This window comes from Photinus pyralis, unplaced genomic scaffold, assembly GCF_008802855.1.
Source record: "Photinus pyralis isolate 1611_PpyrPB1 unplaced genomic scaffold, Ppyr1.3 Ppyr1.4_LG8, whole genome shotgun sequence".
Classification (NCBI taxonomy): Eukaryota; Metazoa; Arthropoda; class Insecta; order Coleoptera; family Lampyridae; genus Photinus; species Photinus pyralis.
In genome coordinates, this window is record NW_022170819.1 from 23,820,666 (window position 1) to 23,884,236 (window position 63,571).

The 63,571-nt window shown below is 39.8% G+C and overlaps 5 protein-coding genes across 19 annotated transcripts in view; 4 read left to right on the forward strand and 1 right to left on the reverse strand.

Moving 5' to 3' along the window:
- The window catches only part of LOC116177739 (dual 3',5'-cyclic-AMP and -GMP phosphodiesterase 11), an 84,135-nt gene extending 56,984 nt beyond the window's left edge, over nucleotides 1-27,151 (forward strand). For 8 of the 9 annotated variants that reach the window (XM_031496811.1, XM_031496809.1, XM_031496810.1 and 5 more), the window contains 15 exons: nucleotides 12,046-12,211; nucleotides 15,799-16,129; nucleotides 16,180-16,494; nucleotides 16,544-16,651; nucleotides 16,699-16,947; nucleotides 21,110-21,207; nucleotides 21,263-21,326; nucleotides 21,381-21,716; nucleotides 21,916-22,002; nucleotides 22,050-22,217; nucleotides 22,269-22,378; nucleotides 25,417-25,605; nucleotides 25,663-25,876; nucleotides 26,140-26,223; nucleotides 26,278-27,151. In XM_031496811.1, the coding sequence (XP_031352671.1) occupies nucleotides 12,046-12,211; nucleotides 15,799-16,129; nucleotides 16,180-16,494; nucleotides 16,544-16,651; nucleotides 16,699-16,947; nucleotides 21,110-21,207; nucleotides 21,263-21,326; nucleotides 21,381-21,716; nucleotides 21,916-22,002; nucleotides 22,050-22,217; nucleotides 22,269-22,378; nucleotides 25,417-25,605; nucleotides 25,663-25,876; nucleotides 26,140-26,223; nucleotides 26,278-26,490 (2,732 nt within the window). In that variant the 3' untranslated portion in view covers nucleotides 26,491-27,151. Of the gene's footprint in view, nucleotides 1-4,924; nucleotides 5,391-12,045; nucleotides 12,212-15,798; nucleotides 16,130-16,179; nucleotides 16,495-16,543; nucleotides 16,652-16,698; nucleotides 16,948-21,109; nucleotides 21,208-21,262; nucleotides 21,327-21,380; nucleotides 21,717-21,915; nucleotides 22,003-22,049; nucleotides 22,218-22,268; nucleotides 22,379-25,416; nucleotides 25,606-25,662; nucleotides 25,877-26,139; nucleotides 26,224-26,277 lie in introns of all 9 variants that reach the window. The other variant, XM_031496814.1, reaches the window with a different exon arrangement.
- A 4,358-nt stretch (nucleotides 27,152-31,509) lies between these two features.
- LOC116177743 (beta-1,4-N-acetylgalactosaminyltransferase bre-4-like) lies at nucleotides 31,510-37,016 on the forward strand. 5 transcript variants are annotated; one of them, XM_031496819.1, is made up of 6 exons: nucleotides 31,510-31,905; nucleotides 34,759-34,920; nucleotides 34,966-35,153; nucleotides 35,199-35,622; nucleotides 36,516-36,734; nucleotides 36,781-37,016. In XM_031496819.1, exons 2-6 carry the CDS (start codon nucleotides 34,781-34,783, stop codon nucleotides 36,911-36,913), a joined length of 1,104 nt encoding a protein of 367 aa, XP_031352679.1. In that variant the 5' UTR covers nucleotides 31,510-31,905; nucleotides 34,759-34,780; the 3' UTR covers nucleotides 36,914-37,016. The 5 variants fall into 5 exon arrangements, with proteins under 5 accessions (XP_031352679.1, XP_031352681.1, XP_031352682.1 ...); XM_031496821.1 differs by lacking the exon at nucleotides 31,510-31,905 and adding an exon at nucleotides 32,044-32,189; XM_031496822.1 differs by lacking the exon at nucleotides 31,510-31,905 and adding an exon at nucleotides 33,444-33,596.
- A 1,398-nt stretch (nucleotides 37,017-38,414) lies between these two features.
- Nucleotides 38,415-50,982, forward strand: LOC116177738. Of its 2 annotated transcripts, none has more exons than XM_031496805.1 (11): nucleotides 38,415-41,730; nucleotides 41,788-42,028; nucleotides 42,076-42,184; nucleotides 42,238-42,466; nucleotides 42,516-42,828; nucleotides 45,724-46,472; nucleotides 46,530-46,633; nucleotides 46,679-46,898; nucleotides 46,948-47,163; nucleotides 47,208-47,416; nucleotides 47,527-50,982. In XM_031496805.1, exons 2-11 carry the CDS (start codon nucleotides 41,965-41,967, stop codon nucleotides 50,939-50,941), a joined length of 5,628 nt encoding a protein of 1,875 aa, XP_031352665.1. In that variant the 5' UTR covers nucleotides 38,415-41,730; nucleotides 41,788-41,964; the 3' UTR covers nucleotides 50,942-50,982. The 2 variants fall into 2 exon arrangements, with proteins under 2 accessions (XP_031352665.1, XP_031352667.1); XM_031496807.1 differs by having other exon boundaries at nucleotides 41,852-42,028.
- A 3,159-nt stretch (nucleotides 50,983-54,141) lies between these two features.
- On the reverse strand, nucleotides 54,142-59,396 carry LOC116179777 (sperm flagellar protein 2-like). Its single transcript, XM_031499612.1, has one exon. The coding sequence runs from the start codon at nucleotides 59,115-59,117 to the stop codon at nucleotides 54,144-54,146; it is 4,974 nt and encodes a 1,657-aa protein (XP_031355472.1). The 5' UTR covers nucleotides 59,118-59,396; the 3' UTR covers nucleotides 54,142-54,143.
- A 2,318-nt stretch (nucleotides 59,397-61,714) lies between these two features.
- LOC116178602 (zinc finger protein 708-like) lies at nucleotides 61,715-63,360 on the forward strand. 2 transcript variants are annotated; one of them, XM_031498152.1, is made up of 3 exons: nucleotides 61,715-61,889; nucleotides 61,937-62,330; nucleotides 62,487-63,360. In XM_031498152.1, exons 1-3 carry the CDS (start codon nucleotides 61,767-61,769, stop codon nucleotides 63,182-63,184), a joined length of 1,215 nt encoding a protein of 404 aa, XP_031354012.1. In that variant the 5' UTR covers nucleotides 61,715-61,766; the 3' UTR covers nucleotides 63,185-63,360. The 2 variants fall into 2 exon arrangements, with proteins under 2 accessions (XP_031354012.1, XP_031354013.1); XM_031498153.1 differs by having other exon boundaries at nucleotides 61,756-61,889; nucleotides 62,016-62,330.
- Nucleotides 63,361-63,571: the final 211 nt, after the last annotated feature.

Genomic DNA, 63,571 nt, shown 5'->3' on the forward strand with positions numbered 1-63,571 from the left:
GGAAGTTATTGTGACAGTTTAGAATGTTTGGAAAATTGTGCAAATATGTAGGAAGTTTGGATGTTGGGAAAATCATGGAAATATTTCCGATAATTTTGAAAATTTATCTCGAAATTTATAGGATATGGTAAGTGGTTTACCACGTGGTGGTGTTGCTGTTTGCACACCATGGGAAAATGCGGCCTCATCGTTCCTTTCAAAGCAGAAAAACAGCACCTTCGAAAAAAATAGACAGCTCTGAACCGAAATGTAGGAAATACTTCAAAAAGGAACACGCAAACAATAGAGAGAATACGGCCTTGGTGATAATGTAAATTCCATTGTATCGTTTTTTTTTGGGAACCTTCTCACGTTAATTGAGGTATGTTAAAAACGATTAGAAATGCTGGAGAGATCGACGTGAAGGTCGCCAATTGTATGGGTTTTGGTAATGGCCTCTTTTTTAATTTCCTTATAGGGAAATATACCACAATGTCACTGGCAAAAACGAGAAATAGTTTGAATTTTTTTGAAATACGCTCCATGGCACTGCGATTTTATCAGAAATGGAAGGAACAGCTAGCTTGTGTAACCGGGGGAAAAAAAGCTAATTTATGTACTTCCAAAAAACCGGCAAGTAGTGAATTTTACCTTTTACGTAACACCTACTCTCACAGTCGCTCGGGGTGCTTGACATTCACCCAGCCTTGAAAATGAATCACTTGGGAGATAATCAAATTGAAAAACAACAGATGGCGCTGTTCCTCCCGGCCTTGATCTGCAGTGCAAAACTGAAAATTTTACGTTCGTGGTGTTGTTAGTCTCGAGTACGATTTTTACTCAATGGAAAGGTCAAAGGTCGCATTTTTAAAACGTTTTATCTCGTTCAATTTCGTTACACTATACGAATCCGGTAATAACTCGACATATCTGGAAAGAAAGAAGGGCTTTTCCTTCGCCCCTTCTGCTGCTACTGCCCGAGGTGAAGCAATTTTCTCGTAAATTGGGCGACTAAAATATTTCCAAAGTGCTCTTAATGATTTCACTAGTAATTATACGGTACCAGGTACTTAAGGCCAAGTTAACTACGCAGGGACGACCAACGTCCAATTATTAGTCGAACTTTTCTATAAATTTGTTACGTAGAGAAACTAATCTTGCTGTATTGATAAATAAGTTGGCGCCATATAATGGCTTTACGCAATGCGAGAAAAGTATGGCAGGGCAAAGCCTGGAGGGGGCCTTTTTGCATAATGCGACTTCAATTTCCCACGTTCGGTGCAATGTGCATATTAGATCAGGTGTCTAAAAACGTGCCCCCCCATCTTGCGGATTAGCTCGACCGCCGCGACTGAATTAATCTCACTTCTATTAACAAACAAGCCACAATTATAATGGGTCACATATTACGAGATAAACTCATTAATAATTAATTTCCTTTTTATAAACATGAAGACATTTTAACCATTACATTAAAGCTTATGACTGATCGCTAATAATCTCTGGCCGTTATAAACAAAAAAAAATTAGAAGGCGACTATCGTGCTCTAAAAACCGTTAACGCTCGTGAAGATGATTAATACGGATACATATCTCGATCATCGATTTTCTTGTTAGAGAAAAAAATTAATCCGGCTCAAAGAACCACTCTGCAACATTGAAATATGTATAATAAAACAACGTTCCTCGGTTTCACTGAAAAAAAAACCGCTTCTCTGTGACCTTTCCGGATACACAGACGGACTGGTATTGTAAACAAACACGTATATTCATAGAAATTTTCTAGATTCCCGAGATTCCTTAAATTCCCTAGATTTACCTAGAATCCCTAAAACCCTAAATTCGATAGATTCCTTAGATCTCCTGTTCCCTAAATTCCTTAGAATCTCTAGGTTCCGTAGCACCTAATTTCAGAAAAAGACGAGCTAATTGCTAGTCACCAATTAACCATTAACTAATCATGATATATATTTATCATAAGGACAACACAATTTTGCAATCGGCCAACAACAATAATTCTGTTGAAGTGACAGTAACTCCTAAAATCGAGTCTAAAGTTATTCAAAAACCAAAGATAAATACAACCCGAGATACAACCAAACTCTACCTATGATCAAAGAAGACCCCGACTCTTGCTTCAATAGAAATATGGAAACCAAAACATATGATGGTGTACAGATGACCTTCCTAAAATCGAAATAGTCATGCAGACGGGGAATGGAAGCTTGTTCCTGCACAAAAGAAATCAAAACACTACAATTGTTGATTCCTTAGATTCCCTAGGATCCCTGGATTCCCTATAATTCCTAGATTCCCCATTTAGCAAGATTGTCTGGATTCTTTAAATTTTCTAGAATCGCTAGATTCCCCAGATTCCTTAAATTCCCTAGATTCAATAAATTGCCTAGATTCGAAAGATTATTTACATTAAATAGATTCCTTACATGCCCTAAATTCCTTAAATGCCACATACACCCTAAATTCCCTAGATTCTATAGGTTAACCTATATTGTCTAGAACTCCTATTTTACCTGGATTCCCTAAAATCTCTAGATTCGCTAGAATCATTTTTTCCTTCGATTCCCTAGCTTCCTTCGATTGCCTAAATTCATAGATTCTATACGTTACCTAGAATCCCTAAAATCCCGAGATTCGCTCGATTCCCTAAGTTACCTAGAATCCCTACTTTCTTTCTATTCCCTAGATTTGTTAGAATCCCTTGATTCATTTGATTCCCTGGCTTCTCTAAATGTCATGGAATTCTTAGATTCCCTTTTCTTTAGATTCCCAAGATTGTTTTGATTCCCTAAAATCCCTTGACTCGCTAGATTCGTTGGATTTCCTAGATTCCCAAGATTCCTGAAATTTTCTCAATTCCTTAAAATCCCTAGATCCTAGTTTCCCTACATTCTTTAGAATCCCTAGATTTCCTAGAATATCTAGATTCCTTAGATTCCCTAAACTCCAGAAAATCGCTAGACTCCGTAAAATAATTTATAGATTCCTTAGATTCCCTAGTGTAGTCGCACTCCCTAAATTCCTTATATTTTCTAGATTCCCTACAATGCCTTGCTTCCATAGATTCTCTAGATTGCCTCTTTACATTTCTTGAATTCCCTAGATTTCCGAAAAATTATCATTTGGAGTGTAAATTCAGTAGTAAAGGCAATCTATACAGGGTGTCGATTCGTGCCATGCAGATATTTCAAGAGATCATAGTACTCAGTGTAAAAAAAGAAAACAGTGCAAATATATGCATGATCTAAAGAACGTCATTTGCGTCATACAGGGTGGCAAAGTTTGAATTTTTGTTCTCGCATTTTGCGCTTTCTCTCTTACGTTTTGTTATAATTGTTTCAAATTTGATACGTAAATTATTTTTTAGAATCTCTACAATAAAGTATCAACATAGTTGGTCGCAGTATACAGAGTGTTACTTTTTCTTTGCCACCCTGTATAACGAAAACGACGCCCTTTAGATCGTGCATATATTTGCATATTTTTCATATTTTGACGAGTACTATCACCCCCTGAAATATCTGCAAAACATGAATTAACACCCCGTATACGTAAAAATGAATGTATGTATTTATGTCCCTTATGCCTACCTAAACCGTTCATCCGATTGCGATGAAACTTTGGGGAATGGTTGGACGTGTGCTCTGCTGATTTGGCAAAATTGCGCGTGGTGAAAGCGAGCGTATGTCCCATCCGGGACCGGACATTGTCTGATAAACGGTACGAAATTCGCCGTATCCGCCAGTATTTGGTAAAATTGGTGTCCAAACACCCCTAAATAGAATTTATTCTTCATATGCATACTTTGGCATATTTAATGTGTGCGCCGATTGCTAACTTCACAAGAAATGCACAAAATGTATTGCTGGCTGGTTATTGCTAACTTCACGCGAGTTTGAGATTCTCTCCTTTCTTTTTTTAAGAGTCGCCTTCAAGAGGTCTTTAACAACTTTGAGTCTGCAACTAAACGAAGCGCCTTAGGAGTACTAAGTCATTAGTCTGTAAGAGTCTTTAATAGTCGCCAAGCTTCCTGAAGCAACTATAAAAGGCTTTTAGAGGATTTCAAGGGTACCCAAGAGCTTTCAGAGATCTTCTTGAGCCTTTGAGAACCTTTGAACGTTAACACGTCTTAAGAAGAGCTTGAAGCTTTTTAAAGGGCTTTAAGAACCTCTAGGTCCTAGGAGTTTTAAGTCTGTACGAGCCTTGCAAAGTTGCCAACGTTCGTCCTTCCGTGTGAAGAATGAGTTAGTGAAAATGCCTTGATGTACAGGAACTAAATTTTGTGCTTGTTTTTCCTATATTTTTGGATAAATTGCTAGAGCATAAACTCGTCTGGAAAAAGGCAAGACATTTTCATGAATAATTAATGAAAATGTAGTGAATTTACTGAATTTTATATCTGTGATAAAAATATTACGAACTGCCTGAAGAGACAAAGGCGCATATACAGCGAGATAAAAAGATGCCTACCCGCTTCCTTATGTAACTGCTATATTGGATCGTTTCATTCTGAACATATTTCCAGTTTTCTCCACTCAACTCTTTGGATTACTTGCATTATTTTCTGTAATTATTGGGCATCTTGCAAGGCAAACATTCACTAGCAACAGTGGACTTAATGTATAATTAATCTAACGGTCGAGTTCGCTAGTGCGGCAATGTAGTTGACTAAAACAAATCGTAGTAAAGCTGCAATGATTTATGAGAGTCACTTACTCCTTTAATTCATTATTCTTATCACGACCTACACGTGATAAAGCATTGTTATTTCTCAACTAGAATGAACTGGCATCTAATCAAACATGTCGCAATCGATAATAAACAGTGTAATGATGTGTCTTTTATATGCACATTGCAAATAACGCATTCGAGTTTGTTAGGAAATTACATGCCATAAAGTGTGTAAGTTAATGGAGGTTATTTTCAGGCCTACCGCCCGTAGCGACGCCGGAAACGCGAAAATTAGGTGAAACCCGAAAAGGGCGAATCGGTTCTTTTTCTATACATATAAGACGATAAAACGGCTCCTTCAAGCGACACGTCGAGAAGGAATGGTATTAGTCATCATCGGCCGGCACTGTTGAGAGGTTTCCGCCGAAGAGTACCGAAACGTGGTAAACTGGCCAATTCAAGACCGAAAACGGTACCGACGATTAAGATTACCGTTCAAAGTAATCAGGTGTTTGACACGGCCCTAAGGAAGACTAGAGTGAAAGTATCGAGTGTAGCAGTGACACTTAAACAGTGGTGGCGGGATGTGGGGCTATGTCCCCGGGCCTCCCGTGCCCCCATAGCCCCCGTCGTGCCCGCCAAAATTCGCTGCTGTCGTCGGCCCCGACTAATGGGCCATTCGCTCAGCATGTGTAAGCTACATCAGTGCCGTCATAAAAAAAGTAAGTCTCAGCATCTCTGGTGCATGGTGCGTGATCTAGTGATGTAAACGTGTCATTTTAACTTCAGGTTATATTTGATGTGAAAGGTCAACAAGTGTCATGAATCGATCACGAAAAGTCGTGAGGTCGTGAGACACAGTAATATCAATTTCCGTAATAGTGAGGAAAAAGGCGCGTAACCCGCTCTCCTTAATCTTTTCAGTTTGCTCCCATCCTTTTGAAATTTCTTACACATACACATTCCTGTTCTGTTTGTATTATTTTCTGAAATTTTCAAAAACATCCGTTAGGGTTAGAGAAAATGACGCCTACCCGCTCCCTTACGTATCTGCTATATTGGAAGCTTTGGGATTAGTCATAACCTCCCAATGCCAAGCATGTCCAAAATATCCTACTCATTTCCATAATTTTTAACCCATTCATAATTTCCTTACACATTACTTAGTTGCACGGTTTTCTATATATTTCAGAAATTATCCAAATGTTTTATTTCTGTAATATCTCGTGTAATATTTAGTATCATAGACTACGATGTATAATTACCACCTCAAGAAACAAAGATGTACATATAGAATTATCAATTGCCGTAACGGTGAGAGAAAAAGGATGTCTACCCGCTCACTTGTGTTGCTGCTATAGTGGATAATTTGGGTCCCAATTCCAAAAATTTCTAACGTTACGATAATTTCCTACCATTATTTTCTAAATATGAACGATTTTGATACAATTTTTTATGATTTATGTATACAACTTCAGCCACTGGATTTCAATAATCAAATTTAAACCTTTTTTGACGTTTTCTTGGCAGAACGAGTTCAAACCAAAAAATTCAAATAAACAATTTTGTTAATTTTTGTGAAACTCAAATGTTCTCCAATGATACCAAGAAAGCGTGGCCTACAGTTGAAGGGTGCCAAGGATCTGAGAATTTAATTTTAAAGAAACGGAAAGATCCGAATAATCTGATAAGTGTGAGGGATTTGACAAATCGAAATAATGTGAAGAAACGTTCAAAGTATTTTATGGCATTGAAGAATGGCAAAAATTAAGAGGTATCTGAAAAATTTCACGAAACTGTATAAGTCCAGGGGTCTTAAGGGACTGCAAGATCTAGTGGATCTGAGGAATCGGAAGAATCTGGAAAGTAGAAAAAGAAATTACAAAATATTAATTCGAAGAATCTGAAAGGATTTTGAAGTACAACTGAAGAATCCAAAAATCCGAAAAAATCTAAAAATAGCGACTTGAAAATCAAAAGAAAGTGAGTAAAAGTCCGGACAATCAAAGAAGCCGAATAATTAGGGAATTGCATGGATTCTTTAAATGTGAGAACCGGTACAATCCATATAATCATATGGATCGGAAGAATTGTATGGATTTGAAGTATTTGCGAAATGAAACTCGAGCATTTTCGAAGATAAGTAGGTAGCCATAAAGTGCAATGCGCATTTACAAGTTCGTCAGACTCATCTATTGCTCCGACTGTGGCGTACTTCATACGTATATTTGCGGGCTCCCTGCGATTGGTTCATTTCGTAGGTACGCGTAGTGATGCGTATCCACTCCCATATGTATTCGCCGTATTAGACCATTCTTTTTTTTGGTTCTTTGTTGCAGATTTTACTTTGATCCTACATTCGAGGTGCTGCGACTCAGTACTGTCGGAAATTGCGCGACTGACCAGAAATTAAATTTTATCGGTTTCCGTCGCGATAACAGATAATAGAGGCCACTGACGTTACTAAAATCTGGATTTTATCTTCTCCATGAGAGGATCTTAAGGAAATGGAGTATTTACAACCGAGATAGGAATCTACTTACAGGGTTGCCAAACTGATCCCACTTTCATGTTAAGCTGTCGTTTTGGAGGGGATATTTTTTGCCAATTCACTAACCGATACGTATCGTCATCGAATCAGAGTACCTTGTGTATTTTTCTAGGTCGTCCATTTCTGCCCCGTCATTGCGATCGGTTGCATTTTACGACAGCCGAAAGTAGGAGTTTCTTACGTACTAAAAACGATCATGGTATATTTTGGGAACCGCTCCTAAAAATAAAGAAGAATGTTGTCGCTTTTGACACGACTCTGAAACGGTCAGGTGTCTATAATACGAATTTACACCAGAGAAATATTTACAAAACCGCAAATAGAAACTAATCGCTCCCTCTGTTTTATGGGGACGGTAATGGCGATCTTGTAGGAAGTACGCGTAAAGCGTCGGACGTTGACGTCACGTCGTCAATAAACGATAAAAATACAATATTTCCGAAATGTGCAGAAACGAATTACTCCGCTGCCGATTTTTCAAAGAATGGCACACAACGATCTGAATAAATAAAGCACTCACGATTACACCGTACAATAAACTAATATTTATTTCAATTATCGACATTGATTAGATAAATAATGCTAAATTACAAGGAGAGCTGCTCACAAATTATCTACACCAAAAACGTGCACACATGTAAACACGGGACGTCCCAATCCGTGGCCGATTCGATGAAAAAACGCACGAGGCGATTTGGTGAGTGCATTCAATAGAATTTGTGACGGAAGCGCCATACGCACGGTCGATTTAAAAACATTAAAATATTCCGCAATTAAGTGGACGCATTTGCATTTCCGACGTTCCTCGACGATCACGTAAGTAATAAAAAAATTGATTGTCATCAATAAATTCCATTTCAATATTATTTAACGCTCGGTATGACATTATGGGAATGAGTGACGTATTCGAGCTTTTCGAGTTTGGAAGGGTTGCGCTCTTTATTATATTTCTTTCATTGGGTTAATGAAGTTCTATACAGGGTTTTTCAATTAACATTCTAGGTATTTTCATATCCCTTTTTGTACGTTGTAATCCTAGCCACGAACGAGGTCACTGTTTCCAATGGAAGGGTCTCAACAGTTTGTGTTCTTAAAATATTGTTCAAATTACGGTAGCGCCTGCCCAATCACGATCAATCTCAAGCACAAGTGGGACCTTTAGTGTTGACAGTTAAGCATTGGACCTTGAACCTTGAGGTTTTAGTCCCGAACCTGAATTTTTGTGTATTTAGTGTCGAGTCTTTCAATGTAGAAGCTCGGTTCATTTCGAACCTTGAATTATTCCTCTAACCTTTAACACTGACCTTAAGTGTCGAAGTTTTGGTTGAGATTCATTGTAAGTACTGGATTCTTACGTGTAGAGCCTTTAATCTTGCAGGTAAAAGTTATGCTTGTTAATTGTGTTTCTTGAAAATGTTTACCTTGCACCTTTAGTTTTATATCTTAAATCTTCTTCAGTTCAAATATGGAACCTTAAAACCATATAGGTTATCTTTTGTACCGGAAGTCAAACTGTCAACCTCGAATTTTAAAAAAAGGCCCATATTCATATATCGCACGAATCTTGCCGAATGGGTTCGTGCGCATTCGTCCAAATTCGTTCGACGTTAGTATTTCGGCCCACATACATCCGAACAACCACTCGTATATTTTCGCGGGTGTATAGCCATTGCGATTACTGTGGAAAACCGCAGCCGCACACACTCGGAAATATACCGAACGAATTCTTCGCGAATTTTCTGTGGTGTGTCGCCTGGTGAGCGAAAACTAGAGGATGCAAACATATTCGTTTGCTTGTGATTGGTTGAACGTATACATTAGCCGAACGAATCGATTCGGCCGAAGTCGTTCGCTATCGGCTATAGGAACCTTATCGCGATTTGCGTCGGAAGAAAGGGAATGCCTTCGACAAATGTTATTGATAGCGGTGACAAAATTGGCCAATAGAATACTGATCTGCCCAACAAAAATCGGCCGATGGTCTTTATTTCATAGGTACAAAAAAGTAGGCAAAACTGGACTGTTCTTCATTTCATAGAAAAAATGTTCATCATTGGTCGAATTTGAATAGGACACTAAAATGTAGATCTGCAATGTCATTAATTAAATTTAAATTAATTTTTAGTAAACAAAGGGATCAACAGGCCCTCAGAGAAAATATTAATACCAAAACAGGCTTCCGCAGAAAATAACGGACCTATAATCGTTAAATGAATCTCAAACAAAGATAGTAATTACAATTCGATTATATGGAAAACCATTAGGTGATCAACCGCTATATCAAGGAATTATCTTTTACCTTTGAACTTCGGGCCGCAACCTTGTGTGCTCAAAAGGTACAAAACGCAACTAAAAAATTGTAGATATCGGATTCGGATGTGCGTCTGTAACTAATTATAAAGCAACGGTAGCCAATATCTCAAATGACACAACTAATCTGAAGGATACAATGTATATTCTTTTAGCGGCACCGGTAGTGTAAGTAAAATCAGATGTATGGGAGCAATTCACAAGGCGACAATCTCCAAAGGGGTTTCGTTATTACTTGCGGATAGGAACTATATCGAAGTGTAGGTAAACAAATTCCATGTCGGGAGATCACACAGCTTAAGGTTGGTAGAATTTCTCAAGCCGGTAATGCAGAAATACCCATCGCGCGCCAATACCAATACCAATCCTAATAAGAGGGCGAGTACAGGTAAAATTGCGAAGTCATTCACGTACTGCGTACGTAGTAGGTAATATTCAGGTAGATCATAACTTAAAGCTTTGAGAGAAGCAAATACAAATCTGTAAAATGCTTCAATGGACCACAGACACAGACATCAAGAAGAGAAAGAGAAACCACTACAAAGATATATGGTAAGAACCAAAACAATAATCCCTTTATACAGGTAAGACACGAAGTCGGTAAAAGTAAAGGCGTGGCAAGAGAAAAATAATTGGCATGTAATCAATGCGACGGCAGAAACTTCTCTACCCACTGAAATGGAAGGAGCGAATGCGTAAACAGAAAAGAAAAAGAAAGGGATAGAATTAGAACTACTATGCACGACCTCCGTCGGCGAAACAAAGAACCTAAGTAAAAAAAACTACTACAGCGAAAATAAAGAACTAAGGTAATCCGATTTCTACTACAGGAACAACTTACATCTTTAAGCTAGTGGATTACAAAGACGATGGCGTGAGAATATCAATTACCTATACATTAGAGTAAGAATTCAAATAAGAGTACAAATCAAAGGTTACTTAAGTGGAATTTAAATCAGGAATATCAATCGAAGAGAATAACGTTACAGCATGCTTGGTCGAATTTGCGCCGAACTCACCTGCGGTTCGCTCGGCGATCGTAGATCATTCCGTTTAATTTTAAAAATGCCTTAGATACTTCATTTCATAGGGAAAAGAAAGTAGGCAAACTTGAACTTTGAACCTTTATCTTGAACCTTGAATGTGTTGTTTTTAATCTTGAATCTCGAAACTTCAGTTTTGTGTTTAAAACATTGCATTGCAAACTTCGAACCTTCTGTCGTAAACCTTCAACCTTATGCACCTTTGAAATTTGGAGCTTTTTTCAACCTTAAACCTTTGAGTCGTTAGTTTCCAGCCAGAAGCCTTAAATCTCCAACCTTGAGTCTTCAGTTACTGCTTTACCTTAAATTTGGTATCTTCAAGCTTGGATTTTGACTTCTCCTTTCTCGATTTTGGAATCATGAACTTTCTTCTGGAACCTTCACGGTATGATTCTTCAGTCGTTGAATTTGAATATTGAACTTTTAGTCCTCAGCCTGAAGTCCTATGTATTGAGTAAGTCAAATGGAAATTTCCATCTTTGAATTTGAATACTGAACCTCGGATCCTGATTTGATTCTTGTATCTTGCGAATAGCTAAATTAATGCGTGTTTAATGGCTTCAATATATTAATATGTCGGATTACCTGCTGATTACACGTGATGAATTTGATCTTGAAAACATTAATTTGTCTTATTTTGGTCGGATTTGATTAATCCGTGCGACCTTTCCGATCACCTGTATGTTGCAATCGGCGAAGGATGGTGGCGTATTATTATAAGCACAGGTGTTCAGTTCGCAGAACCTGTCCACGAAATCGCGTCGGTTTAGGCCGTAACCTTAACACAGGCCAACCAAAAAAAAAATCGTTTCAATTACCGAAAAAAAACGCCAGGCGAGGTTTTATTACCTAACGCCGGCAAATAGCTCAAGGATTCGAAACGTTTGCTAATTATGAGGAAACATTAATTTAAATTCTTTGCGTATTCCACGCGAGTGTGGGTTAATAGCACATTTCCACATCTGCATAAATTGTTAAAAAGCGGTATTGTTTTTTCGCGTTTCGACGCGGTCACGTTGTCGCGCGCGCGATTTCCCGACACCACGCGGTCGACCACATGCGGCCCCGCGTGTGAAGGAACTTTCGCGAATGTCAGTCATTCATTATCGGCCACTCCATCACTTACTACTACTGTTAGGAATTTCTTAATAAGAGCATGACGCAGAACTTCTCGATGAAACAAGTGGGACCTTGTTCGGGTAGCAACGAAAAATAAGGTCAAGTGCGGCCGGCGAAATCAATAATTAAAGATAAAAAGAAAGGAGCACCACCTTCGTAATTAGATTACCGTTTTTCTCACACCTGGTAGGCAACACATCGTACATGGTAATTTTCGAAATTCGACTAGTTCGCTGAAAATGCCCTTCGTAGGGCCATCGCCTTGTCTGTGAAGAACGCGTTTTCGTCGCATTTAACCCATCAATATATTGTGAAGAAATGAAATTTTTGTTAACGAAGTGCGTTTTGTTTCAGGCTTGCATTTGCGCAATAACGAAGAGTCTCGGATGCCCGCTGAAGGGATTGGAGGAGAGTCGGGATTACACCGACTGCACCGCCAATTTAATTACGATCCCGAATATGGACGAATGGAAGCGTGGCTCGACGAACATCCAGATTTTGTGCAGGATTACTTTTTAAGGTACACTTAGTAGATTTAAAAAAAAAACACTATAACGTTGCTTTGGTAACACTGATGGTCCAGAGAGAGGGGGGCATGCAAAGGGATGAAAAGTACACAATCTTCGAAAATTGATCCTGTGTACCTATGCCTTTTTAGTTTCATGTGTCGTATTGCCCAATTTCTTCGCAGTTAGACTTACTTTCATAATAATGGCTAAGGTTTGGGTTTGAGGTTAGTAATAGCATTCAAGCAATAGATTCGTGAAGTTTAAACCCCCAACAATGATCATAAAACGTAAACCACCCCCAACTTCTAATAGAGCAACTTTGCCCTGAAAGTCTCAATTTTTGCATTTTGTATTAAAAGAAAAATGTGAGCAACAATCGACTAATTTTACTTACTTTACCCTTCGACAATGATTGTCAAACGTAATACGCGCCCTTCTTTAATGGAGCAATCTTGCCTAGAACCAATTGCGGAAAATTTTTTTGTTTTAAAACAATCATTCTCACCTCCACCCCCACTCTAAATGGAGTAACTTAGAAAGTACCAAGGGGAAAATCACTATAGCATTTTGGTGCACACTGCTAACATTTTGTAAATTTTCTAAAATCGTTAGCGGTTTTTTTTTTAATTTTTTAGAACTTCTCGAATTTGTTTCCGAACACAATTCTTATTTTACACAATTTTTAGAATTATAATGTACGCAAATTTGTAGTGGGTTACCCCGAGGAAAGATCACTGTAGAAGAACACTACTACTCGCATTTTGTATGATTTTTTTAGAATATTCTAACACGTTTTGTAGAACTTCTTGAATTTTTTGGAATTTTTTTCCGAACGCACATGCACACAATTATTGTTTTATACAGTTTCTGGAATTTTTTTAGAATTTTTGTGTCTTTAAAGTGGTTTATCCTTGACGGAAATTACTGTAGAATTTTGGTGTACATTACAAGCATTTGGTAAATTTTGTAGAACTTTTTAGAATTATTCTAGAATTTTTTAGATATTTTAGAATTTTCTAGAATTGTTTTAGAACTTTTCGAGAATTTTTTTAGATTACACAGAATTATTCACACAATTTTTAGAATTATCTAGAACTTCCATAATTTCTTTTAGAATTTTAATGTACACAAATGAAGTGGATTACCCCGAAGGAAAATTACTATAAAATTTTGGTGTACAGGGTAGTTCTAATTCGTTGCTGGGATCTTGGTAACGGCGAGAGATAGAATGTAGGTTAAATGAAGCCAAAGTTGTGACTAAGAATCGCATTTGAAATTTTTGAAAATAACCGGTCACCGAAAAACTGAAAATGTCAAACTTCGTTTTTATTTTCCCTGGATAACCGGTCGGAAATGAAACGTTCCCTTTAGCACCTGTGGGCACTTTTTTTTTCGAAGAATCTGAATCTGTTATCAGAATTTCCATAACACGCTAGATATAGAAGCTGCAGGCTAATTTCTTACGCACGCCATATTGGAATTTACGGAATGAGATAGAGGACAAAAAAGGGTTTTCGCCTTAAGGCGAGTAACCTTAGCGCATTTTCCATGAATTAATTAGTAGGATCAGAGGTTGCCATGTTTGTCAATGCACAGAAAAAGCAAACAAATTGATCCTTCCCCACAACTGTTTCGGAGTGTGAACCCATTTTAATCACTATTGAATGTGTGCCATAATGGTCTAGTGCCAAGGACTTTCGGTTTGCACCCGCGCGGCTAGGGTTCGATTCGTAGCAGGGACAATTTTTATTCTTTTTTTTTTTCAAAAAAATACGTACCCTAATTCAGCGAAGTTGGACATTAGGTTATTTGTAGATTTTGCATTGTCTTCTCAAACGCTGCCGACTTTTCCAAAAAGATAACGCGTATGCTATTTACGAATCGGCCGCACTGGACTAACTGGCGTTGAAGTGTGGTCTTGGGAGTGTATTTTTTTACCTGCAATTGCTCAATCTTTCTGCAGCAACCACAATGTCGCAGTGTCGCCCATTGTTTGGCTTTTGGGCATAAATTTACACGAATTTCAAAATCAAATAAAACTTGATCTTGCTGGAATCAGCATGGCTATGATGGCGATGCATTAAAATGAAATTCTTTTTTGTCCTCCGTCTCATTCCATAATAATCCAATATGGCGTCCATAACAAATAAGATAGTAGTTTCTAGCAGCTTCTACATCTATTGTGTTATGGAATCCTGATAACAGATTCGGATTCTCCAAAAAACCTCCCTGTACACTGCTATTGGTATTTTATCCAATTTTCTAGAATTTCTTGGGAACGTTTCTTTAATTTTTTAAGAATTTTTCTTGAATTTTCTATAATCCGAACGCATATGCACCAATGCACCCACAATTATTATTTTATACAATCTTAAGAATTTTTGTAGAACTTCTTGAATTTTCTAGATTTTTTGCGAACGCATATGCACACACAATTATTATTTTATACAATTTTTAGAGTTTTTTAAATTTTTTTATAATTTTAGTCCATTCAAAATTTTAAGTGATCTGCCTGGAAGGAAAATTACTTTAGAATTTTGTTGTACACTACTACTTTCATTTTCTAGAAGTTTTTTTGAACTTGTTGAATTTTCCAGATTTTTTTCCGAACGCATATGCATACACAATTATTATTTTATACAATTTTTAGAATTTTCTGGAATTTTAGTGTACACAAAATGTGAAGTGGTTTACTTCTCGGCAAAAACCACTTTTTTCATTTACACTTTTGTGATTTACCCTACTTTAATAGGCGACAATGATCATAAAACATGTCCATCCCACTCATTACGGAACAACTTTAAAGTTCCGCGATTTTGAAGAGCCCTTAAGAACCCTTACAAGATAAAAAAAATGGGCTTCTAGCAATAGTTAGATTTTGCATATCTCTTGTGAACAACAAAAAATATGCATATGCATAATAGAAGTGTTAGGGCGCTGATTACATCAAATGGTGTGCTTGATATTAAATCTGCAAACCTCGTCCCTTAAAAAACGCCAATAACATTGATACGCATGAAATATGTGCAGATTTAATATTAATCACTTTGAAGTATTTAAAAAAACCTTGAGGATTTCACACTGTTTTAGTGTGTATTATAAAGGTTGATGTGGAAACTGGAGTAACAAGAATTGGATGTTAGTAAACCTTAATGCAATCTTAACTACTAACGTTTAAATCTGAAGCTGGGGGCGTGGAATTTGGAGTTGGAAAGTAACCTTGAATGTCAAAAGTTCCTAAATAACATTTTTGACAATGTCATTCACTAGAAACGGGCGAAATTCGCACTTATGGTAACCTTAGAACCTTGAAGATTCTCTTAATATTTTCTTATATGGTTTGCATATTTTTGCATATTTATGGTAAAGTAATTAAATATGCAAATTTTTTGCTGGTCTAACGAAATTTCACTGATAAATAGGCGATTTAAATGTGTACAGTTTGTAAAGTCACTACGGGAAGTGGGTGCCACTGATAATGGGAAGATACAACGGAAATGCGAACGGAACACGGCTCCGAATTAATAATTGCGGGCAGTTTTTTCCTTATTTACACAGAAACCGCAATATGTGTTGTTATTTGAACTGTTTCCCCCAGAAAGGCGACCCGTCAAGTGGTGGACGCGTGGTTGGTATCGCACGCGACGCCGACGTCGTCCAGCGTGGAGCTGTCGTCGCCGACCCACCATCAGTCGCGAGGCGGCTCCGGCGCGACGACCCCAGTCCGAAAAATATCCGCCCACGAATTCGAGCGAGGTGGCCTTCTCAAACCCATCATCAGTACCATCGACGGAACGCCGACGTTTCTCACGAGTTCCTCCGACGATCCAATCCAAATTTCCGGTCACAGTCCGACGCCGGTGAGGAGGCAGCGACGGTCCCGTCACGAGCTGCGGCAGCTGGACGAAAAGGAGCTCATTTTCGAATTGGTTTGTATGTTGCCACCGGCGCCGGGTCGCTGCTAAAGCTTCGCTCTCAGGTCAAAGACATTTGCAATGAGCTCGAAATCCGTTCCCTATGCCATAAAATACTACAGAACGTCTCGACGCTTCTCCACGCGGATCGGGGATCGTTGTTTCTTGTACAGGGTGAGAAGGGGGGCGGTTGCACGCCCTTGCCGCCGGGTGAAACTCTCCGCGGAAGGTGTCTAGTCTCAAAATTATTCGATGTATGTTACAAAAGTACCTTAAGTGAAATGGAGAAGAAGGAGGAGATTCGGATACCTTGGGGTACCGGTATTGTAGGCTACGTGGCAGAAAGTGGAGAACCTGTCAATATCCCGGATGCGTATCAGGTAGGCACTTGTACAGCAATTGTAGGGAAATAACAGCATTTTGGTACAGGATGACAGATTCAATCACGACATCGATGTGCTTACCGGTTACAAAACCCATTCTCTTCTGTGCATGCCGATCAAAGACACCAACGGCGACGTCGTCGGCGTGGCGCAGGTAGTTCCCAAGTGCGATTGCTCCAACCTAACCATCTCTCCTATTAGGTGATCAACAAAATTGGAGATACACCGTTTACTCAACAGGATGAGCAAATATTCTCCAGCTACCTCCAATTTTGCGGGATCGGTCTGAGAAACGCGCACCTTTACGAGAAGTCGCAGCTGGAGGTGAAGAGGAACCAGGTCCTATTAGATTTAGCTCGGATGATATTCGAGGAACAGAGCACAATTGAACACGTTGTATATAGGATACTTACGCATACGCAAAGCTTAATACAATGCCAGAGGGTACAGGTGAGTTTCTCAGAAATTTATTTGTTTATAACTATAAAAATAGTAATAAACGTAGATAGAAATCATCAAAACATTTAAAAAATAGTACTTCAACCTTGTCCTTGATAGAAAAACAATGACTAGGCAATTGAATTGGTTCTATCGATGACTTGTATTAATTACATAATCTACGCTGTTGAGCAGGTTAATAAAGATTAATAGACATATCAACAATAACAACGATTATTATCTGGTGGTTTTAACTAAAAAACTAGTGGGTTTGATCCAAGTCTGTGGGAGGTGGGTCGCCGAAGGACTTCACCACCGAGTTGCTGATGAGTTTCTTGTTGGGAAGAGCAGTACATGTCTTATCTTGGTCATAGCTAAATCCACGATTTTGTAAACTTTCCACGAAGACATCTTGGCCAGGTGCTACCTAGCACAGTGTTTTATGTACTGGTGGAGGGTGGGAGTTTTCAGACTGCAGCTACCTTTTTCGGTTTTCGGTTTCTAACTTTCATTTTCCGCCACTTCAATTTTCTAACTGTTGGTTTCAAAAGGATGGTGCACCCTCGTGCGAGAACAGTTTCCAATGCTACTCAATACAGTGTCTACTTCTTTTACGGGTCATATAGAAAATGATGTTGATGATTGAGTTCGAAACGAGACGTTGTATTGAAAACCTTTAAACGGTGTCCTGCAGAGCTCAAAAAGTGGCAATGAGAAAATTTGTTTTTCTTGTATCTGTGTTTTCAGGATTTTCAAAATTCACCAATCACAATTTGACTTGATAAGGTCAGTTTCGAAAGAACGCGTACCCACTTACGCCGAAATAACGCGCACATCGTAAAACACCTGCATCTTCTAACGGCGATAAGAACACGTGCGTTAATTACTTCAGACAAACTAAAACAAAGTTACGGCAAACTCCCTAGCGAGAATGAAAGCAACACAATACAAATTAATTAGCGGTGTCTACGGAAAACCAAATGCAGGAAAGCGAAACAATATCCCCCCGTTTGTAATTAATGGAACAGGAACTAGCAAAAAGCTTACTTTGCAATCAAACGGAGCAGTAGAAGTTACTGTACAAGAAAAAACAAAAGCGATTATTACAGTGCGGCAAACTTTATGTAAAATAAAAATCAAACGGCACCGTTGCCAAAGTAAATTTATGGAAAAGCTCAAAAAGAACGACACGTAACTTGCGAAAATGCAAAAGGCAAAGGATCCCATCTAAATTATACTTTACCTTTTATAAAACAGAAATGTGTGGTAATGCTCGTTTTGAATTACAATAGGAAACAAAAATCTGCTAACAATGGCTTAACGTGTCTGAAATATTCATTTGCCTTAGTCTTCTAAATCAGAAGAGCTTTCGGACGCAACAAAAGCAATGGAAATATCTTAACGGGTACGGTTGCAAACGGCGGATTAATTACAGCTTTTGTTTACGGTAACGGCGGGCGGTTGAAACACAACTCTAGAAATGAAATCAATTACCTTTAAATTCTATCTTCAGCTCTTAAACCTACAGAAATACGTCACCACACTTTTCGTAACGAAGCGCCCAACGTAAAAGTTTCTAGATACCGGGTGTACACGTACCGCGTGGTCATGAAAGTAGGTAAACTTTGACGCGGAAAATAGGTGCTGCGTTACGTTGTGTCTATTGGACAAACCGCCACTGATTGGAATGAAACAATTGCCGGATAATCGCTACAATCCTGTAATAATTGCTACAATTTCCAGAAAATTTTGGAATATACGGGACATGCCATGTTTATATTAATTATTTGTTTTGGCCCCTTCTCTCACTCATCTTTATTGCTCCCTCTTCTTCGGCACGTTAGGTTTATTCTTTTACATTATTTTTTCCTTCAAGCTTTAGAGTTCTCCGTCTTGTTATTCTCAAATCCTTATGAACTTCTTCAGCGTTTCTAACTTCCTTTTAAGTATCTCGTAAGTTTATTTGGATTTTCCTGAAATTCTCTTCTCCATTTGTTCTTTAAGACCTCCTGCAGTTCCTTAAATTTTAGTTCTATTTTCTATTAAAAATGATCCCCTCAAGCTTTATCCAATTTATTGCTCAAATGTCGTCACGTTGTGCTTCCCAAACTATACTCAATGTCTCCCCCATCGTCCGTAAAAAATTCTTATCACAAATGACCAGATGTCCCTACATTTTAACACGCAATTTCACATTTACAATTGCTGTGTATTTATCTATAGTTTCCAGGTTTGTTTTGTCTTGTTTCCCGTTCCCAAATCATGGCAGTTTCGCCCAATCTACCTACTTTTTTCTATGAACTATTAAACTAAATCCCAATGCTGTCTTGCGGATGCCATTGTTATTTTAACCGGTTGGACTCTTTCGCCACGCCGCGCCGCGACGTTTTTGTCGTTTCGGTCCCGTTACGAAATGGTGTACTCAGAGTTGGCCTCGGTTCCCACTCCCATGAAGGATTCATAACCAATAATTAGGATCGAAAAAAGAGGTGAAAAATTTCCCTAAAAATAGGATACCAAAATATTGCTGGGTGCAATGACGTGCGGTCACTACGCCATTCACAAAACACCTGTCGAGTCAATGGCAATGTAGACTTTAAATTAACAATTTGGGAGACTCGATCGACCTCCGTAAATTGTAGAGAATTAACTACAAACATGACACGTGACAATTCTTGGACATGAAAAGAAAAATCTGACATGAAAAACTATCCGGGTCGCACACTGGATTCGAATAAACACACAATTTAATTGATTGACAGACATATTTATTCCGAAACACGCAAAATCCCTGAAGAAAGCTTTCAAAGCTCATTACCCCGTGCGCAGGCGTGCGAGGAACAAATAAATTAAGTCTTTTGAATTACTGCAGTCTTTTCTGAACAATCCAAGTTCGGTATTTTACTGTTGGCTATGTCTCACATGGCGCAGATATAGTGGCCGTGGGCTATATCCATAGAATATATAAGATCTCAGATTTGGGCGTACAATGTTTGCGATATTCACTTAAACTGATATAAAAACACTCGCTGACGGCTTTAGAAAACTTCGCACGGAATTAGATGACTGACAAACTTGCTTTATGAATTATGAACAAATTTTATGTGGCTGCTCGGACGGTTGAAACTTTTACTAAGGCCTCGCTGTAATATAACTGTTTCCTTTTTTAACTCGTCAAAACACGCGTTAAACTTCTTAAGTACACAACTATGATAACTTGCTTCTGTACAGATTTATTAAAAAAAAATGATGAACTGCGTCTTCGACAAAACACATCGCACTGACTGTCAATATTTTAGCGTAAACAGACGCTTTTTTTTACCGCCGCGAAAACTAGCAGCAGCAGATTTTACTCGTTATCTCCAGTATTTAACGAAACATCACTGTCACCATAAGGAGTTTAAAAACATAATTAGACTTGATAACGCAAGCTTCGAAGGAACGCGTCTCATGTCCCCAGTTACGCCGATAAAGACATGCGCGTTAATTAAATTTCTGTCTGATAAAAACTCTTTTATGGCAAAAGACGAGATTAACCTTAATTTTAACACAAAATTTCACGTTTTACAATTAAATACACAAATTTAAGTAAACAATTTTACAGAAGCGATAAAATTTAAACAAGCGTTACGCAATTACAAACAATTCCAAAAGGAAAAGCAACACTGAGACACAAATTCAGATACAATAAACCAACTATATGTTTATTTGGTAAAAATAATCCAGGTCAAGTATTGTTTTCATTGACAGCAAGATAATTCACAGTCTAACCCACGGCCCGCGGGCCTAGTCCGGCCCGCTAACATAATTCATAATATCGCTTATTCAAAAAACTAAGAATCTATTATGGTGAAAATGGCCTTGAGTATTAATTAATTAGGAAAAGTTAGTCCAATTGCAAGTAACGATCTTTTCAAGAAATCTGAACCTCCTCATTACGCTAGTGAAATTAACATTTTTGCTTCGCCACAATTAAATTATTTCCAGCTAATTAGAGTTGTAAATTGCTTGAATGAAAGGCCACTTCATAACTTAAGTGGATTTACTCTGAATAGTGCGCTGATGAGTAGCGACTACGATGACACAATATTTCATTAAGGAGTTGTTGGAATTGTTGCGAAACGCGTTTAACGAATAAAATTTATGAATCGGTCTGATTAGGGTAATTTTACAGGTACTTCTCGTTCACGAGGTGTCCAAAGGCAGTTTTTCGCGTGTATTCGACTTCGAAGCGAGCGATCTCAACGCGGAGGAGGGCGAATCGAGGACGAGGTAATTTCTCCACTTTGGTCTTGTAAAAATTTCATCTTGGTATTTTCCCTTACAGTCCCTTCGAAAGTCGCTTCCCTATAAATATCGGAATAACTGGTTACGTCGCGACGACGGGTGATGTACGCAACTTTGATTTGTAGCAATTGCATTAACTTGACAGAGCGCTTTTGCAGATTGTAAATATAGCGAACGCGTACGAGGATTCGCGCTTCGATTCGTCGGTGGACGAAGGGACCTGCTTTAAACATAAAGGTGTGCTATGTATGCCGATTAAGAATTCGATGGGACATATTGTCGGTGTTATTCAGCTAATTAATAAGTTTAACGACTTGGCGTTTACGAAGAACGATGAGAATTTCGTCGAGGCCTTCGCAATTTTCTGCGGTATGGGTATACACAATACGCACATGTACGAAAGGGCGGTTGTCGCAATCGCCAAACAGAGCGTTACCTTAGAAGTATTATCTTATCATGCGACTGCGAGTATAGAAGATGCTCAACGAATAAGAGTAAGTCGGACTTACTGACGGCGCAAACTTGAGTTTGAGACTTGTCCCCTATTTTGGATCTTCTGCAATCAAATTAAAAACAATTTTTAATAGAGCGAATTCGACTCTTACGGCGGTGTTAATTAGAATGTACGCGTGTGACTCAAACTCTGGCCTTGACGCTGACAGTATAAACTCATACTGAGACTTATCGTTTTAGGCCTTACGAGTTCCATCGGCCGTGTACTTGGGTTTGCATAACTTCGCATTTGATGATGTACATTTGAGTGACGACGATACTATTACAGTAAGGTACTCATTTACCGTCCCTATCTAATTCCCGTTTTTCCGTAGTCTTGTGTTAGAATGTTCCTTGATTTAGATCTAGTCGAACGGTTTCATATGGATTACGAAGTATTATGCCGTTGGTTGCTGTCCGTGAAGAAGAATTATCGCAATGTCACCTATCACAATTGGAGGCACGCTTTTAATGTTGCGCAGATGATGTTTTCAATTCTAACCGTGAGTATCCTACGGGTTTTAGCGGAATTTTGATTTTTAACTGAATTACAGACAACTCAATGGTGGAGTATACTGGGAGAAATCGAATGTCTAGCATTAATGATCGCGTGTCTTTGCCATGATTTGGATCATCGGGGGACAAACAACTCGTTCCAAATCAAGTAAGTGCCAACATTACGCGCCCTTCAATGGCTGATACAAGTTCAGAAGTTTAGTGGAGACAGTCTATTTCTAAAGTGAATTGCTATAAATTGCAGTTAGATGTCAACTTTTGGCAAAGGGAATTGTTATTTTGGCATTCAGTCAAAATGGAGTCTTTAAGAAGGTGCTTGTTCGCGGCATTACATAAATTTGATAAATGGCTAGGGAGACTAAAATAGCTTCAATATTATATTCACTCTGCACTCAGTTCATTTACACCCAAATCCCTGCCAGAAGTTGCACTCTTGATGATGAGTTTCAGAAGAATGCAGAATTTTTTGGAACACCATGTATACCTGAAGCCAATATTTTTAATGTGGCCAAAAAAAAACTCAAATATATCAGCTTTATTTTTCTTCAAGGAGAATTTCTTTCTCCTACTCGCACCTTCCTACACTATAGGCGATACCACTGAACTAGAGTTCAGCAGGTGCTAATTGGAAAAATCTTTGAATATATTTGTGTTGTGTCCATTGCCTATTTTTGATGAATTCTGGATTCTATATTATTATGAAAAACACCACAATAATATAAAATTCAACCTCTGCCGTGCTGGGAAAAATTTCAATTAACAATTAATTTACCCACCGCTAGCAAGTTTGACCCTTTATCTCCTCTTAAAACCTGAAATTCAAAATCTAATGCTTAATACTCTCAGACATATTTTCGTTCATGTTCGCTATGAAGCGGTACATGCTTAAACTCGAATAAAAACAAAAGTGATCAAGTTCCACTTTTTTTACACGTTCTCGAATGTCAAGTAATCGCCAGACATATTTTCGTTCATGTTCGCTATGAAGCGGTACATGAGTACCTTTTCCTATGCCGGACAAAATACAAATTCGAAAAAATACTGTTTTAGTTCTAATGCGACCACCCGAAAACACCGCTCATTACTCTTTTGCAGTCTTTTTTTTACTGAATAAGGTTTATAGGCAAACTTGTTCATCTTGGGTTGTTGCTGATATGGATGAGATATCATATAATATGGATGCCTCGATCCCTTGTTAATGGAATCATTTCGGACGATGAAGATGAACTTTAAACATCTCATCTCATCTGAGAATTTACCATACGGTCTATTCCACGACAGATGGTGCGTTGATTTTTCTGTCACTGGCTGGGCTTTTCGCAAAATGGAACGTTACTTTTACATCCGAAGAGATCCTGACAACTGGGTGCGTTTGCCGCAATACGTTTCTTGATATTGCTTGTTATCGCTAGACATATTTTCGTTCTTGTTCGCTATGAAGCGGTACATGTGTAAATTTTCCTATGCCGGACAAAATAAAAAATGGTTTTGTCGTAGAGATAAGATTAGTGATTTTTCCTTATGAGGATTCACGTAAAAATCCTCTGCTTTATGAGCTTTAAAGCAGAAGGTTCCTGAAACAATTGCACCATGCACAAATATTAGCAGCTGAAGCTATTCAAGGCCGAGTGAGGCAAAGAATGACGTATATATCTCATATTTTCATGTTGTGTAATTGCACTGTTCACAATTAAAAACTTTGGAAATGTTGTGCTTTAAACGACGATTTCTTAAATTTTACTTGTTGTTGGTTGCATAATTACACTGGTCACATTTAAATTTTTGAAAGTAGATAAAATGTTTTAAAACTCCTTGCGCTTTAAGGTGTATTGCAAATAAAATTTTTTCATTTACTTTTACGTTGTAAAAAAGAAACACTATAAAAATGCCAGTCTTCTCCCAACTGAATTTATTACAATGTGCTGCCACCAGAGGTCCCACCGTTACTTGGGATCGCGTGTACTTACAGTTGGGCACTCTGGGCAACAATTAAAGCACCATCTAACTTTCATGTCAAAATGTCGGACCACTTTCAAATCTCCGTAGCACTCTGCTAGTACTGGGTGGTACAAATGGGACTCCTGCTGTTCTCTACTATTGCGGTCTTTTATACCGGGTGAATATTTCAAAACCGAACGTAGGGAATTAACATGGGAAAAAGGTTTTTTGCAGATCATTGCTCCCGATGTTAACTAAATAATGATAACAATTTAAAGAAGATTTTTTTTCTCATCTAATGATATGCGAATTAGTTCATTTTAGTTGTATTTCTGATTATTTTATCAAAAATTCGGCAATAAATCATGTTGCTTAACTTCCCTAGGAATTCAAATTCTTCGCTTATCCCACACAGCACACATATCAAAAATGTACACGTTGTTATCGCCAAACATACTTTGGTTCATTTTCGCTATGAAGCGGTACATGCGTAAATTGACCTATGTTGAGCAAAATACAAATTTAAAAAAATAGTTTTTAAATTTAAAGCTTAGTATTTTTGAGTTGAGGCCCCCTCCACGCCTTAAGCGGCGACCTACCTATAGTTCTCTGATGAGTGTGATACTGGGGTTGAGATAATTATCGTCATTTTAAATATCTCTGATTTCAGTGTTGGTTTCAAGGGCCCGTATCATCGCCATTATAGGTGTGGTAAGATGTTCAACTCTTAAAAGCTACAAAGCGCGCAGATTAATTTTTTTTAGCATACTTTTATTTCTGGTGGGTTGCTTAGTAGTTCGGAAGTCTGACCTTTCAGGGTCCTCCTTGCTGTTCTTACTAATATTTTCTCAGATTTTCGTCTGGATCCAGAGGTCCATACCATCCGTCCTTACAAAAACAAAATTTTAATCGAACCAACGGATGGTATTACTGAAATTAAATGCAAATCCCAATCGACAATTCAAAATAATCCAAATTCTTTGTTTGGATCAATAAATGAAATACAAATCTGCTCATGCAAATAATTCCCATGGGTCGATTCCTTAAGGGAAAATTAAAATTACATCAAACAAAAACCAATAATTCCCCAAAATAATCGACCACTTCCGTTCATGTTCGCTATGTAGCGGTACGCGTGTAAATTTTCGATAAATTCGAATTTAATTCCAACCAACCAGACTACACTCTGCTTTTTTTTTAAATCGATTTAGTTATGCGCCAAGCACCAACACCAATCTTGAATTTCAGAGCATCCTCGCCGCTGGCACAACTTTATTCAACATCCACCATGGAGCATCACCACTTCGACCAGTGCATCATGATCCTAAACTCGCCAGGCAACCAACTGCTATCTAACGTCTCGTCGGACGAGTACACGCGCGTCATCAAAGTGCTGGAGGAGGCGATTTTATCCACCGACTTAGCGGTTTACTTTAGGCAAGTGTAGCGGCTCGCGCGCGATGCTTTTCATTAATTCGAAAGTTCACTTTGCAGAAAGCGCGGTGCCTTTTTTAACGTCGTCGAGGAGGGACCACACTGGGGATTGGAGGAGCATCGCGATCTACTTAGGGCGATGCTGATGACCGTTTGCGATCTAGCAGCTATCACGAAACCTTGGGAGGTCGAGAAACGGGTCGCCGAGCTCGTGTCGTCCGAGTTTTTCGAGCAGGGCGACATGGAACGCGAAGAACTGAATATCACTCCAATAGTAAGTGTTTTTTTTTGCGACGCAAGTTTGAAGCTTATCTACAGTGGGAACAGTATAATATAAAGGCGATTTATAAACTTTGATATTGACCAATGGAAAAAGAGTACCCATTTGGCGCGCAAATTAGTGTCAAAGTCAAACTGTCAAGGTCTCTTTTTCCATTGGTCAATATCTTCGGTGAACTACGGCCTTTAATGCCAGACGCAAATCTCAAATTTGAGTCTACAAAACTTCTAACACTTTCTAACCTCACCTTTCTTCAGGATATAATGAATAGAGAAAAAGAGGACCAATTACCGTTAATGCAAGTCGGATTTATAGATTCGATTTGCATGCCTATTTACGAGGTAGAATTTCAAAAATTTGAATCACAATCGAGCTTAGTTCGTTTCAATTTTCAGGCGTTTGCAGTATTATCGGACAAATTAGAAATATTAGTGGACGGTGTGAGGATAAACAGGGATCACTGGCTACAGATAGCCGAAGAGCACAAACTGTTAACTACGAATAATGCGAAGGACTCTAACGACAATGTGACTGTGTCAAAGTCCGGCGGTACACCCGATTCTAATAATTTTGAAAGTTTACCCCTTAATAATTGTCAAGATGCCTAGTCCAATATAGTAGATTTGCGTAAGTGTGTAGATATTTAAAATTATTTATTTAATTAAATTTATCAAAGACTTAAATCTGATTTTAGTATGTGTAGCACAAATTTGTAGTCAAAGGTTTGCCAGTACAGATAATTTATTTATTTGCGATAGTTTATAGTTAAATAATATTTACTGCGGTAAGGTAAGCAATTGACCAACTTCTTAATCATCTACTTACTATAAGGTCACGTCTTCAAAAATCCATAGCATTTTTCTACATGGTAAATTCCAGTTTTACGTTGAAAGGTATTTTAAGGATGCTCTCTCGATTTTGATTTTGTTTTTTGTTGTTGTGATATTTAGTTGCTCAATTTCTTTGCGAAATGTTCGATTTACTTTACGAATATTTTGAAAGTATTTTTCGAGTGTGTATTGTTAACGCGGTATTAGAAAAGCAAACTACTGTAACCAAAGTATAGATGTGAAACACGCACTGTAGGCATCTTACAGTGCGCTGTCCTAGTATGTAAAATTATTTTAGAGAAAAAGTGTGATGTCTAATTTTAGCGTTATTTAAAAGAAGTTTTTATTAAGTGAAAGAGAAATATTTTGTAATTGTTGTACAGTTATGTAAAAATGACCACATTAATATATTCTTGAACATTTTGTTCTTTTTCAGACAGTTTCTGTTTTCAAGCTAGTCATCATTCTTCGGCAGCATGTTAAGGGTGTGCTCATTTAAATGAAAAGTTCACAGAAAAATGCCAAGTCACTCCCAAGTAGGTAGGTAGAACGAAATAAAGTTTTATACATTTTGTTTTATCTAAAATGAATAAAATGATCCTTTGGTCGCTTGAATCAAAGATCGCCATTTTATAATTTTAGTATCCAAGCATCGATCTATTTGTGATCCCTAATGATTTTTAGTCTTGAACTGTGCAGGACAATGTTTGTATAAAGATGTAAAAAAACAATTTTCTCTTTTCCATCATTTTAAATCGCAATATAACCAACAGATGGCGCCAAAGCAAGATCTACTATTGCTCCTAGCCTAACTAGAAGAATCCATAGCGTCGAGAGGCGAACACCTGTCGACAAAAAAGAAATTTTTTTTGTGCGATTGGATATGGAAAATATGTGCTTTTACAAAAGTTATAGCGATTTGATTGAAACCTTTCAGGGGCGAAATTTAAAGCTGGAATCTTTGTTTTCCCTCAAGTAAAAGAGTGTAATATTTTCGGTTACTTTGCCAAGAGGATAAAAAATCCTGGAACAGTATTATGGCAATAGTCCTTAGCTTCAAGTTCAGTGTTTCCTGGGAAATCAGAGAAATTATGATGAGCTGACAGGATTTGGTTTTGCGTCATCGGGTATAGAATGTCTCTAAAGATGCACAGGTTACATTCTCATTTAGATCGATTAAGGATAATATGGGAGCTTATTCGGAAGAACTTTCATCAAGACATAATGGTATTTGGGCGCGTTAACAAAACCAGTATGATGGAAGATCATATTTGGGGGGGTTGATAGAAAAGCTTCTGTTGAATATGACAGAAAAAGCAAAACTGTTCCATTTTTAAACATTTAGACTAAGACAAACAAATTATAAATGTAGGAACATTACCTTTTAATAAATCTTTCGTATGTAAGTACAGATTTTAGGTATTTTTATTTATTTGGTTTTTTGCATTTTTCCGCTTAATCCGATTTAAGGTTCACTTTTAACACCACGACTTCAATCTCTTAATATCCGTACAGCACTCGACTAACTTCCTTCTAAAACGCGATAACTGGCAAAACTGACTTGTTTTGTAACAAAGAACTCCCGCCAAACAAAAAGCGGTTAGGTTTCAGCGTCCACCAAAACAAACAAGCTTAAACAAAAGAGCCACGATTAACGTCCGTCTCGTCTATTTAAAACAAATTCCCTTTCTTTTCAATTTCAGCTTCAACTTCCTTAACAAATTAATGCGTGCCTTCGAAAAATCTTAACTTGTGGTTTTCTAAACACCTCCTTATCTTGAACTTTAATTAGCGCACGCAGCGATAACAGTTCTTATAGCAGGCCGGAGATAAAGTTTTACAATTGAATAAGCTTAACCTTTTAATGTATTGTAATATACATTTAATTAAGACATTTATTATTATTATTAACACGTATTTTCAATTTACAATTAAAATAACAAACTAAACAAGGCAATTATTTATGAATTATTATTTGTTGTTTTGAGTACTTTCCATAAATAAAAATAAATATTTAAAAAATGTATGTAAGCATACTCGTGCCAAACCATTATTTTAGCAAATACATATTTATTTTTGGATTTTTTTAAAATTTACTTCTATAGCTATGACACCTCAACCAAGAAAAATCTTGACGATTAATGTGTGCAACTGCGCAATGTCAACTTTCTAATTTATGGAGGTATTTTTTGAAACTTTAACCAAATATTCACCTAGTAAAGACAAACATATCGCATATTTGAACATCAGATCTGCGCAATGTCAATTTTCTTATTTATAGAGATATTTATTTTTGGAAATTAACCAACGATTCTCCTATAGTAAAGACAAACATATCGCACATTTGAACATCAGATTTGCGCATGCACAAATACAAAAGTTGGGTTGCGCATCCGCAATTTCTTTTTATTCGTCTGCATAGTTGCCTGAAGTTTCAGAAATATTTACTAACAGAAAACCGGACATTCATATTTTCTTTATAACAAGAAATATAAAAGAAACCCTTTTTTTCGAAATTTAGGCAGTTTTAGGGCTGTAACTTTGGCCCGTTAGTCTACGTAGCTGAAAAACAATAGCGACCTTTCTTATATCCTGAAGAACATGTGTCCATTTTCAAAGCGATCCGACGTTTCTAGTTTCTACACAAGGTTATCGTGCACACAAACAGACAGCAATACAATTACTGGAACAAAAGTGTTCAATAAAAACAAAGTGCAGCGGGTGACACAAAAATGCACCTTACCCAGACTTAACGAAACCCACAAATGTCCTCTTCCGCTCTATAGCTCAGTCCCTGGCCTTCCTATCTCTATATGAAAGCGTATGTGTTCCAAATGTGCAACTATCAAAAATGAACTGTCACCTATTACGTTGTTGCTCAAGATCGGTCAAAATCGTTATTTGCCTATGTATGAATTTGTTTTGGGAAAAAGATCAAACTTGATTGCTCGATATACTCAAGAAGTGTTCTATGTGTATTTTTTGGCGACGAAAACATTTTTACCCAAAACATGTCAAAATAGTTATGCACCAATTTTCTTGGAAAAAAGACCAAACTTGATTGCTCGATACCCAAGAAATAATCCTATATTGTACCCAAAAGATGGGAAAATCGTTTCTTATGTACCTACCAATTTTCTTGGGAAAAAGACCAACCTCGTTTGCTCGATGCCTAAGAAGTGATCCACATGTGTTTTTGGTGACCAACATATTTTGGGCAAAAAAAATGTGAAAATCGTTAATTTATGTGCCGATTTTCTTGAGAAAAAGACCTTGTGTATCGTCCTTGGGTTTTGCTATATGAAAGTTTAAGGTTAAAAGGAATGTGGTGTTTTCAAGAAACTAGAACACGTTTTTTCTTTGGCACCAACCACCTTCGTTTCATTGTGGAAAAGACAGTCTCATTACTGTTGTAAAAGCGCGTCAGTTTGCCTTCCAGATTAAGTTGAGTCGAAAAAGACAAGCACTGTGTAATGATTCAAAGCAGACAAACTCTACCCCCAGAGGCTTCTCAGTCCAAGAATTCACCCCTACACATAACTCGAACTCCATTTTTAGCGCATTTTTGCAAATTTATTTTTAAAAAGGTATCTTTTAATGTCACTTGGGCCGACTGGCTCGCTGGATGGCAGCAAATACGGGCTTGTAGAACCGCGAGGAGTGTACAACATATTCCTATCGGGGCCGTGTAATTAACAACTTTAGGAACGGAACTACATGATGTGGGGTCGGCGACATCTGGGCGTCGTCCCCGAGTGGATTATACTAACCGGGAGATTTTTCAGTTTTTTCTTATCTTCTTCTACAGTTTTGGTCCGATTGTTTTCAAATTGGTGTCGTCGAAAAGATCTTGAAAAAGCGCACAACTCCTGCGTGACGGAATTTTATTTTTTTCCCTAGGGCCTTGCATCTTCGAGGGGTAGTTTTCTATGGGTGTCCAAAAGTTTTTTAGAGCTCTAACCACGGTCTTTTTTTCTCATGTTGCCAAATAGAAGCTCGAGCTATTAGAAGTACCAAAAAATAGCGTACTACTTTGTGGCTGGTTTTTAGCGAAATCTACCAAAATGCGAAATCCGGCTGAACGAGACGTCGGAAACTGGGTACTGACAAAGAGATTGTGGTAGTCTCATTGTCATAAATGATCTAAGAATGTGGTACCCTCCGACAAGATCTTACAGATGGTGGAGTCAAGACTTCAAACGCGAAATAAGGGTGAACGGGACGTCGGAAGTGGGTACACTAAAGGGAATATATGGTTGCTCCCGACAAGATCTTATTGATGGTGGCTAATAGAATACTGATTTGCCACACAAAAATGCCCTATTTGCTAATAAGATATTGTGCATGGGGCTGATTTAGGGTAATCCATCCGGGCAAATTTGACTCTGTTCAAAACTAAAACCTCGAGTACCTATATGAGGGTGGAGAATCGGAATTTTGCATTTACTTCTTTTTCGTGTAGTAAAATATACGTACTAAACAAACGTTTATAAACATTCCACCTTTTCAGACTAAAAATCCCGGCAACCGCGGTAGCAAATACTGCAACCCTTATCACAGAGGGGCATCTTTAAGGCGATGGCAATACAACATTTTCTGACCTGAACGTTCTCTATAAGTATTTAACAAACAAAAGATGAAATCTGATTGCATCGAAGGGTAAGAGAGGACAAAGGAAAATGTTTGTACGGGAAGAGGGTGGGCGAAATCTGTAAAATTCGCAACGCGTATCCGCGCAGTAGCGCTGAAACGGAACTGGTGCGTACTAGAAGAAAGCAAGGCAAGTAAAGAGAAAGTAAATACAGTCGATATTTTGCCAGCAGCTGTTGCAAACCCCAGAAAGAATGAAGCATAGAATATCATTATTAGTAACATTTGAAAGGCGCACGAGTTTTCAAACGAAATGTGCACAGTACGCCCGTGACGCAAATCGATTTGCGTTTAAAAAAAGTTTAATTTCCTTATAAATAAATGCGGCTTATCAGTATCATGATTCCAAGTTGTTAGCGAAAGTATCGCATCTTAAATAGATGCTTGAATTGAAAAGGAGGGGACGTCGAACTGCTGCTATCACTTCATTGTTTTTCTGTGCGGGTTCCGGGCTATTAGCATATTGGTCTCGGTTACAAACTGCACGACGAAGGAAAGTGATCGGAAAGGGGGCCGTATGGAAGATTGCAGTGCATGATCGAGGTAAGGTCCAAAATCAACATTTTACTCTTATTCCCCTAGTCATTTATCGGTATTTACGCCAGCGGACACATTCGTGATAAGGCTGGCGACCTTTAAAATTGTATGTCAATTGATATTATTCACTGAATTGAATCGCATTTTCAATTTCAAATTAGCCAATTAGAATACGAAGTCGCGGGTTTTTAATGTAAATGTGCCACGATTTATGATACTACGTTTACTTTATTTCATTGCCATGTGCTTGGACATTCCACGGTCCAGTCACAGTCTCAGAAATTAGTGGGGTGAGTGTGGGCGTATACTGACCGATTGCTGCAGAATATACGGGGTGTACTACACTATTGCGGGGCAGTTCAAATCTCATTTCGCGCGCTTTGTTTTGTTCCATATTTATTATAGCGTATCAGATATCAGAAAATATCCAAAAATCAATGTCGCTTGGGATTTGAAATCAGACGACTAGCTAAGTTGTGCCAAATAGTTATTGCATAGAAAAAGTGTAAAAAAAAGCATAATATGACAATAATGTAAAATAACTACAATGAACTTGCAAAAAATTATGCTAAACCTAAAAATCGCGTCAACAAAGAAACCATTTTGCGGATCGGACAATAAGGAGACCAATCTACCCTCTAAAGTGGGGGGTAAAACTATAATTTCTACAAGTATTTTTGGAACAGCTATATATTATATTATCAATAGTAACAGCCTGGATAAACTTTTTTTAAAACAAAAAGACGCCTGCAAATATAGATTTTCGCCTGCAAATATAGATTTTGCAGGTTATAGGCTAGCCGTTAGAGGGACGAACCTACGCCCCAAATATAGAGGCAATTACAGGCTAGAAACGGAATTAGTTGTTCCTTTTATCATTTGTAATAATAATTTTTAAACGGACGTGGTCTTGGTTCTTAAATCTTCGGATTCATAACCTCCATTCTTGTGTATTGAGCCTTTAATCTTGGAATATTGGATCTTGAATTTTCAACGTGCTCTAGAATGTTTTCCAACAAATCACGTCATATTTCCTGGAAAAATTGCGTCACATCCGCCTTCGTTCTTTATCGTCTTTTCATGGCGCCTCTTTGTCTATCGGGATTTCTGGAATATTCGCTACAGTGTGGACCCTTTTTTAATTATTAAGTCTTGTATCTTAAATCTACATTGTTGGATACCGATCTCGAATCGCTATTGTAAAGGATCGATACTTTACTTCCCGAACAATCGATTTTGTGATTCTTTTTTAGATCAATCAATTTTTCTTGGGAAAATGCGAAAAGACATAATAAAGTAATATTCAAGCGTCACGAAATTGCCTGTTACGAAAAAAAAACGTCTCCTTATGTTTCTATTTCATTCAATTTCCCTAAATTTTTTCAGTCTCTATATTTCATCCAAAATTTTCTATAATTCATTAAGTATAAATGAGTTGCTATGGTGATACTTAATGCCCTAGACCACTTTATGCCCGCGTATCACAGATATAAATTGTGCTATATATTAGTAAGACATAAAATGACTTATCAGACACTTTAGAACTAGTGAGTAAGTAGGCAATGAGCTTCCATGCACGTATGAATATACATGTCGCTCTACAGAAATTATTAATATCTTTGTGACTTCCTACTGAAGTGATAGTGTTTATCGTTAGTGTCAAAATTTTAAATCTCAACTTAATAATTATTGTAAAGGTAGGTACTTATGTCTAATATTTGTAATATACCTATGCACGTAAAAGGCGACTGATAATTCACCCAACCTTTAGGGAGCTTAGTGAATCAATTGTAAACACTATTATCACGATAAGTGCATTGGTTATAATCAAAGGTGCAACTTAGTTTTTTAACGATTAGTGGATAATGCTGGAATTGTCGCACTACCTATATCAAGTGAACGAGCCTCCGGTTGTCTAATTTCAAGAAATGGTTGTAATTGTAAGTTAGGTACTATAAGTATGTAATATTAATGGGAGACTTAAATATTAATTTTACCTATTCCAACAACAAACGATAGTGCTAAGTACATTGATTGATGAGGAGAGACGGAGCCTGATATATCTACGCTATATGATTCAAGAAGAATCGCGCCCTTAGAGGTACCTACTCTCCGAAATATTGCAGCTTCCTTTGGTAGGTAGGTACCTAGGTACTCCTTCCTTTCACATCCCCAGTAGGTGTATCTCGTCCAGACCTTCCATTGGTTCTTTATGAGTACCCTTTTCCGATACTTCACATACGCGGTAGTGGATACAGTGGGTAAATATTTACTCTGCGTAATAAATGGAATTCGATCGAATATATTTGCGTTTATTCGAAAATGTCCCAGAAAATTGTCGACATAAATACAAAAAGCGCGTCGACAATCAACCTATAAGATTTCGGCGAGGCGCTAGGGTGAAATTTCTCGGCGTAGGGGCCGAACACACCACAAACTTTAACGGCATTTCTGCTCGTCATGGATTTTGTGTTTAAAAAACGAGGTGAAATTGTAATAAATAATGTAATAATCGCAACAAATAGATAGCATTGAAAGTTTTTTTTTTTTTGTTAACGACCGTAAAACTCAGCACGTTTCATAATATAAAATTACGATGTGCGCTTTCCGAATGGTTTATTTCGCAGTTTTCGTTTGCAAACAATTCACGTTTCTAATGTAAGCAAATTAAACTAATAGAACACAAAAAATCTAATCGCTTTAAGTATAGAAATTGCATTTGGTGCTCTACAGGAAATTGATGCGAGATATCGTGAAGCACAGGAAATTTTCATCCGCGCGTAGATTACAGTAAACGTATAATTATCATGTCTTTCAACGTTTCCATTGAGAAAAAGTAACCAATTGAAATGTTTCCAGCTCATGGGGTAACCCGTAGGTAATGCTTTCTAATTGGTGTCAATCGAGCACCCTCTATAAGGGGTTATTTACCCTGGTACTTATTCTGATCGCCTTGGAGTATCTTTTCGGGGGACTAATCGAGCATCAGGCAGAAAACTTAATCGCGATCAACACGACAAGGTACGTCCATCTTAAGTCGGTTTTGTATCAATCGGTTGATTTTAGGCACATGGGCGTCCAAAGGCTCATAGCGCACCAACCCATGGTGAAGGTTGCCAAAATCGAGGTCGGCAATGCGACGATCATTAACGGAACGGAGCTGAGTGTATCAAACGTGACTAGTACGACCGAAGATTCGCCAGGCGTAAGCCCTTCGGGCGTGCAAGTTTGTCCCGAAGTTCCAGCAAATTTAAGTAAGTCAAACTTGCAAAAGACCTTTGCTATAACAGAAGTTGCAGCTGGCAAGCTGAAAATAGTCAAGTCACCCGCACCTACGGTTGTAGACCTAGAAAAACGCTTCGCGTGGCTGAAACCCGGCGGACATTCATATCCAGAAACCTGCCAGGCGCTCCACAAAGTCGCCATTATTATACCGTTTCGTTGTCGCGGCGAGCATCTATTACTGTTCCTGCAGCACATGCATCCGTTGTTACGAAGGCAGCAGATCGACTACACGATTTTCGTGGTCGAACAAGAAGGCGACGGCCCGTTTAATCGGGCGATGCTGATGAATATCGGCTACAAGGAGGCTCTTAATTTTAACAATTTTCACTGTTTTATTTTTCACGACATCGATTTGCTGCCCGAAGACGACAGGAACTTGTATAATTGCCCGGAGCAACCTCGACATATGAGTGTTGCCATAGATATTTTCAAATACAAGTAAGTATCGATCACAAAGTGCGCAATTTCTAGCTACAATAATTTTGGGCTAATTTTATGCTGTTTTCGTACCTTTTGTGCTCTTAGAATAATAGAACGCCTCTCCCCTCCTCTCAAAAAAATTACCACTAGTATGCCCGCAAACCTATCACAGAACATTAAAAGGAAAATGGTCTCTAGAGTATTCTTCTCCCAACACCAAACAAAAGCTTGAATCAATTGTCTTTAACCTTTTTACCGGTAGCCGTGTTATGTTGTATAAACAAATTAGATGCACATTTTAAGTGATAAATTAGTTTTTTACGTAACTTGCCACTACTAATCTAACGCAACGAAATGTTTTGCACCTTGGACCTTGAAAACGTTTTCATAGTAACAATTTATTTATCAAAATATGCACTGAAACGAAAAATGTTTGCTTGCGTATTAATACTGTAACGCGTAGCAATATTCGCGGTCGAATATTAAACCATCCGTCTGATCGCCTCTTTCACGCAATGAAGTTCTCTTTCTGCATAAACCAGCCACATATTATTAATTTATTTCTGATGACTCTTAGTTAATTTAGAGGGCACCCACATTCGTTAAACTCGTCAAAAATTGCGGCACCGTTTTCGTTTGTGAAGACGATTCTCCCACACACTGCGGTTTTACGGTTTTCGGTTCGAACTTTTAATTAATAATGAAGTTTTACGCGATCTCTATGTAAATCAGCACCTAAGGATCGGTGAAAAAATCAATACGCGATACGGCTCCACCGACATAGATTCTCTTTGAAGGTTTTAGTAAGAATCCCGCTCTCCCACCAGATTTCTACTTAAATTAAGCGCAAAATTATTGTATACGCAGTATTAATCCAACTGCAGACGTCAATGCTGTAATGCCACTTTTAGGCTTCCCTACAAGGGTATCTTCGGAGGCGTCTCCGCCATCTCAAAGGAACACTTCGAGCTCCTCAACGGCTTTTCGAATTCGTTTTGGGGCTGGGGCGGCGAAGACGACGACATGTCGAATAGGATTAGGTATCACAAACTGCATATATCGCGATATCCCCTCACCATTGCCAAGTACACGATGCTCACACACAAGAAGGACAGACCGAGTCCGCACAGGTAGGCACGTTGACCATTGTGTTCGTCACTCATCCCCGCGTTTCAGGTACGAAGTTCTTCGCAGTGGCCAAAAGAGATTCACAAAGGACGGTATAAATAGTTTAAAATATACGTTAGTCGACGTCAAACAGAATCTCCTATACACGTGGTTATTAGTGAAGTTAGAGCCGCCCAGCTGATGGAACTGGTTATCCTTATCCTTCTTGTGGAATGGATAAGTGATAATCTGTATAAAGTGTCAAAATAACGATAATTATAGGATAAGTATCACCCTCTCCAAAATTTCCATTTTTTCATTTCTCTCAGGGGTTTAAATTGAGATATCTGACAATATGTAAACCGAATTATTCGAGGAACACACATTCTATTTGGTTTAACTAAAATAATCGATTCTAGTGATTAATCGATTATCAAATGATCGATCTCTGTGACTAATCGATGATCATCGATTTTAATTATACTTTTTACGTCAAAACCCTAACTAAGAAATTTTTGCTAAGCGCTAATTTTGTATCATTCCCAAAAATCGAGTATTAAAAGTAGGATAAAATATTGCTACTCGAATTCATCTACTGTGCTACCAAGCTTAATGAAGTTACCCAATTACATGTTAATGGCGAACGCAAAGGAATTGTGTGACGGTTTTTATATACGTCACTTGTCTTGTTATTCCCTAATGATGGTCGCGCAGAATTCGTAAATGCTTGGGATAATTATACCCACCCAAAAATTGGAATATAATCTTTTGCAGTAGACATTTTCCCAATATTGTAGAAAGTGTGGCTTGTTTGCCGCATGAACATTGAAGATGGTGCCTCCATCTCTGCTACTGATGCTTGGGTCCGTTGTGACCGATTCCTTGTGTGTGTGTGTGTGTTGTGTTTTCCACCAGTGGCGTATTTACGGGGGGGATGAAGGGGATATATCCCCCCCCCCCCAGAAGAATTGAGTTATCTATATATAGAGAGCAATTTTGGTTTTGGTTAATGTCTACACTAAAATCTAAATATTCTGTAGTATTCAGTATTCACTATTCAGTGAGTGATCAGTGTTGGCAGTCAACGATTTGGCTATTCGGCATCGATCGGCAATTCGCTACATTGATGCCGAAAATAACAAATAGGTATCCGGTACTTAGTACTGCTACTGAGGTGAGGTACCTGCGTCCTGCCTTTCACGAAATGACGAAAATAAGAATTTTAAATTTTAAAAACAGTAACTTTTTTTGCCCATAACTTTTGATTGAGACGTCTAATCGAAAAAGTACGAATCGTTTTGGAGTCTACGCACCCAAATTAATAAGAAAAAGTTTTTTCCCGAGAAATTTTGGTGTAGTCGATTTTTCGTAAAAAAGGAAGGTTATAACACTGCCTTTTTTTGCCCAGAAAAAAAATTGTCTCAGATCGACCGGAAAAAAATATTTTCTTATAGAATGTGGCCTGTAGAATCCATAATTTCAAACAGTTCCAAGATCGGACTACTAGATCAAAAGTTACAGCCCTTTGAATTTTTTGTCGAAATTGGTTTTTTGCCCATAAATATACCTATTATTCAAAGTTTTCGTTGACTAATTAAAGCAAAAGCAATAAAGGGGCCTGTCAGCAGTAAGAAATAAAATACCGTTCTAATCTAATCTTTTTCGCCTGTGCAACCCAATTTCTATTTCCCCCCCCCCCCCCCTCCCTCTTCTAGTACGCACTGGGTGACTGTATGTGCCACGAACCCCCCCAGAATAAATTTCTACGTACGCCACTGTTTTCCACGATTTCAAGATTTACTATTTATGGAAGTTTTCTTCTAAACAAATTATGAAAATGAGTTGAGCTCACAAGTGAGGATATCGTCCAGACATTCCAAGGCTCCAAAAACCTGAAGATGCAAAAAAATTGAAATATTCGGAAGTATCAGAAGCACGCTCAAAAACCATGAAGCCTCAGAAGAGTGTGGTAAAATTCTGATACTTTTACTATAAGGACATTGAAGACTTAGGGGCTTGGCGATTAAGAGCCAAAGATTATGGAGGCCATAGGTCCAAGCCACGAAGGTACTTAGAAATTTGAACAGGCAGAAATTGTGTAGGATTTCAAGATTGACCATTGAGGATTCTAAAGACGAAGCGTTGGGTGTGATCTGACAACTAAGAACTTAATGGTTCCGAAGACTGAAGAACACGAAATCTTTGAAGAACGCCAAATACGATGAAGACTCAGAAGAGTTTGGCTATTCTGAGGCATCTGGCACGGATTGTACGCTTTATATCCCAAAGACTCCAGATGGGTTCAAAGACTACCGACTGAACTGGACCTCGAGACCTGGAGATTTTGTGAATTTTTAAAATCCGTAAGACCTTGGCAGTAGTATGGCATGAACAGGTAAAAGTCAATGCATGTTACGAACACTCTAGAGACGCTTAAGGGTTCGAAGACAGATTAATATGGAGACTCATGAAAGAGCAGGTATGCGCTTATGATCTGAAACCTGAACATTTAGGAGATTCTGAAGGTGCTGAAAACCCAGTGACACAGAATTACCTGAAAACTGTAGAAGGTCGAATTATCGTAGTCTCAGAAGGCCATGAGGCTTTTTCTTAAGAGCACGAACGTGCAGAAGATTACTCTCAGTTTTTGAACACTATAGGTAATCACCATGAATGAGTTTAACTTCTGAAATTATATTGAAAACTGTCATACTCCCAACACTCGTGAGTTACAGATGAAGACTTTAAAGAGTCTGAACATTGACGATTGAGAATCGCCATGGAAGCGCATGAGCACTCTGAACATCTGGAGACCCTGATATACATCTCGAAAATCATTAAGAACCTTGCAAGAAACTGAAGACTCTGAAGATGTAGAGGTTACGGGCGGTTCGAGTACTTTAGAGAGATGTGGAATTCTAAAAGACTGATGCAGGCTGTAAGTTCTCATAAGATTGACTCTTGAGGAAACCATGGAAGTGCTTGGGTGCTCTGACCACGTAAGGTCCTTGGGGATTTTAAGAACCTGGAGAAACTTAAGGCCCCCTTCGAACACTAAACAGTCTGAAGTTTCGAAAGGCTTCAATGATTGAATTACAAAACTATTTCTAAAAGAAAAGACCATGGAAGCGTTTGTAAGCCCTGGGGACCCTGGAGATCTTGAGAATCCTTAAGAACTTGGAGACCTTCAAGACGCAGAACATGAAGCAGATTATGGGATCCAAGGCTCAGGATACTGAAATAGTTCTGAAGGCCCTTCAGGTTGAAGACTTTTAGGGTTCTAGATTTAGGATTTAAGTGTCAAGATTCTGGTTCAGAGTTTAGACCTCGTCCAGAAGGATCATCGCGGATCATTTCGCGCGAATTAATATGCGTGTTGTCGAGATATAAGGCGCCAATACATCGCGTCCACAAGCATCGCGCGAGTTGAAAATACGCGCTTAACTCGCATGCACCTCGCCCCAGACTCTCACTAGGGGAGAGGCACCCAGTATACGCGCGAAATGCAGAGCGAGTGCTTTTCATTCAACTCCATATTTTCTGACAGTTTATTCACATTCCCAAATGTTCGCGCGTTTTGCGCTCCTTCTGGAGGCAACGTGTGCTTGTAGAGAATCGCGGCAAATTCGCTACTTCTGGACAAGATCTGAGGATGTAGGGTTCATTTAGGGTTTTCATGCGCCAGATCACGATTCATATTTCAAGTTTTAGAGGTTTCACACTTTAATTTCAGGAACTAGATTTCGTAGCTCTGACTCCAAAGGAATCAAAAACTGGATACACGGGGAGGGGGGGGGGTCTTTATGGAATATTAAAATGTGTGGGGGTCTTCTAACCTTAAGCACACCGAAGATGTTGCAGACTGTAAACGGTCTGGAGGTCCTAACAAATTTTGAAGACTGAAAATCCAAGTAACATTCCTGATGAAGACTGAAGAATAATCCAAATATAGAGGGAGCTGTGGCAGAACATTAAGTGACTTAGCACCAGATTGGACCCTTATTTACATTTGCCTCAAAATTGTTGATATAAAGTTCCAAAAAAGTCTATGCCCTTGGAGAAATGTTTTCACTTCTCATTGATATATTGGTAGGAAATGTGTCAGCACTTACTGTCTGTCTTTCGCCATAATTGAACTCCATGTAAATTACCAAACGTTAAGCTTGGTCGCATTGTGATAACCGTAGATTTGCCAAATCTTTTTTACATTTATACCTAGTACTCTTAACGGACGAATAAATTATACTTGTTGCCAAAAGTGTATATCTATAACGAAAGTGAATAGAAAGGGACATATCTAGTCTAACAAAATATAGTGAGATGACATATATACATACTGTACATATTTGTTTAAAGAGCGAATTTATTTTCTTATTTTGTTAGAGGTAGACATTGTAATGTTAAAACTTTTAGATGTTAAACTACAGGCATTTTTGTTTCAGTGCAATTCCGTGGCAGGCTGTATCGCTTTGTTTAAAATTAACTAATCGAAATGAATCCATGCACAAATGAGTTACCAGTGTTCCTATATAGATTAGTATTTTTTAAAGCGTTATACAAGTACCTACTGTAGAAATGGATATGATATTTGAATTGTGATAATGATAAATAACTCCCTAATTGGTAAATGTAGCTTTAGTGTAGTGTTATCATTGATTATACAGATATCGATGGGTGTAATCAATAGATATGTGGAATATACAGTCGAGTTTTGATTGATTTTTCAGCGCCACTATAATGATATGCCAACAGCACTTGCAAGTTTTATTTTCTATAATCATCACTAGTAACAATGCATAGGAATCCTGGAGTGTCTTACAAGCTGAAAACGCCAGCGATTATTACTCAAATACTATCAGTAGTGAGCAGATACTAGTCCGAGTTCAGGTTGAGTGAAGAATGAAAGAAAGTCAAGGAAACGAAAGAATCTAAGAATAATTTTGCATGTAAATCGATGCATTGCGAAAATATGATTAAGGCACAGATATGCGTACTTGTTTGTGTATGTCTGTGATTAAGGTAATTGATTGATTCAGTAATTACACAACGCAATTATTGTAATTGATTAAATGATAGGCAACCACCATCACTCGAAAGTGTATATAGCGGAGAGCCGGTACTATAACCACCGTTTTTCCAGAATAACCGCATAGAGGTCGCTGTAGTCGATATTCAAAAATTGAAATAATTCGAAAGTTTAATGTAAAATTTTAAGAAAGTGACCAAACCTGGTACTTGTAGAAGTAATGCGAGATGAATCTGAACGAGAACTTGCCGGCACGTGGAAGAAACAATGGACGAGGACGTTCGATTAAAGGTATTGGTGGAATAGCAATAGAATAATCTTACTCCTCTGAACTTAAGTTGTAGCCGTACAGGCGCCGCTCGGGCCTCCTCTAAAACCGGCCCCTAGAAGAAAATCAACTCCCTGTCGTTCGGATAGTTCTAGAATAAAATGGAGGAATACGACGAGGTAAGTGCAGTAAGGCGTATAGGTGCAACTAGCATCAGTAACGGTTTGGTTAGCTCAGCTGGAAATTCCGCACTCCATACCGGCGGTTCGACCTCTACGCGAGTCAGCAGTAACGAATCGAGAATCATAATGGCCCTTTCGGAAGGTCGAGGGGATGCAATGTGCGAAGTCGGTATCGCCGCCATAAATGTCGACTGCCCATCTTTAGTTCTTTGCCAAATATCTGATTCACAGAGCTACGTTAACACATTGACCAAGATTAACGTGCTGAATCCCACCGAGGTAACATACTTCTTTGTATTCGTACTTAATTTACTGTGCCAAGTTTTAGATCTTGATCCCGTCGACTTTCGTCGAGTCTTTTACGACGAATCGCCTTTTGCAGAAGGTGAAGGAGCACTTTACTCACATAAAAATTACCGGGGTACATCGCAAAAGTTTTAACAAAAACACAGGTCTGCAGTACATTCGTCAGTTATGCATTCCGAATATGAATTCGGTTCTGCTCGTCGTGCAGCATAGGTATTACGCCCTAGCAGCAGCCGGAGGTCTTTTGACCTATGCTGAGGTCACTTTGTATGTCATGTACGCCAAGGAGTCTGTTAAGATCGAGTACCAAGAGTCGGAAGGCTGTGCTATTATCGGTAAGAACGATTGTGGGTCACGAGTCAACACATACCTATTTATGAGACAACAGAATTGCCACTATTTTTCTAATCAATTCTTTCCTCTTATTCCTTCAGAATTGTATCTTATTTCTTTAAAGTATCGAAAGGTAAGTCATTCCCGATAAAAATTTGTACCTACCTTAACTACACATACCTATTGGTAAAATGAGGAGTTTAGGTACTGCCACCGGATAATGTTTTTGTACTAATGACTACAATAAGTACAATGCTAGGTATAAGTACTATAAGTACACCAGTGGCAGTGAAACATTAATTTATTATGTGCAACTTATCAAATTGTGTATGTGAACATATGAAAAGTATTGCGTCCATAATATTGTTTTCATAGGTGCCTAATCTATTACTTTACATTATTAATAATTAAGGTGGTCTACTTACCCTCTCCTTCAAAGTTCACCCTGTACTGGGCGTTGCTTTCACCCTGAGGCCGGATTGATAATCTCTTGATGGGAAGGGTTGCAAACGGCGAATTAATTACAGCTTTTGTTTACGGTAACGGCGGCTGAAATACATAACTCCAGAAATGAAATCAATTACCAATTACTTTTACCCTTAGATTATACATATGATCTATTAACCCTCTATCTTCAACTCCTAAAATCTAAGAAAGCCTAAAACCCACACAAATCTTTCAACATGACACTTTTCGTAACGAAGCGCCTCCAGATACCGGGTGTTCACGTACTGGGTGGTCATGAAAGTATAAACTTCAAGGCAGAAAATATGTGCTTCGTTACAGTTCGGCGTGTAAGGTATAAATCGGGATGTGACGTCACTTATTTTATACCTACTGTATATTCCACCCTTTGTTGGACGTCAGATATTGTGTCACAATATTTATGATCAAATCATGAATAAACAAAACACAAATTAAATCCCTTTAATGATTGGCGAAATGCTTCTTCATAAGTACGAAACAAAATTAGTAGCAGTAGGTAATAATGTACTTATGTACAAATAAAATTATTATAAAATCAAAGCAATAAATGAATGCTTTTGGAAGCATTTGAGGTACCATACACAACAGGTATTTAAGTTTTATTTAAATATGAAAAATAGCCAGACACAGCTTTGAAGGTAAGTAAGTACCGCCAAATGGGGTTCCTCGGGCCAATTTTGAAACAATTTTATTACTCACAGCCAAATGAAACGTGATTTTTTTAAACCAATGTTGCCTATTGATAGACAGAATATGCAGCTACGACATTTGAAGAAGCTTGGTACCAAAAATTATTCCCGCCCATTTTTTAGCACATTTTCCAACTCATTTTCAAGAAATTTAGTTCGTTATTTTCGCATTCGGAAGCTTATAACTCGGGCACCTCAACCAAGAAAAATCTTGGCGATTAACCTGCGCAGAGTTCTTATTTAGAGAGATACTTTTTTGAAATTTTAACCACAGGTGCTTTTAGTAAAGACAAGCAGATCGCATATTGTAAACATTAGATGGGCGCAATGTGAACTTTCTTATTTTAAACATCAGGTGTGCGTATGTAGAGACTGTGTAATGGTTTTTTATTTGCACTTGCCTAACGGCAGTGGCGTGTACGTGGGGGTTTACGAAATAACCACCGAATTGGTTTATTTAATTCCACTCTGTATTTCTGTAGTGTTGTTTTACCCGCGTGGGGACGCGTTCCTTCGTAGCCGGCGTTATCTAATATAGTTGTAATTGGCGCATTATTTGTAAATACCGGAAGAAGGAGATGTTATATGATGGAAGTGGTGGTTTCTTTAAACACTTTGAATTACCGAAAAACGGAGGCTGCTGCTAGCTTATTGGCGACGGTTGGAAAGCGTGTACGTTATTTATTTTATTCGGGCTGTGCGCTCGATTTGATTAGTTGAAGACGTTGCTCTCTTATTATCAAAAGTTTGTACCGTTTGAATAGCCACCGGCAATTTGTAATTTACATCGACATTAAAATTTGAAGTTCAGAAGCTGTCAGAATTTGTGTGTGGAATTAATTGTGCCTCGGTCTATTAGGATTATTAAAAGAAAAAAAAACTAAGTCATTTTAAGATCTCCTTATTTCATTTGTTGAACGAATGCGTGCGGAGTAATTTGTCCAAACAAGCTTTGCAAGCTACTCTTTCCTCCCGAATAAATTTTTGTCATTGTCAATCAATTAGTTGTGTGTTTATTCCAACCCATTGTACGACCCGGATAGTGTTTACGTCAGATTTGCCTTTTTGTGTGCAAGATTTATTTCGGACGTTGATCAAAATTTTTGTTATACATTCTTCGGAAGTTAATCGAGGCCTCTGAGTCTTTCAAATCATTTATTTAAGTCAATATTGGAATTTTTTGTAGTAGATGCCGGAAGTGTACGTGAACAAATTATAAAAATTCTACTGTTAAAAGGTGATTAAAGACTCTTGAAGAGCAATAAAACCTCTTAAAGTTTGTGATAGACTTTATTTTATTAATGATGAATAAAAGGCTAAAAACTATAGTCCAAGAGTGCTGACTATTGTCTGTTGAAAGGCCTTGAGTTCTAGCAGGCTTTTGTACACACTTGGGGGTTCCTGAGTTTTCGATGACACCTTAATAACATTAAACGATTAGCCCAAAACTGTAACGAATGTTTCGATAAATGCCTACAAGGAAAAATGCTTAAAATAGAGGAGTGTGGGTTAGCTAAGTTGCCCCTCTCCCCCCTCCATATACCTGCAATTGCAGTGACGTAAATAATTAAATTAGCGAATATTTAGATACTAAGCCTTATGTGCACTTCAGTAGAGGGGGAGGCGTAATTTAGCTGACCAGCCCGACTCCTCTGGATTCTACACTCGACCTCCCGTATTCCACTCTTGATGGACATTTTATAAAGGAGAACAATGTTGTAGATGTGGTCACCGCAGATAAGCTCGAGTTGGTAGCTAGTACCCGACCGTCAGTGTCGAAGAAGTACTCGTGCTTACTGGATATCTTGAACTATACTCAGACGAAAGTAGGCGCCCTAGCGCTGCGTGCCTCGATCCTGCAGCCGCCGTGTAAGGTGATCGACATTGAGGCTCGCCTCAATTGCGTAACCGAGCTGATCGGGCACGGAGAAATGCTTACAGCTCTACAAGTCTCGCTGCAGAAGGTTAAATGTGTCGATCAGTTACTATCCCTTGCTAACGTATTACCGGACCAATCCAACAATTACTCCGAGCGCCAATTAAATTATCTTCTCTTACTGAATTCGATCTTGGAGGAAATACCTCGCCTAAAAGAGATCTTCGTAAACACCAAGCAGCCATTTTTCGTCGACCTCTGCAACCTGCTAAAGGATCCGACTTTTGCGCAAATCAAGCAGTTGATACGCACGGTCATCAACACGGACGCGCACCCGGCAAAAGGAAAGTACGGGATCATGCAACGATGCTTCGCTATCAAGTCGGGCCTAAACAATTTGCTCGACCTAATTCGAACGTCTTACTCTGAGAGACTCGACGAGCTGAGAGATTATGTCACCGGCTTGAAGGAGAAGTACGGTTTATCCCTATCACTGAATAATAATACGAAGAAGGGTTACCATATTATATTGCAGTTGAATGCGCATCAACAAAAAAGCTTGCACAAGTCGGATCTCCCTGGTGAGTTCATTCAGGTAGGTCCATTTTTTCATTTTTGAATTGGAACTAAAGCGCTCTTCAACTACCTACAGGTGGAGCGTCAGGCGCGTAGTTACACATTAAAAACCGACCGCTTAATCAGTTTATCTAACCGAATCGAAGACATTAATTTGGAAATTTTGAAAATGAGCAACATGTAGGTCCGTTCGCTTTGTACGTTCATTACGAAACTTTGTTGCAGGATGATTGGTAAACTTTTGATTTCGGTGCGTAAGCACGTCGGATTATTTTACACCCTTTGCGAGAATCTAGCAAAAGTGGATATGCTGCAATCGCTCGCGCAAGCCAGTACTGCCATGCAGTACGTAAGGCCGAATTTCGACGACTACCTCGAGATATTATATGGACAGCATCCATTGCTGAATTTTTTACTTCCCATTGAGCCTGTTGCCAATTCCATAGTATGGTTATTGAAAAGCGTGCCAAATAACTTACTGTTTTGTTTACTAGACGGCTTCGAACGATTATAATATGCACATAATAACCGGACCGAATGGCTCGGGCAAAAGCATATTGATCCGTCAGATTGTCTTACTGCAGATTATGGCACAGGTCGGCTGTTACGTGCCTGCGAAATCGGCTACATTTCGAGCTGCCGATCGAATTTTGGCACGAATTTACTTTGACGACAATATGGCGTGCGGTGCTTCGACATTTGTTCTCGAGGTAATATTGTCCTTAGCGTCGCGCGTGCTTACTTTTCCTTGCAGATGAAAGAAATTCAATACTTTCTCACTGTGATGACCAAAAATTCGTTGGTGATAGCGGACGAACTTTGCCGTTCCACCGCTTTAGGGGAGGGCACCGCGCTTGCAATGGCCATATGCGAGCAGCTATCGAAGACTCCCGCATTTGTGTTCTTTACCACCCACTTTAAGTTGCTTGCGAAGCTGCGCGATTTATATATGAATGTGAAAGTGTAAGTTTGTGATTTATACGAAAGGTCCTGATCACTATCACTTAATTGGTTCATACTGTGGTTCGGCGCACTTAGACTGTAATTTTTTAGCAAGTACACTTAACTTACAGGTGGCAATTGGAAACTCTGACTGAAATGGTCAATGGCCAGATGAGTCTGATTTTTACATACAATCTAATCCAAAACCCAACGTCGCTTGAGAATTACGGTATGTTTCTTGCAAAGGCCGCTTGGCCTGAGAACGCAATCAAGTACGCCGAAGAAATATTAAAACGCTTGTCGCAGCAGGCCCCTCAATCTCCAAGGGTTTCTTCTTCAATACAGGCCGTGCATCCCGCCAGACGTCTCAAATACGACTTGGAAGCGAATTTAAAGTTGTTGCAGAAGAAAGGAGAGTTAAAGGAACAAATCGACGGGCGCCTCTCGGCCTTTGGTGATGATCTGGAGAAAATAAACTGCCGCTTGGATTTTGTAGAGCCAGAACAGCCGGTGTTAGAAGACGTCGATGGTATCGAGCCGGATTTGTCGCGAGATATAAGTTTAATGATTCAAATGGAAACGTGCAATCAGTCTCCGGGTCCGTTTCCGAGCTTATTTGGCGCAAATAAAAATTTGTCATTTACTGAGATGCTTGTGCCGGATGTTGTGTTGGAATGTGCAGATGACGAAGTGGTAAATTTTGGTGATGATAATTTAATGCGGCGTTCGTTGAGTTTTGCGAATGACAGTTGCAGATCAATCAACGAGTTGAATTTTACCTTGAATCTACAGCAAAATACGGGGAGGACATCGACACCTTTGTTTTCAAATCAAATCGTTGAACCGATGGCCCACGAGGCAAGTTATCATTCGGTTTTGTCTGCCGAGGACTACCGACAGGAGCGCGATCTAGTTAAAGGGACTACACCTCAACCGGCCAGTAGCGATAGCCTGCTGTGGAAAGTGAGCAGGAAACCAAATACAAGTTTTCGTTCGCATTGCACCCAGGATCTCACTAACGAATCGGAGAGTGAAGGTGAGGATGTATTGATGATTTTGCCTGAAAGCCAAATGAGCGAACTGATAGTTGATCGGAATAAGTCGCAGATGGAGAATAGTCTCATTCCACACATAGAAACCACTAGTGTTGAGCCAAGTAAGAGAAGTAGCAACACCATAATGTGGCAAATAAGCGCAAAAAATGCCGTGGTCCCCCCATCTCAAAGTATTGATGAGGAAATGGAGGAAATTACCAAGGAGTTAGAAAGGTGTCGAGATGCTTTTCTAAATGCAACTCCCATATCGCAAAGTGTTAAACCAAGTCCGCCTAGTAAGACGTCAAACAGTTTTGAGCGGATCGAATCAGGTTCCAAAAATGGGAGTAGTAGCAGTGTCATGTGGCAAATAGGTGCAAAAAATGCCGTTAGTTTACAATCTCAAAACAAAGATATGGACTTGGTCTTCTTAAATGCAAGTCCGTCTTCTAAAACGGCCAAAGGAAACGCACCAAAGAGTGCTGAACGAGCTCCCTCGGTACCAAGTAAAGAGAGTAGCGATACGATTATGTGGACGATGAACAGAAAAGATACTGTAAGTTTGACATCGCAAAGTTCCGATAAAGTAGTAGAAGAAATTTCTTCGCCACAAAGTCCAAAAAATGATCCCATTGATGATAAACCTAAGTCGGGTGTTGCAGATGGCCTTACTTTCAAGACCCCCACCAGGAGTGGCATAGAAATACTTGCAATTAATTCTGAACAGATGCAGTCGCCGGAAGTGAACGAAATTACCAAGGAGTTGGAAAGTTGCAGCCAAGCCTTTTTTGAGGCGGATGAGTGGGCGAAGGAAAAGATTTCACAATCGCAGGCCAGTTCGATGAACCACTCTCACATCGGTTGCGGAGGATTTCAAATCACAGTTGCAGCAGACGTGCACGGCGCCCCAAATTTTCCATCACTTAGTGCCAAACCGGTGGAGGCGGACATACAACAGTCGTCAGCGCAAAACGACAGTTCTAGGGACCACTCACACGTCGGTTGCGGAGGATTTCAAATTAGAGTTGCAGCAGACGTCCACGCCGCCCAAAATTTTACATCACTTAGTGCCAAACCGATGGAGGACATGCAACAGTCCTCAACAGTCGCGTGGGAATTGGACCAAGCTCAGAACGACAATTCTAGGGACCATTCGCATATCAGCGGTGGGGGATTTCAAATTTCCGTAACCGCTGATGTCCACCCTGCGTCACAACCACAATCGCCTAATGCCAAACCGATGGAGGCGGATGTACAGTCATCAGTGAAAGAATTAACCCAATCTCACTCGAAAAATGACCGCTCGCCCATTGCCTGTGGAGGATTACAAATCGCCGCCGCCCCAAGTTTGAAAGTAGTGGACAATCAACAGGCTGACGAAATCGCGAGGAAATTGGATCAATCACAAGTACCAGATTCGGAAAATGTGAATAAAGGTAGCTCGATCTTTCTTCAAGAAACGCAACCAATAAACGCCATCCTTGAAACGAATGACGCCCCCAAGCTAAATACTTCATTGGAACCTTTGGGCGACATTCACCTCGAGTTATTTAGTGACGTGTCTCAAGAAGCAAACGAGACCATTTACAAGTCGTTCCGGGCCAGCCCCGATTTGTTTTCCACGCCACAACCATCGCCCAAGAAGATTTGCATCTTAGCGCCCAAGGAAACGCCACAGCTTAACCAAGCTTCCAGTCTCCCTACTATCGCCCCCAAAAAGAAAAAATGGAACCCCCCTTATAAAACCCAATCGGCCGTTTCGCCGCTTAATAAACGCAAACCGGGAAACTTCGCGCTAGTTCAACCGAAGAAACTGACGAAGAAGGAAATTGTGCAAAGCTTCTACGAGCAAGATAAAGAGTTACTGGCGCGAAACGACGCGAGCTTTGCCGAGTACATCCTGAACCGCCCGAATGTTAAGCAGATTCAAGAAATGGAGTACATCGCGAGCTTCAGACGGACCGACGAGGGCGTCTTGGTAATGCCGTTCGCCTCGCGCGAGACAAAAAGGCGCACCAAACGGAAGTTCGTGACGCCCTTACTCCGACAGCCCTCCGCCGACTTTGACTGGCAAATGTTCAGCGATAAAAACGCGGGAAAGTTCGAGGAATATATGAATTTCAAGAAACCGTCGCCGTTCTTGCGAGGGGAGCAGACTCCCTTCCAACTGTGCGCCGGCGAAACCGTGCGGAGAGACGACAGCCAATCTTCTAAGACGGGCGACGATCTCATGTGCAACTTTGGCCGAAACATGCAACGTTTCAAGAGCGATTTTTTGAAGAAGCTACAGGAGAGCGTGGCCAACAACTCCCAACCGCCGTCTCAGTTGGAGAATTCTGCTCCTGGGTTCTATACCCAAAACAAGGAGCGTCTCGATAGTATTACGAATAAATATTTAAATAGTTGCACCGGAGGTGGACTTGGAGACGTGCCGTCGCTGCCGTCCGATATTGCAATGGAGAGTTTCGATTCTTGTTTCGTTTTCAGCCAATTCAGTTCCAAGTTGGATTAGTAGACTTTGTGTGTTTTTGTAATAAAAGTTTATTTCCAGTTTTTTGGGGTTTTATTTTTAAGTGGGCGGGGTCACATCCGAATCCGGTGTACCATGCTCGACCTGGATTGGTCCAGGGATCTTAATAATAATAAAAATATGTCTAAAATTCCTACTAGTCAACGGCGGCACGGCGTGACAAAATTTGGTAACTTGGATTTCTTTCTACGCGACGTGGAATCCAAAATTAGTGTGTCAAAATTAAAAAAAAAATCAAACGCAATTCGTGGGCGGACCACAAAAATGGTCAGAATTGCTTTTGCTGATTTTGCAAAAATATTTTCAAAATTCCTACCCGGAGGTACTGTCTATTCCCTCCAAAAAATTAACTGGGTCCCGCTTAAATTTTAAATAAGTAGCACATGATAAAACATTTGAGGCAGGACCCCCTTATGTTAGGTAAATAACGCCCCCCCGGAGACGAGTAACTTAGACCCTCGTGTGAGAATTCCAGTCTTACCTAGTGTGGTTACAATATTCCCATCTTTGTGACTGTCTCTTCAGAGAGAAAAGTATTTTTGTCTCCACCCCCCACAAGAGATACTTTGTCCCCACCCCCCACCAAATGTTTTCGATAGGTTATGGTGGATGGTTTATGGTCCGGGTATATCGTGGTTATATCGGAGCGCACTTCCCCCATCTTACTCAGCCTGCTCTCCATGAGGAGGAGTCACATGACGCCGACGGGACCGAGACCTGACTCCTGAGGAGAACCTCTGTTCACCGTTGTCGAGGTGTGGTTGACTGTCCTTTAAAAACCTGGACACTGGGCAGCGCCTTATAGATATTCCGAGGACGCGCGAATTTAGGTAGGCCTTTTCGTATAGTCTGGTTCCAGGTTGCATTAAAAGCATGCTTTAAATCGAGTGTGATCACGGAACTATGAAGCCCGCGAATTTTATTGCCCTCTGATCAATGGTAATGAGTTTTATGGTCTGGACAGTCGACCTGCCTTCCCTGAACCCATATTCGTTGGGCGACAAATGCCCCCACTAGATAGTGCTGTATTCTCCTAGGAAGCAACTTCTCCAGGATTTTGCCCATGCTAGGGCGCACGCCTTTATTACCTGGTTTAGGGAGCCAAACTATTTTAGCAATTTTTCAGATTTTCGGGAAGTACCTAGGTGTCCTGGGTGCGTGCGATTTCGCTTCCCTGACTATTTGCAGGATCTCCTGCAGGGTAAAGTAATCGTCTGGCTTTACGAGCTTGCTGGAGGGTGTCATTTCTTCCAATTCTGGGCCTGGGTCATTAGGAAAGTAGGTGTTTACGTCGAGGAGGGGGAGACCTTGAGTGACCACCGGTCGGCGAGGGGATGGAATCCCAATATGCTTAACGCGGAGTTACTAGAAGAGAGGTTGGGTGAATCGCTATTGCAACGAGATTGGGACGAGGGCGGTGTCATCGTACGAAAGCGGATTCCGGAGAGGAAACTCCATCGAGGACGCGTTGTTCCAAATCGTAAGAAAAGTGAGAATTTGCCAGGATATGTTTTTCTGCACACCATGGATATGTGTCCTCTTTTATTGGGGCAACTGGCTGTTAAGTGCCCGAAATTATTACATCTGAAACATGGATGTATTTCTTGACTTTTATTCTTGCGAGGTTAAGATGAACATCCTCCATTTTTTGTATATTTTGAAAGTCCCGTCACCTCTATAACCCACTTTTCGCGCTCGGGATTGCGACACACTTTCGGCGTAGGTTCAGGCGTTTTTGGAGCGGTTCCCTTACAAGCGTTGCTTGGGGGCTTGTTTATAATTCGTTGGATGCACCTCGTACACCACTGTGGTGAGAGCTATCATGACCTTGTTCATGTTATCAACTTGCTCCCTGATTGTAGCTTGATCTTGTCTAGTAAAGCTCAAGAATTGAGCTCTTTAGAAATAGCTCATGGTCGCCATTCTCCCGTTCATTCCTCGGTCTCTTTTGGGTTTGCTGTTCTTTTGTAAAGGCACCCTTTTCAATCGAGGTGGTCGAGGGGCATCGCCTCAGTGCCGACTGAGCGCTCGAGAAGGCTAGGGTGTTTCCGTTCCTTAGTTAGCACTAGCGTGGTATCTTACAGGGGTTGGAACCCATATGAAATATAGGTTCTGGTTCCGAACTATTTAGGTACAATTATTTTTTAAAGGTTCCGGTACCGGTTCCGGTTCTGTGGTTTCAGTAATTTTTGGTTCTGGTTTTGAGTCCAGTTTTTTCGGTTTTTGAGGGTTCCAATAAAAATAAATTCTTCAACTCCCTTTCTTGCAAGTTGGCAATTCTACAACTTAAAATGTCAATCAGAAGGAAACGTTTTGTTCTTGGTCATCAAGTCGATAAATAATCAGTCACCGCCTCAACGACGATAAGGAATGAAAGCGGATATCACGTGTACATTTCAGGAAGTATGATATGCAGACTGATCCTGGAATTCTCTATTTATTTATTTATTCCACTCATAACTTCTTAAATAACGGTTTCGGTTCCGGTACCGGTTCTTTTCGGTTCCCGTTCCAACCCCTGGTTTCTTAGCACAGGTTTTAAGGTCTACACCGTAAGCCGTTGCTCAAAGGGCGAGGATGCCAAACTCCGATTTACAAAGTTATGACGAACTGAAAGGCCCCTTCGTGTCAAGTTTGAGGGAATTTCAGAACATGAGAGCAACTTGGGAGAAAACTTATCTAAGGCATAGGGTGGCGTATTTTACAAGCCATCTTTTGGACCCATAAAACCCTTAAGCCTTTTCAATTTTTGGGATTCTTCAAGTCCATAATGTTTTTGAGCTTCTGAAAATTGTTTGGGTTCCTCTTTTCTCAAATCTTTCTTTCGGTTCTTTGAGTTTTCCGGATTCCTCCGGTTTTTTACATTCTCCGATTTTCCTGTTCTTTGGGTTTCTCCGGTTCAAATTGTTCCCTTCTTTGGAAGAACTACATGAGATCTGCACGGGAAAATCTACGGTGGAAATTAAACTTTTCTGTGAGGAGGTAAATTTTAGATTAGACACATTAGACATAAATGCTTAAAAGGGAACGTGAAGGAAATTGGGGAAGGAAAGGCCTAATTATATTGAACGGGTTGCGAAACGTCCCAAACTTGGCTTGGAAGCGAACTGAAGAAGAACCAAATAGATGGATGCTTATTGACGTTTGGAGACAGAAAAACCAAATTTAGAGGAACGGCTAAAGTTTATTTTTCTACGAGGCCTTTAAGAATTGGACAGACACGTTTTTCGACGAACTTACAATTTCTAAGTAGCAATTTACGAAAATCCTGGCTGTCATACAATTCGTGAGCGAGGACGTTGTCGTTCAGTTCAGGTTTTCTTAGTGACTTGTAAATGTTTTCCAATATTTCCCGTATGTTACTCTCATTGACGGTTTCGTGAGCAACGTGCCAAGGCAGCGATGCCGTTAGAATGGCAAGAACGTCCTCGAATGGAACTGTGTAGACATATTTCGGGACGTAGAACGGCTCGGACGATTGATCCAAGTTTTTAAACTCATCCGCCTTGCAGATACTTTCATTGTCTTCGTAGGTGCCGGAGAAAATTTCGGTTAACGGTTCATCTCCACCTTTACTAACTTGGGTTGTTGACTCGGAGTTGTTGTCCTGCAAGTCGGACGTTGACGTGTAGTCTTCGATGATGACGCTGTCACAGGCATGCACCGTACAGCTGATCAAGGACACCAAAGCCGCCTCTGTCAGCTTGGTGACTTCCGCATGCTCCAACTGCCGCAGTATCTCCAATCGATCGTCGATCGACCTTTGCTCCATTATGCTTGCCACGTACAGCTGCCCCATGACTGGACTATCACAGACAGGATTACCATAAGCTAAAGTTAACGCTTTGAAGAATCCAGCGGCTACGTCCCGGCCTTTACAAAAGTCCAAAAGGAAGTTGGTGTAGTTGAAAGTCTCCTCGTCCACCTTGTACAGTTTCAAAATGAGGCTTTTAATTGCCTTCGTTTCACTCCTCGGCTCAAACCAAAGCGGGACTTGCCAAAATTGATAGTCCTTAATTGTCTCAGTCACGTTCGGGTCGCACCCCCTGAACAGGGTGCGCACGTGCAACAATTCCCGTACCGTCGGGAAGGAGACTTCCAAGTTGTAAACGATGAAATCTTTCCAATTGACAAACTCGACATCGCCGAAGATCGCCTTGGACAGTGTTGAAACCTGCTCAGGCGCCAATTTTTGCCACAGCGGAGGCACCATCGGACCTTTTCCATCTTCCGCATTGTGCACGATAAAATCTTGCAGCACGAAGACGAAGGGTCTCTCCGATATGCTTCCGTTCGGCGCCAAACTCGCGAAAATGTCGGTTAACGAGTGGAGCTGTTTCATTGTGAAAACGCATTCGGTGGTCGAAATTGGCTGCGCCTCGTACGGCGACGGTACCGGGTCGGGGTAGAGCAGTACATTGGGTTCGATGTAGAAGCGGTCGCCCTCGAACCGTAATTCGGGCTGTAAGTTAAGTTCGGCTTCAGTGGCCTTGGCGAAGACCTCGCACGCCGTGTTCACACTCTCGATCTCCCGTTCGTACCTGTCTCCGATCTCGGCGAATAGTTGGCGAAAACTGCTTTTGCAGCTTTCGAAGACGGTCTTCAGGTCTCGAAGGGATTGTTCCGCTAACATATTCACTCGCATTAACGTCCGACGGTGCTCGCCGTTTGTAGCGCATTGCCACTCCTCGATCAGGCGCGTGCCTACTGCCTTGACATCGTCGTCGGGCTCCTCGCATTTCGGAAGCTGCTTGCCGTCCTTCTTAGGGGAGGCCGCCTTTTTCGCGCTTTTTGGTTTGAAGTAGGCGTCGGCTTGTAAAATAATACTGCTAGCCGTAGTTTTCAACTTGGCGATATCCGAGGTCGAGATTGCCGAGTTGTGATGAATGAAGTCGTGGAATGGCGTGTTGGAGAAGTCAGTTTTGGAATCGGACAGCTGTAAAGTTGTGACAATTCGAGCGGCGGCACTGGCCGGTGAGCTGTGCGGGTCAGTGGTCAGTTTGCCAAGTGCCGTTTTGCGTAGAACGGGCTCTCTGCATGGCATTTTTGTGATAACCCCGGAGTAGTAGTCGATTAGAAATTGCAGGCTGTCGCAGCAGCGGTCGATTTCCAACTGCATGGCGGCACTGTACACGTTGACCAATTCCGTCAGCAGGTTTGTCAGCCAGTGCTCCTGGACGATCCTGTGGAGTTCAGTTTGGCACTCCTTCAGGCGGGTGTCGCAGATCTCGAACAGTTCGTTGCGAAACTTTGAAATCGCGCAGTGAATTTCGGCTTTGACTTCGGGGTCTTCGCGCATGTCGTCGTCAATTAGGTTGTAGTACTTCTGGAAATCACTTAAGAAGCTCTGTTTCGAGTCAGGTCGCGCGATAAACGCGCGCACGTGGTCTTGCACGTGAGATATGTACGGCATGACCGCGTTTACAAGAATCCGCTTCGTAAAGAATAGTTGCTTAAAATCAGTTACGTAGACGCTTTCCATATTTTCCCAAAGCGTCGCCAGAGCGATTTGAAGCGCTTCCGGAAACGCGATATCGAAGTACTGCCACGAAGGATCTCCGGGTACACCCGTCGATGCTACGAATATTTCCGATGGAACTGTTTCTTTTTGATGCTTTATCTCCTGCCCCACGAATTTTGCCGATTCGCTTAGGTTCGCCTCTACGTAGTTCAGGGTGTCACCGAATAATTCTTGCGAAGTTTTCGGCGGAATGGAATATTCGCCAATAATCATTTTGGCCAGTCGCTTAATAATGTTCAGTTCCAAATTTTCGTACAAAAGCTCATAGTGGCAACCCTGCTCCAGGTAGAACTCCTCTAAGGGCGTCTGTGGTTCACTACAGTCTGTGCCGACGCAATTTTCAGATTTAACGGTTATGAAAGCGGTGAGATAAGTGCGGTATAGGGAATGCGATGAACTTAAATCTGGTAGCAGTTTCGATTGCTGCAACTCCACGTTTCTGCCTTTAAGGCCCATTTCTGAGGCTTTAACGATTAAATCGGCGATATCACCGATGCTACCCGAATCGCAGCTTACGTCTGGCACGAACCCGCCTGTTAAGGCCTGTTCCAACACAGCTGCCTGAGTCAACGTGTTGGGATAGTTTATCAGCGCCCATCCTGATAAGTCATTCAGGCTCCTTATATATTCCACGAGCATTACGACGAGAAGATTGTCGGTCAACTCATCGCCAACATTCAATGCCTCGTAGGCTAACTTGCCATACTCGGCCATAACACTTAAGTCCACCAAAGGGTAGTTAACCAGTGTCTGGGTGCTTTTTGTTTCAAGTTTGAGCCCAGACGTCGCGCTTTGCTTGTTCCCCTTAACAGGAACGGTGAGCTTAACCGGGCCGGATCTGTTGAAATGCGCAAGCGCCGCTTCAGTATGATCATTCAGCGCGTTTTCAAGACTTTCCGTGCCTCTTTCCAACTTGTACGCCTCCAGGCACGTGTTGACAGCATCCTGCATCTCTATCACACGAATTTTGCGTTTGTTTAATAGCTTTTGTAACACTGGGAGGACGTTGCAATCGGGAAAACCGTTGATGCAAACTGCGACGTCAACCGCCGGTAACGGATGGGGCGATTGCGCCTCGGGGTTTTTGGTTTTTAAGACTCGATTCACATTGTGACTCAAGACGTTCATTCCGTGCTCGATTTGGGGCGAGTGCTCCTCCCACTGTGCGAGAAAGTCGGTCCAAGGCTTTTCGAAGTTCATATAACTTTCAAACTCTCGCTCGTCTAACGCTTCCTGTCTATCCATTTCGAAACAGTAAATTTCCTCCAAGTCGCTCGAAACGGGTTCGGGGACCACAAGCTCGGTCACGTCAGCTAGATAGGCAACTAGAGATTTTGCTTTAATAAACAAATTCCCCCACTCCCTCCTTATAGCCTCATCGGGATCAGCTTGATACTTCTCCTTATATCCGGCCGATATTACCGCCAGCGATACAAAATCTTCAACAATGCGTTTGCACATGTCATCACGCCTAGAAACGTACAGGCACATCCGTTGTGCGTACAGTCGCCTGTGCAACTCCAACATTCTTCCACGTTCGACATAGTAATTACCTTTCTGGTTACCAACGCCCTTGTCCCGTAAAAACACATGCTCCAAGAACTCATCCTCGCGCTTTTTTAACGCGCAGTCGTCCATAAATCTGCGATTCGCCAAGATGTGTTTGGCCTGCTGTCGAACTTCGAACAGTTTCGTGGTCATTTGCTTTTCGAAAGTGGACTGCTTCAGCATTTTCTTCGAGACGCATTCCTCCAGTTCCTTCTCCTGTTGCGCGAGGAGCTTACCCCACAGCTCCATTAGCAGTAATTTCTGCTGTTTTACACGTTCTTCATTTTCGTGCATCTCGCGACGTTTCCTCCGCTTAATGTTCTTCAATATTTCGGCGGCCGCTTTCGGATCCTCCTCAAATACGGGCTTTAAAGATGCCTCCTGTCGCTCTTTGACTAGATCATCGAAAGTAAGGTCGTAGTCGCTCGAGCAGCTCGAATCCAATCGCTCCAAGGGTTTGGAGGGTGGCACAACCATTTCCGCGTTGCCAAACTGATTGACCTCTTTGAGACCGCACTTCTTATCCAGATACTTCGAATAACGTTCGCGCGTCTCTCTGTATTTCTCCCGTAAGGCTTTGTAACGATCTTGGTTCCATTTAATAACACCTTGGTGCACCACTAACTGCTGGCATAGGTCGTTGTCGACGAATTCGGTGAGATTTCCGTTAACGGTTTCGTTAACCGTGCAAACGTCAAACCGGGTGTTTGTCGGGTGCAGCCTCTCTTTTTGTCTTTTCCTCATTGCGAAGAAGAGACCGTTTTTGTCGTGTAATTTCAAATAGAGCTCATAGAAAAGTTTAATTGCCACCATAGATTTTCCCGTGCAGATTTCATCTAGTTCTTCAGTGGCGCGTTGTATGCCGATACTGTGCAGCCACAGTTGGATGAGCTTGAAGTTTTTGGAGGCGATAACCGGATTATTAGTCGGGACTATTTGCCACGCTTGCGTTTCGGTGATGATGTTGTAGTTTAATAAAATTTGTGCGATTATTGTACCGTCCATTACTTCCGTAGAGAAGACCTGCGGGTCCATGTTCATCACTACCCCAATTCTTTCTACGATCCATGCCTTTATTAAATCCCCCATAATTACAGAAGCTGTGTGACGTTTTAGTAAGTTGCGTTGATATAAATACAGTAATTCTAATATTTAATGACATGAGCTGTCAATAGCCAAAACTGAATTCCTTTAAGATATACTTGCTGACAAAGTGCTGTTAACACGTTTTTCAGATTTTCAAGTTTTTAGTTGTTTTTTGCATGTCCCAAAACTTTCACTCCCGTTTAGGAGTACTGCATCTTGGAGGATCTATCATTTTTATTTACGTTACTTGTGTCATTACAAAGGATTTGTACATTTCACCGATTTGTTCGGACGATTCGTTGTCGAGCAAAATTTTGCTTTTGTTTAGTTAACGTAAATTGAATTATTCATTCTTATGAAGTATTAATTACGGTTTTAGTGTACGAGTAACATATCATATTGGACATTTTGTAACGTTATTTTTTTACCGATTGATATTCCTGATTTATATTCCGTTGATTTGTGCTATTATTTAAATTTTTACCCGATCTAGGTATATTTGTGTAACCCCCACTAGTAGAAAGATGCTAATTATTCTTGCAGTAAATTATTCTATAACTTAGTTCTTTATTTTCGCTGCTATAGATTTCTTATTACAATAGTGCTTTGTTTTACCGTTAGAGGAATATTGCATTAGATAAGGAAAATTCAGAATTAGTGTAGACATGACGTTTTGACTCTTCTTCGTATTGGTTAGTTTCGTTTCTATGCAGTATTTATTGGCTGTTAAAGTTTTAAGAAATCTAGGTGGGATTTGGTTTAAATACAAGAGACGTGGAAAGAGGACGCTTTTTGCCAAGCTCGATGCCGGAGTGCCGTTCATTTGAAAACGTGAACTGCTGTCCTTTATAAAATATTGAGCCCAAGTTACAGCTCTTACAGAAGTTTGTCATCTTGTTTCGCGTGCTTTTATTTAAAAGAGGAAAAGGAGTTAAGTTGCCCAGTTCGGGACCGATTACATTTTAAAACTAACAAATAAAAAAACGTATTATATATCGCGTTTGGATTCGTTGTCAGTGTGAAGGTTGTTTTGGTTTTCGTTTTTGCCGTGCTCGAAGAAGGTGTCTACGCAAGCATTTGGTTGGGAGCGATGGATGGCAATTTCAAGTTTTGATGAGGGCTACGTAAGGATAACCTTTACTACAACTGAATCGGGGACAGGTAGCAGTAAGCCCAAGTTTTTTCTATGTTACGGTGTGTTTTTGGTTCTGATTTTAGACATTTCTGGTCTAATTCCATTTTAACATGACTGTCATGGTCGTTTTTATTTGTGTTTGTAAAATATAATTTGTTTGTGTAATGTTACGTAAGTTGTGTGTTCATTCAAACCCTTTTCACGATGAAAGATAATTCTTATGCTCAACGACAATTAATTTTACTGATTCTCACCCAAAGTTCATTGTAGGCGTTTGTCAAAATTTGGTAACAGCCCGTTTAGAATTTAAGGATTTTGATTTTGCCGGGAATCAGAAATTTTAGGTCAGGTTTAAATCATTTTTCTGTATCAGGGTGAGGATCTGTACGGGGTAAAGTTATAATTGTGGAACTAGTTAGGTTTGAAGTGTTTTGTGTATGGCCCTTTTTGACCTGGGATCAATGCACATAGCAATATTGAGTATTAATTATAGTTTAGTATACGAGTACCTGATCAGTGTCAAACGTAAGCTTACGTAATTTTTTATTTCATTATTGCTCAAAGTAGTCGAAATGAACTTAACTATAAGATTCTAAAAAAGAACCGGAAAAATCTGAAAGCAATTTCGTAGAACTGAAATGATCCCAACACCATATGGACGTAGAAGAGTTTGAAACAATTAACGAATTCAAAATCGAAAACACGATGGGAGCAAAATATCCCAAGTATCGAAAGAAAACAAGGAGGGGATGAAGGAATTCGGCGAATTTTAAACAATTTTAAATATCCAATAAATGAAGAATGCTGTCATTGGAAGAATCTGAAAAGTCGTCCGATTTCAAAAGATCTTGTGAATGTGAGTTTAATTAAAAAAAAAGAAATAAATCAAAGAAATTGAAGGATCTTTTAAAGGTAAGAAAACACCGGAAGAAACGGAAGCATCCGAAGAACTTGAGTAGATTTGTTGAAAAAACTGAAATTAACCCATGAATCTGTGATCTGTGAGTTAAAGTAAACACATCATCAACAATTTAAGTCTTTAATCGATATAGATCAACAAAAAATTAATGAATCCAAACCGCCTGAAAAAAAACCAATCTGCAGTGTAAAAAAGTAACAATTTGAACACGAAATTTGCAAGAATTCAGTTCAACGGATTATAAGAGTCGCAAAGATCTGAAGAAACTTTGAAAGATCGATAGAAATTGTTTCATCTAAAGAAACCGAAGAAGCTTAGGAATCTGTTTATTTATGGAAAAAAAACTTTAACAATAAGACAGTTTTCGATATAAGTAAACCCCCGTTGGAAGTGGGGCACCTTATATATCCTAATATGGTATTGTAAACGAGGCGATTTCGTAATAATTTAAATTTTATCCCAAGATTTGTCGGAGATTCACAAAACTCATGTTACGCCACTGGTACAGTCCCGATAGTGATACAAGAACCACAGTCCAGATACAACTGTCAACTACAAAAACAATGTAAACATAACCTCCAAAAGTTGATTTTTGAAAATGATTTGGGGAACAAGTTTATGTCGAATATGTGCCCAAATTCGCAATATTTGCATTCCAATATTTCAAAAAGACGCCGATATAGGCATAGATATAAAAATAAAAAGATGCCTTGCGCTGAATGTGAGTAAACAGGGACTGCCCAGCCCGGTGTTGTTCATTTCTTGTAGATATCGCAAGACGATTTAAAGCCTCGTCAAGTCTGCCAGGAGTGCTTAATCAAACTGAACGACTTTTATAACTTTGTAGTTTTGTACACCGAATCCGATCACAGATTCGAAACGTTACTCTGCGGCTCGACGGGCGGAGATTCATTCTCGCAGCAGGTCATGGATTTGGACTACACGATTATTACACCGACACACTGCGGTAAAAGTGACGGTATAACGCATCTCGGCTTAATGGATCAGTGCAAGGAAATTGATCCATTTATTGACGTGGAGGCACCGGACGTCGAGCAGAACTTGCTTAATGAAATAGTGGCAAAAGTTGTGGATGATAGTGTAGAAATCGACCTGCAAAATCTTGTGGCGGCCGATGCCGGAATTTATGCGAATATTGCTAGTAAGTGGTTTTTGCACTTGGGGGGTGCTCTTTTGTGACGTATCCTTGGCCATTTGCTCTATAATCAATCTTTTAAATGTCCCTATTTTTGGTCACCTAAGATTAGTTGTGAAAGCAACCAAAACACGTTTTTAACACTTATGTTTTTCCGAACAGATATACCTCAGCCAATAACTTCGTGCCCAGTTATGCCCACCGAAGCGGTTGTTCCCAAGCCAAAGCAAACGAAAGCGAAAATAATTTCCGTACAGACACTGTGCGAACGTTACGAAATACGACAGCCGCAATACGAAAAAGCCCACGTGCCCAAACCGAAGCTGGCGAAAAACACATACCCGTGTATTAAGTGCGGGAAGATATTCACACGACGGCGCTGCCTGAACGAACACTTCAAGAAGCACAGCGATAGCAGGCCGTTCACGTGCGACCTTTGCGGTAAGGGTTTCATGCTGCAGTCTGATCTGACGTGCCATAAGCTCGTACACACTGACCTGTTCGGCTGTAAGTACTGCGGGAAACGCTTCACGGCCCCGAGCAAGTTGCAACGTCACGTTCGAACACACACCGGCGAGAAACCGTTCAGATGCGACGTGAAGGACTGCGGGCGCTCCTTCTCGGACAAGTGTAACTTGATCGGTCATCAGTTGACACACAGTAACGTGCGTAATTTCACGTGCGATATATGTAAGCAAGCGTACAAGACTAAGAACCAATTAAAGAACCATCTTCAGGCACACAGTGAGGTGCCTATTTATAAATGTAACGTTTGTGGGAAGTTGTACAGGTGGCGAACTAACTTAGTTAATCATGTAAAGACACACAGTGATAAAGAGATTAGTACAAAAGTCAGTTAAGGAGAGACAAATACAATGATGATACATCTAGGTGTTTGATCGCAGTTGTCTTTTTAGAATAAAATGTACAGTTCCACAAAAAAAATGAGGTTAGGTCTGATAACTTTTTTTATCTGATCCTGGGGCTTTATTTTGAAAGCGAAAAATTAGTCAACAATTGTTGTAAATAAACTTTTGTATTTTCTGGATCGATCTGAGACAATTTTTTTTCGGGGCTCAAAAAAAGGCAGTTATTACCTTCCTTTTTTACCAAAAATTGACTGCACCAAAATTTCTCGAGAAAACACTTTTTCTTATTAATTTTGGTGCGTAGAATCCAAAACAATTCGTACTTTTTCGATCGGACTTCTCAATCAAAAGTTATAGACTAGAAACCAATTTCGAAAA

Bases quoted from the DNA above. Each gene is read 5' to 3' on its own strand.
- LOC116177743 (XM_031496819.1), top strand. From the start codon at position 34,781: ATGCTTTCTAATTGGTGTCAATCGAGCACCCTCTATAAGGGGTTATTT. The intron at 34,921-34,965 runs GTACGTCCATCT...GGTTGATTTTAG, and splicing joins ATCGCGATCAACACGACAAG to GCACATGGGCGTCCAAAGGC. The intron at 36,735-36,780 runs GTAGGCACGTTG...CCCGCGTTTCAG, and splicing joins GACAGACCGAGTCCGCACAG to GTACGAAGTTCTTCGCAGTG.
- LOC116177738 (XM_031496805.1), top strand. From the start codon at position 41,965: ATGAATCTGAACGAGAACTTGCCGGCACGTGGAAGAAACAATGGACGA. The intron at 46,473-46,529 runs GTAGGTCCATTT...AACTACCTACAG, and splicing joins TCCCTGGTGAGTTCATTCAG to GTGGAGCGTCAGGCGCGTAG. The intron at 46,634-46,678 runs GTAGGTCCGTTC...ACTTTGTTGCAG, and splicing joins ATTTTGAAAATGAGCAACAT to GATGATTGGTAAACTTTTGA.
- LOC116179777 (XM_031499612.1), bottom strand. From the start codon at position 59,117: ATGGGGGATTTAATAAAGGCATGGATCGTAGAAAGAATTGGGGTAGTG.
- LOC116178602 (XM_031498152.1), top strand. From the start codon at position 61,767: ATGATTTGGGGAACAAGTTTATGTCGAATATGTGCCCAAATTCGCAAT. The intron at 61,890-61,936 runs GTGAGTAAACAG...CATTTCTTGTAG, and splicing joins AAAGATGCCTTGCGCTGAAT to ATATCGCAAGACGATTTAAA. The intron at 62,331-62,486 runs GTAAGTGGTTTT...TTTTCCGAACAG, and splicing joins AATTTATGCGAATATTGCTA to ATATACCTCAGCCAATAACT.